Source organism: Bacillus rossius, chromosome 6 (assembly GCF_032445375.1).
Source record: "Bacillus rossius redtenbacheri isolate Brsri chromosome 6, Brsri_v3, whole genome shotgun sequence".
NCBI lineage: Eukaryota > Metazoa > Arthropoda > Insecta > Phasmatodea > Bacillidae > Bacillus > Bacillus rossius.
The window spans coordinates 16,843,628-16,900,780 of NC_086334.1; the positions used below are offsets into that span (position 1 = coordinate 16,843,628).

General features: G+C 36.0%; 1 protein-coding gene across 1 annotated transcript; it reads right to left on the reverse strand.

Moving 5' to 3' along the window:
• Positions 1-7,029: 7,029 nt before the first annotated feature.
• On the reverse strand, positions 7,030-52,336 carry LOC134533396 (uncharacterized). The gene is made up of 24 exons (XM_063370917.1): positions 52,143-52,336; positions 51,743-51,891; positions 46,622-47,728; positions 46,370-46,518; positions 45,253-45,530; positions 44,319-44,465; positions 39,973-41,404; positions 35,416-35,523; positions 34,206-34,550; positions 31,643-31,743; positions 31,064-31,106; positions 27,840-28,013; positions 26,872-27,019; positions 25,526-25,672; positions 24,394-24,525; positions 22,738-22,914; positions 21,936-22,084; positions 20,803-20,855; positions 18,309-18,425; positions 14,789-15,022; positions 13,793-13,929; positions 10,048-10,175; positions 8,078-8,241; positions 7,030-7,267 (listed from the first exon to the last, which is right to left on the reverse strand). Exons 3-24 carry the CDS (start codon positions 47,694-47,696, stop codon positions 7,030-7,032), a joined length of 5,676 nt encoding a protein of 1,891 aa, XP_063226987.1. The 5' UTR covers positions 47,697-47,728; positions 51,743-51,891; positions 52,143-52,336.
• Positions 52,337-57,153: the final 4,817 nt, after the last annotated feature.

Below are 57,153 nucleotides of genomic sequence, written 5' to 3' on the forward strand. Positions count from 1 at the left end.
CTGATGGCTGTCTTATCAGGTAAGTTACTGTACACTGTGTATTCATTAATTTTCATTTTCATGTAGTAAAGGCTCGTAAAGTACACACTTTTCCTTTGTTTAAGGATATTTGGGCAGTTTATTCTGTTATATTCTCAAGCACACAATACAAACAAGTACAGTACTGTATTTTCTGAGGAAACACTCGTACTTATTATTTTTTAACCCCATTCCCGATAACCCAGCATTTTCACAAACTCGGCCATCATTCGGTCTACATTAGGCCAAGTTTTCAGGACTCTACTGTATTTATTAACTCTAAAGTGAAAGATGTACTGCAACTCACCACATTAGTACGTCGAGTCTCGGAACGAGTGCGTGGCAACCGAGGCGGCCTCGGAACAGTTTGCAATTTTGATGCAGCTTTCTTTCTTGATTTGGATGCTGTCCTTTTAGCAACTGGACTAGAGTCCATAGCAATCACATTAAGTTCCTGCAATCCCGAAACTGGTGCACTGGATGTAACTGCTGAGTTCACACTGGATAATGGGTCAGTTAAAGTGTTTTCTGGAAACCTTGGGTCGCTTGACGTATCACGTAAGTCAAAGTCACTTTGCTGCTGACAACACACTTCAACTAATGCAAAAGGTTTCTCAGCTAAAAAACACTTCTGTTCTTTTTCTGAGATTTTCAATCCACCAACTGATAATGTTTCAACTGCTGATGATAATTCAACCACACCAGATGTTAAACTGACATCTGATGATGATGATGATGCTCGTGATTCCACTGATTGAGATGTGTCAACAACTGGCTGAAATGAGTCAACTGGTTGAGTTGTTGAGTTGACGAGTTTCATTTCAAATGGTTGTGATGGTGAACTAACTGGATTACAATTTATCCCAAAAACCTGAGAGTTGGCATTAACTGTCTGAGACGTTGCTTCAACTGGCTGAGATATCGCTTCAACTGGCTGAGATGCCACTTCAATTGGCTGAGATCTCACTCTGACTGGCTTAGATTGTACTCTAACTGACTTGGATGTTGCTCTGACTGACTTTGATGTCGCTCTAACCTGGCAAGATGAACCAACTGGCTGGCCCATTGTACTAACAGACTGAGACGTTACACCATCAGTATCACTACTCAAATGGGACATTGCACCGTCCACCTGGGATGTCACACTAACCATCTGAGGTATCACAACATGATGGGAAGTCGTGCATACAATCTGGGAAGCACCAACCGACTGAGAAGTATCAATTAGCTGAGAAGTTGTGAAAATTGGATGGGAAGTCGTAAAAACCAGCTGGGATGATGATGCACTAATAAGCTGTGAAGTTGCATCAAGAGGCTGAGATGCTACGTCAACTGGTTGGGATGTCATAACAACCAGCTGAGATGTGGCACCAGCTGCCTGAGAAGTTTCAATAACTGATTGAGATGCACCAATAAACTGAGATGCACAAATTGACTGAGGCACTGCACTAAAAGACTGAAATGTTCCACTAAGAGGCTCTGAAGTTGCTTCAATTTTCTGAGGCACTGCATTGACCCACTGAGATGCAGGAACTGTCATGACTGATGGAGAAGTACCAACTACCTGAGGTTCTCCAACCAGATGAGATGTATTAACTATCTGAGATGAATCAACCAGCTGAGAGGTATCAATCAGATGAGCTGTTTCACCAACAGACAAAGGAACTGCACCAACTAGAAGAGAACCTGAAACAACTGGCTGAGAACTTGAAACAACTAGCTGAGACACTGAAATAACAGGCATTGGCATTGAAACAACTGACTGATTTGGTAAAATGTCCAACTGAGATGTCGTAGCAATTGGCTGGCTGGCTGCAACAGCTGGCTGTGATGATGAAACACCTGGATGTGTTGATGAAACTGTTGAATGTGTTGATGAAACAGACTGATTTGTTGATGAAACTGGCTGATTTGTTGATGAAACTGGCTGATTTGTTGATGAAACTGATTGATATGTTGATGAAACAGATGGCTGTGTTGATGACACTGATTGATGTGTTGATGAAACAGACTGATATGTTGATGAAACAGATGGATGTGTTGATGAAATGGACTGATGATTTGATGAACCAAACTGGTGTGTTGATGAAACAGATGGCTGTGCTGCACATTGATGTGTTGATGAAACAAACTGATGCGTTGGTGAAAGAGTTTGGTGTGTTAATAAGACAGATGGATGTGGTGATGAAACAGCTGGCTGCGATGATGAAACAGCTGGCTGCGATGACGAAACAGCTGGCTGTGATGACGAAACAGCTTGCTGTGATGACGAAACAGTTGGCTGTGATACAGGAACAGATTGAGATGATGAAATCATTGTCTGTGAGACTAAACCAACTGAATGAGCATTTGATACATTTTCTTGAGACTTTGACGGAAACTGCTGAGATTTTGAACAAACGGGATAAGAAACAATTTGCTGAGACGTTAACACATTTGTTTGGGAATTCGATGAAACCATTTTTGATGCTGACTCAACTGACTGGGACAAAGTCTGAATTGGTTTACAAACTGGCTCTGATGAAACTGATGGCAAAAGAGTGGTTTGTTTCGAAGTCACTGCAGATTTTGAGCCAGTTCTCAAAAGTGTTACACGTGATGCTGAATTATAACACTTAATTTTTGAAACATTTTGCGGCGATGTTGATTCCGTTGGTAAGAGTTTGGGAGAATTATGAACATTCACTGCAGCAGCACTTTGAGTGCTATCTGATCCACTTTGCAATGATGTCAGTTGTGACTGCAACAAAAAAATAATAAACAATTGAAAAAAAAATTGCCAGCTTTAACACAGTCAAACCTAAATAATACAAACCTGAAGGGATTTTGTCAATTGTAATTAAGAAGATTGTATTAACCAAACTGTTACCAAATTTTATCACAGTTTTTTCTTTATAATTTCTAATTCAAATTAAGTTAAAACTTACAATTTTACACTACACCAAAAGTTTTTTTTTTGAATGAATTGTAAAATACAATTTTAGGCTGTAGCTCAAAAAAAATATTTTCTTTTCTATCACATTTTAAACGATTTAAGACAGAAGAATCTACAAATTACCTACAAAAAGACATATTAGACATTACCATCATTTTAGAAGTAAAAATAATCTATGCTATTTTTCCCCACCCTGCCTGCAATGAACCTAAGCAATGGAATTAGTATTATTTTAGTGTTAATAATTTGTTTGATACAAACTTATGATTAGTATGTAATACAAAGTTGTTTTTCTTCCAATGGTAAACAATTACGTATACTAAAGGATGGTTAATATAAATATCCCAGAATTTCTATAAACTATTCTTTAATATGTAATTGTTTACCATTGGAACAAACACAACTTTGTAATAATAAAAAACATGCATTTGCAAACATTAATTAGAGCCTAAAAAGTACTCAGTAAGGACAACATTCTCAAAATTTTATTATTTGCAGAGAAGCCATAAAGGGCACGTAAAAATTGGTAATCATTTAAAAGTCATTACAGACAAAATTATTTATTTATGTATGTATTTAAGTATGTGATTTAATAATTCATAGTAATTAATCATTCAAATTTCTGGTGCTAATTGTATTTTTCAAAAGTGTTCGAAACAAAATTTTTTTTTTAAATATTTTTAAAAGAAAAAATTTAATTTATTGGTGCAAAATTTAAGTATCACAGTGAATCTGAAAATCAGTAAAAACAAAAAAAAACTTTTTAGCTGAAAAACATGCCCCTTGAAGTCATAAAATAAAAACAAAAAATCATAGTAGGAAAATGAAACTGAAAAATGGTTACAGTTTTATTAAAAATAAGTACATTAGAATATGACTCAATTTGCTTTTACTTAAATTAGGGTATTGTAAACTATGACAGTGTTGCTACAAACTTCTGAAATTCCCTTATCTTCTAAGATAGTCCATGCTCGGAAGTGACAATTTCCCACTTTCCCAAACCTTTGAGACCAGGTATACACTGCTCAGTGTTAATACTTCCTATAGTGATCAGAGGATGTCCTATTTTTTCTTTTGTAGCTATCTTTTTTTATCCAAACAATACCTGATAAAATAAAATTTATTTTCTGATTTGTAAAATAAATTTGTATGCTTTACCTAATACTCATTCTAAAGAAATATTTGAAGCATACGTAAATTTAAGTTTTCAATTCTATTTGTATTTTCCAATTCTGAATGCATACAATGCATCAAAGGCCAAATTTCTTTGGCAAAGTAAAAATTAATGAGTTTGTACAAATCTATCACAGTTTGACTGTCTTAAATTTACAGTGGAAACTGAACTCATGCATATGACAAACCAAGGAGTTTTCCATTGACACTAATGGGGCAAATGTGCAAGCACAGCATTGCCACCCAGGATACATGAAAACCCAAATCATAAAAACTTTAAAACATACAACAACTTAATATTAACAGGTAATTTGTTATATCATACTAAACCATTTAAATTAAATTACTTGGACAGTAATGAAATCATTCAAAACTATTTTGTAGCTAAAATTTGTCACACCCAAACCTCCTTTAACGAAATCATGACTCTTTATGTCTTTATGTACATCTCACACTGTCTTATTTCCCACTAACTCTCTTATGCTCACCAAAATCCACATGTCATAGAAGTTACCATACTTACCCTCTTTTATCACATAATCGTCGCACTCGCGTAATTGTCACACCCATATTTTAGGCCGTCAAAATTGGGATAAAAAAACTTCTCGCATAAACTTGCATGATGTTTTTGGTCCCGCTAGTAGATGCCGAGCGCTTTGTGTAGGTATCTTTTCCGTATTTAAAGTAGAAATCTATTATTTATTCGGTCATTACCACTTATTTATTTAATAATTGGAAATACGAAGTTGTCTGAAGTGTAAATTTTCTTTTAAAGAAGTATTGAAACGTTATTTCCTTTATCTGATTGTCAGCGTTGCCGCGGCGTACCGCTTATAAAAATGTAGCTAGCGCATCATTCATGTTTGGTTATGTTGCTTCCCGTATAGAGTGCGCGTACGTAGTCGAATATCGATATCTCGCCGATTGGATGCAACGCGCGCTCTCTGTCAGGTGCCGAGTTAACTACATTTGATAGCCCGCATTCTTTCGTGGCACGTGTACACTACGACATGTTAGTTCACGTCAGATTCAAGTGGCTTGCGTTCACGTTTTCGTTTTTCTATTTAAAGTTGAAGAAAGGTTTTCGTTTAATGAATTATAAATTTTTAATAAACGTACTTTCCATGAACGGGTTTTGTTTGTTTTTATGAATAACTTTACCTAACAAAAAAAAATTTTTCCGCATAATTCTCGCACCCCTACTTTTCAAACTTGATTTTAGAATAAAATGTGTGACGATTATGTGAGAAAACACGGTACTATAAGCTAGATGAGCTGGATAATTGGATGCTACAAGGGGTGAATTAATCTATGCTACACATGATGTTTCAAAATAACCAGTCTCACAAATACTTACATATTTACAAGCAACAATTTCAAATAACTTAGGTTTTAATTTCAAGTGGTTAAATTACATATAGTAATCTAAAATGAATATGTAGATGAAAATCATCAAACAGCACATTCTATATGCTGGAGAGTAAATAAATTACTAAATCTAAAATACTCTGTACCATAAAGGATAAATGGTTCTTACCAGCTTTTCATGAACGCTACGATAGCCAAAGTCCGGCAACGCAAAACTAGGCACATTCATGTTGTTTTCATCCATCAACCTTAGCAGCAGAATACAGATTTCTTCTCTTTTCCTGCTGACAACTTCTTCAGAAAACCAATTGGTTAGTGACCTTATGGGAATATGATAATCCTTGATAGGATCCTGAAAAAATATATAAATGTATATCAATACATTATTTTATTCCCATCAAAACCAATTAAGTTTTATTTAGCGGTGCGCGAAACTGTCAAAGTCGAATCGAAGACTAATTTCCTTCGACTTTGTGTTCGGTAAAGTTTAAAAACTTCAAAACTTTAGTAATATTTTTTCTTAAAGCAGAAAATATTAAAATCTGGATTTAACACCATTGTTAAGTCTTTAATAATGGATTAGAACTGTCAGCATATTTCTTTGGTAGATAAGACACAGCAGTGACCAGATGTTTGCCCGCCCCCAAATTCTTTGCCTAGTGACTGCCGCAACAATCTTTGTGTGACAACTGAGGTGATTATCCGTTATTATTTTCTCCCGCCTACCTAACCAAAAAAAAAAATCTACTCACAGAGCATGGAGAAAAAAATGTCTGCTCCTTGCACCTTAGAGAAGTGGTTTTATTTTCCACTACATTCAGTGACATAAATAGTGAGAAAACTTATACAGAAAAAGACTGATACAACTGCAATCGCCTTATCAGCTTACTTAATTTTACTAGGAAGAGTTATATATTAGAACTGTCGGCAAACAGGTATGACTTTATAGGTGTCTGTAGAACAGCACACAATTATGCCCACCCTGTGGTAGCGAAGGAAATTTGTGTAGATCTGGTAGAAAACATCTGGCTACAAAATTAAGAAATAAGGTCTCTAGTTATCCAGACATGCTTTGAGATGTTTTTCAGGTAGACAATATACAGACACCAATCCACGGACCACCTGCACCCCTCTTCACCGTCCAATCACCACGCAACTTGAATTATTTCAAAGGTAAAAAAAAATCCACATGGTAGAAAAGCACAGTTAAGTTTTGTATATAACAAATAAGCATTACAGAAACTTGCACGCCTAACAAATACGAAAGGATAACTGCTGTTAAAAAAAAATTGTAAACTAACACAATGAGTCTTAAAACACAAATTAGGCAGCTCAAGTCAAGTAAGCACATTGAAGTAAAGTTTTTGAAACACAAAATAATTGACTAAACTTGAAAACACAATTATATGCTAAAACAATGTTTCACTCTTAGTATCATTTTATTAAATGATTTTAACATGAATATGTTAAATATTTAGGAATTGATATAAGAAATTTAAAAAAATATTTTTTTAAGCTAAGAGCTCACGCAATGGTCACATAGAAAATGTTACCTTGAAAAATGCCTCTGCAAACTGCAAGACATACAGCCCACAGTCTGTGAAGTTGGTCTGCTGTGGGACTTTGGGGCATGCACCTTTCATGGTGTCTTTGGAGAACTCACGCTCCTTCCCTTCCTTCACCTTGAACTCCACGCGCAAGTAGTCTCTCAGCGTGGCCACCACTCTGACACGGCTGGTGCCGCTCAGCGAGTCAAAAATCAGAATGCAGGGCCTGAGTGGACACATTAAAAACATTTCTCAATTCAGTGATGCAGTCATGACCTAGCATCTCAGCATCTTGCACATGCTCTTCTCTCAAAAACAAGGGTGGCTCCAGGCCCCCCGCTAGCACTTTTATTACTGACTCACCTGTAACGTGAAATGTTCGTCACTAAACATTATATAACAAATATGTAATTTATTCAATTTTTAATAATGCTGTTCTCATTATTCATTTGTTATATTTATAACATAACATACATAAATATCAAACTATCGCCAAAATTTAAGTTCCTGAATGGCTTAAAAAACATTGTTTTAAAGAGATAAGTTTACCAATTTTCTGGGCGAGGGCCCAGGAAACCCCCTTTTTTTCCTGGGAGTTATTCCATATCCCGGACCCTGGGTACCGCTTCTGTCCAAAATATTACAGCACACACGTGTGTGTGTGTTAGACATCACTGTGGAAGTGTGCATGCATGGAGTTTTACATGTACAAACATATGTACAGTGTACGTATCCTGTCACGGCATCGCAATTAAACGCTCAACACAATAGAACCTCCACACACCCGGCGAGATAAAGGTACGGTACAGGTACGGTTTCGGAGTGAATCAGAGAAGGGTACAAACAAATTGGTTCCCAAGCTGGTGCTCACAACCATCACATTAGTGCGACACCTCAACGCTATGGTCACCCTGCACCCAAGACACCTCCTAGATTCTGGGCAGCTACATTGCAGCGATCACTCGTAAATCTGGGTTCGACTCTAGTTTAATCAATGCTAAGTTACGTTTGCAACGGAGTGCCACAAGAAACTTACTGCTTGATCGGTTCACGAGCTGGCTTCTTTTGTTTCCCAGATTTACTAGCTGGGGCCTGGGCAGGTGCGACCTGGCTCGGAGCAACTTTCTCTGCCTGTCCTTGCTGTGCCGGGTCCTCCCCGCCTTCCTCCTGCCAAACACACCAAGAGCGTGTGCTGAACTTCTGCAAGCACGACCGCCGTGTCAGTAACTCTGCAGCTGCGTGCTGCGACAGTACATGCACGTGGGGAGGTGGACACAACACTTACTGGTCATCTGGGAAGGAACAATGAAGAACAGTGAAGGAAAAAAAGTTTTTGAATAATACAAAATAAAGTATATTACACTTACACTATTCAGCTAAATTAGACCACAATGGCAAATAACATTTTTATTTATTTTTTTATTTTAGGCAAATACTATTGACCTCAATACCTGACACATTGCATTTTAAGCATGTAGAAACATGTAAATTATGGACACTAGCACTAACTCACAAGAGTTGCATAGAACTTGTTTCAGAATAGTGGAGGGAAATTTGAATTGAACCCTGCCTTTTATGCTTGTATCATAAGCTCTTGTAGCATATGTTTCATGTTGAATCACGTGCTTTGAAATCACTTTGTGGGCTTGTATAGTTATGAAAAATAAATGGATTATGTAAAGTGTAATTCATTTCACATAGCATATAAAATTTTCATACTCTGAAAGGTTATTACATTTATTATGCAAGTGCATTTCAGGCACTACGTCCAATGGAGAAAATTTCCTCTTGCATTAAAAAATGTTTAGCACTTTTATAAATAAATAAATACATAAAAGTTAACATCAAATGACAATAATTACTCATATTAATTTAAGGTCCAAAATTATAGTGGTAGTAATATCATGTGCTTTAAGCATTCTTGTCTCAATAGCTTACAAGTTTTAACAGTGTCTTCATTTGGGTTTTATGGACCCACTCCATGCAACTGAAATAAAAATAATGATTTAACTTCTTATGACTAGTTAAAATATTTATTAAAGTTAAAAGTGTCTGGGAATTCTAACCAAAAAATCTTCATTTGTTTTCAACCAAACTATTCATAACCTCTTTGACATCATGCTTAATGGAAGCTGTAGGCTCCTTATTATCTGGATGCGGGTTATCTGGATGCGGGTTATCTGGCTTGCGGGTTAACCGTGCCATATTTCACTTCCATAAACTATTAATACAGAAATTAATTTTTTTATTTACTTTATCTATTGATGTGACAGAGCATTTCATACCATGATTCGAGATGAAAAATGCTGGCAAACATAGTGCATACATCGTTGGTGTTAGTATGTATCATGAACTTCAAAACAGCTAGAGGAAATTATAAACGCACCACTGTAAGCTGTGCATGTGTGTGTTCTATGTGCCCTTGTGAACCATGTTCAGGTTTGCGCCCGCACTGCACAGTTGTTCCAAGACTCACGTGAGCGATAACAGGCCTGCATAGTTTCACAGCAGCAGCCTCAACACAGCAATATGTATTTGTGTCTGTCATAATCTTTAGATAGTAAGTTTCAATAATAAACAAAAACGAGAGGGTTTTGACACTTGTTTATATCCACCTGTTGCGCAGCTGTGAAACAAGGAAATACAGTCCGCAAGTAATTAGGTGATCACGGTACGGTGACTGTGAAATATTATAAATATTATGGTAATTATACAGCTTTGCATCACAATTACATCCAATTCCCCCCATTATTTTAATATTTTATGTTTAAAAAAAACTGGATTTGCAATAAGGAATTATTACCCAATAGAAAAGAAAGATAAAACTTAACTAGCTTTATTTGGTGAATAACGTACTAGGAAGCTGAGTGTTAAATGATTGAGAAACACCGTGATGAAAGATGTACAATTCATATATAAGATGAAAAGCAAAATATATATATATATATAAACAAAATGTTTGTTGGAAGAAAATTTTGTAGCAAATACAAAATAAAATATAATCACCTTTAATACACCAAAGCTCCTCACCTCATCATCACTACTATTTTGGTCGATGTCTTCATCCTCCCCATCAGCTTCATCTCTCTCTGAGCTAGCATCATTTTCATCTCCTACAGCTGTCATCTGTTTAGCTGCAAATAAGAGACATGCACATGACAGTTCTTCAGCACTACAGAAGTCACTTTACAAGAGGTTACAATTTTTCAAGTTCCACATCACACACTGACACCCAATGAGATAAAAATAAGGTAGGTTTCAATGTTGCATAGGGGTGTGCGGAAGCTTCGGAAAGTTGAAGTAAAATTGAAGATTAAATATCTTCAACTTTATCTTCAGAAAAATGAACAATTTTAAAGATTTCAAAGATTTTTTTTTTTAAAGCAGAATATATTAAAGCTGGATTTAAAACCATTGTTTGGGGCAGCAGTGTCGATATAACTGGTTTTTTTTTTTCATTGATATAACTATTTTTTTAACAAGAAGAGAACCAATTAAGTCATTTAAAAAAATTCTGGATAGGTTGTATTTTGTACTACCGCCGGCAGGGGTTTGTTTCTTCTTCAATTTTTAATAATGCTGAAATCATCTACTGTTCTCATTCTTCAGTTGTTACTGCAGCAAATTCTACAAAATTTTGAGTATAGCACTTGCACTGAAATAATATTTTTTTGTGTTTGTAGTACAGGTTAACATAAACAAAAATTATAACGATGATGGACTAAATGGCTACAAAAGTACAAATACATCCAAACAAAAATAAAAACCAATACAGTACGAGATTACGTAAAATCAGCCACCATCGCTAGCAAATTCAATACTTAATCATCTACATTGTTAATAATAATGAAACGGAGGGAGAATATAAGAGTCACATGCTGAAGTAGGTACTTAAATTGTACCCTTTTTAATCAATTTTGCATCATTTAATCACATTTCCTACTGAAATGTATTGTACGAGCTTCACCATCACAAAGTATATAATCCTATAATCCTAGATTACTCCAGGTTTGCATTAGTGATGTTTCATTAATGTTTCATTAGTTCCCTAGACCAAACAGTAAATTAATAAAAATTTTCAAGCTTTAAAATTAGGCTATGGTCGAGTACTTAAAACTTAACTCAAAAGTTTCATCAAATTGAGACATTTCTGTTACAGATTGAATTTTTTTAAAATTGCAGATGTTCCTGTATTTTGTTAAGTACAAAAACAGTAAAACCTGGGTTAACTGAAACCTGTTTATCGAGAATGCCTCTGAAATCGCAAATCCATAAACCAGGTTTTGTGCATTAAAACTTTTTTTCTTTTAATAAGCAATACAGAAACTACAGTACATGTATTGTTATTTTAGATTGCCCATTTCAAAATTATATACAGTAATTATATTTTAAAAAAAGTAATAAATTATCATGGCTTGGCCAAAAAAGTTATTATCCAAAATGACTTTAGTTGGGTTAACTGGGGTTGTTCTACTGTAAAATGGTTTTCGTAATGTACAAATATTCTGTTTTTAATAACCAAATTTCTTTTTTCACATTACAAAAACACAGGCAATTTATTTAAGATAATTTTTGCTTTTATTTTTTAATATCTATGACTTGAGTTTTAACATCCCAACAGAAATAGCACTGGCACACATGTTAAGTTATTTTGGTTCTCTCAGATAGTAAACTGAAATTAAACTGACTTATTAAAAAGATGAATAATATTATTTATAAATGAGAATTAATAAAAATCTTTAGTTTGTAAAAGAACAAACAGGCTCTGTATCAGAGTGTGTAGGGCTGGGTTCCTAAACTACATAAAAACACTAAATGTTCAGCAATCACATTTTAAAGTATGTACCAGTTTATAAACTACACAAGACGCAATATAACATAATAAATATTGTTCAACTTTCTACTTGCTTGCATTTTGGCTTGAGTTTTTGACAGCCATATTTGAATACAAGTGTTCCAAAAACTTTTATCAGACTCGCACTTTATGTGCATTAAGGCCCTCGATGTTCTTTATATTATATGCATTATATTTATTATATTTTTACTCGTGTTAACCTTTCACACAGCGAAAAGAAATTTTTTTAAATCAAATTAAAAACATTGTTTTTGTTTTAATTATAAATATAAATTTAAAAAAAAGGCCGGAGCTGAAGCATGTTTTTCAACTGTTTTACAATTTTAAGTTATACAGTGGTGACATTTTGCGACTTGCATGCTTTATAAAAACTTTGGGCTCCTTGGATTTTTTATAAACCTAGACTACCCTCTTTTATCGCATAATCGTCGCACTCGCATAATCGTGGCACCCATATTTTAGGGCGTCAAAATTTGGATAAAAAAAACTCTCTCATAAATGCGCATGATGTTTTTGGTCCCACAATTAGATTTCAAGCGCTTTGTGTGGGTATTTTTTCCATATAAAACAATGTATTTTAAAGTAGAAATCTAATATTTATTCGGACATTGCCACTTACTTATTTAATTAACGGTAATACAAAGTTGTCTGACGTGTAAATTTTCTTTTAAAGACTTTTTAAACGTTACAACTTTCATCTGTTCGTCTGCGTTGCCGCGGCGTGCGCTTTGTGTAGGTATCTGTTCCGTATAAAACAATGTATTTTAAAGTATAAATCTAATTTTTATTCAGACATTACCACTTGCATATTTAATTAACGGAAATACGAAGTTGTCTGACATGTAAATTTTCTTTTAAAGACGTTTTTAAACGTTACAACCTTTATCTGTTCGTCTGCATCGCCGCGGAGTACCGCTTATAAAAATGTAGCCAGCGCATCATTCATGTTTGGTTATGGCGCTTCCCGTATAGTGCGCGCGCACGTAGTCAAATATCGATAGCTCGCCAATTCATGCAACGCGCACTCTCTGTTAATCGCCAAGTTAACTACATTTGATAGCCCGCACTCTTTCATGGTGTGTACGACAATAGTTACACGTAAGTTCACGTCACAGATTCAAGTGGCTTGCGTTCAGGTCACAGATTTTGTTTTTCTATTTAAAGTTGGAGAAAGGTTTTTGTTGCATGAATTATTAATATAAATTGTTTCGCGTGCTCTTGTGCACTCCACCTTTTTTTAAATAAAAGTACTTTCCATGAACGGGTTTTGTTTTTATAAATAACTTAACCTAACAAAAAAAAATTTTTTACGCATAATCGTCACACCCCTACTTTTCAAACTTGGTTTAAGTATAAAATGTGCAACGATTATGCGAGAAAACACGATACATCAAGGGGAGTTTAATAAAGATTAAGGTATTATCTTAAGGAGAAATAAATCTGATGGAATCTGTATCTAAAAATAAGAATTTAATAGCAAATTGATGAATAAAAACTATAACAACACTGCAAAAGTAATAAACATAAACCAAAATAGCTGACAACTAGGTTTGCAACATGGAAGTATTTAAAAACTCACACCCATTGCTTTTGTGTAAAAATGCTATAATTGTGTGGGGAAGGAAAAAAAAAAAAACTACCTTATCCTGACTGAAGTGACTGCAGTATTCATAATGCTTCATTGCTTAAAAGTATGTAGTTGAAAACAATTCCAATTTATGTTAAGTTCCAATGTTTTCTTTTGCTTTTATTTTTCATCTCTACTATTTCAAATATAAAAACCCTATTTATAAATGTCATATTTCTGTGCACCAATGTGAGGATTTGCAAACGAATGCATGAAGCAAAAACGAACAGATGATATGAATCCAGACTTGCGTGAACATTGTGCCATACCGCCTGTTTCCTGTTTCTTTGCCGCACTCCTCGCAGACTTGCGCGTCATGCACTTCTTCTTCACGGGAGACTTGTCACTCATGCGGACCTGCCCCATCTCTCCAGGGAAGCATATGACCGCCAGGAACCAGTGCATGCTGCGCACAAACAGTTACACAGCTCAAGCCAACCTCTCCAGTAGAACAGACAACTTAAATAAAAAAGGGTGTGAGTATTCATGTGCAGGTATTACGTATTAGATAATATTCTTGAGATGATTAAATAAATAATACACACAACACATTTAGCAAAAAAAGGAAGAGAGAGCACAGCATTTGCCATATTAAAAGGAGCCAACAAAGGGGTAAATATCAATTGTTCTAACACAATTTTCTCAGCTTCTAAATTATAATAAACCTGAAGAGAAAAAAAATCAGTAACTGTATTTGCTTGTTTCAGCCTTAAAATAAAAAAAAAATAGGTAATCAATAGTAGTTTTTGCTGTTAACAACCTATTAGTTCAATATAAAAAAAAATTATAAGATCTTATTATTTTCCATTTTTTTGCTAAATTAACTAATTTTTATGTGTTTTAAAATATACCATGCACTATGTTGTGCAACTTGCGTTTGAACACAACTGGACAAAAGCACATGCGCATTGGACTTTATCCTTTTAAATTTCAGTTCTATAGTGTGAGCACATTTTGTTGCATAATTTTGTTGCATACTAAAATAGGAATAACTTCAAAAACATTATACACCTAGAAAGTCGCTCTTTTCTTTGCCCCTGGTGAATGTCAAACTTTTTTAAACAATAAAAGCTTTTTTTTTTTTTTTTAAATAATATGTTTATCATGTCATTTGTAAATACACCGAGCATTTAACTACAACTTTGATTCAAAGATGATTTCCTTACCCAAATTACAAGACTCTCAACTAATAACATTTTAGTAGTTAGCACTAAAATAAAATAGTAAAAATGTCTTATTGTATCACTGCTGATGGAAGTACGTACTGCTCAACGATTGGTATGAGGATAAACTTCTTTTTGAATATGTTAACATTCTTGGTCCAGCTTTTGACCCGGCTGTGACGCTTCTCCGCTGGGGAGAGGGAGGGGTTATCTTCGATAGGATCCACCCTGCCTCGCACGGAGGGGGGCCGCGTCGTCAGCCGCTTGTAGAAGAAGGAACTGAAGACGTGTGTGCATGCTTGATCTTCAACCTTCAGAATAACTTGCGTCAAGTACCTGGAGAGAATGTGCACATACATTCATGCAGAAGTTAAAACGTAGCCTTTCAACACATTTATACAAAGTCTACTAAAAATGCTGCAGTTGAGCAATAACATTTTAGAAAACATGCTTCTTTCTCTTGACCTGTGCCTTATTCAAACCTAAAGGTACAGAAAGTGTCTTTTAGTGAATGAAATTGGGCTTAGCATCTCATTAACATCTGGGTCATTAAATACTATGAAAGGTTATGAGATAAGAAAGGAAAGTCGACAGATTTCACTGATGGGGAGGGCAACGGGACAAGGGAGAATCCTGAAAATGTAAATGGCTCAAAACTATAACAATTTGTTGTTAACTCATGGAAATTTCAATTTAAAACTAGCCTGATTATGAAGACATTGACTTTTTGGTCAGTTATAAACATAAAAATCCGGTATCTAAATTAATAAAATGCTTTTAAAAAAATTCAACAAACTATAGAAAAAAACCTACAAAAATATTTAACATAATATAATATGTACACTTAAAAAATTACAGTGGACAAATAATAACTGCAAGATACAACTGCAGAAACACAATAAATATGCTGTGCCTGTTTAAAATTCCTATTACTGAATTTTAAAAGTAAACACTGCCAGTCTTAAAGTTAATAACTTGTGATTTCTGTACAATTCCTGGTTACTATCCACATACAGGGAAATTGACTTCATTACTAATTTGAGTTACATTGCCTGTCAAACCTTGGTGTCAGGAAATAACCCATCATGCTTGCAAATTTGGTAAATATTATGTCAGGTATGACCCGCCCACTCGACTCGACCGTAAGTCTCCTCTAATTCATACTTTTGTTGGCAAATTTAAAAAAAAATTTTTATCCTTCACAATATTTTAAGTATGCACAGACTGTCACAGAAGTACTGAGATGCCTCCCCCCGACACTTGCCCCTCAACTACAACGCTTCTCTCATCCGGAAGAGGGAAACAAGAGGTTGAGATGATGGTATCTCAGAGGCTACCTCGCCACAAGGGAGCTGAATCACGAGAGACACAGCAGATTCATGAGAGGTGCGAATGCAGAGAATACTTTGCCTGCTTCGTATCTCATTCAAGGGTCTTAATGGGATAGTGTTTTCCCAACAGAGCAAGCACAAGGTCACAGTCTGTAAAAACAAATACACACAGTTTCCAGGGCAAGGCTGTTTATTGTGTAAAAGAACATAATAGCAGAATCTGGTCCTCTTGACAACACACAGAAAGCTGCCCCTATTGTGCGAACTGACCAAAAGAGAATGAAACGAGATGCAGAAATGCAGTGACGATCTTGCTCGATGCCACAGAAAGACGTCTGTATGGAAATGACTGTCAAGATACATAGTGGGCCCGTAAACGGGCGGGAAGCAGTAAGCACCAAGTGTCAGTAATCGGACATCAGGCTCAGTCGGATTGGCGTCAGGCAGGCAGTGGCAGCGACGTTTAACAAGAATTGCAACTGAAGGTCACAAGCGTCTTGAAGTGCGGACAGTTCCGACGGGCAGCAGAAGAAACAAGTCGGGGTGCTGAATCTCGAGAGGTAACAAGGCAGGTCGACAACTGAGTGACGACTGGCTGATCCGTCATTCTGCGTCCGTGAAATTTATTGTTTGTGAGACCAGAAACAAAAGATTCTATAACTCACTCTATGTACTGTATTGCAAGATGGCACCCCACACTTTTGAAGAATTATTTGAATCAACGCAAACACAGCGACAGCACTCTATTTCATTGCATATCTGGCAGAGAGGAGTAACCAACCGTAAGCGAGCGTGGAGCTGATTGGCAGCACAAATGTTAAGGAAACTCGAAAGGGAGGGTAATTGCATACCCCCTCACCCAGGAGGCAAGACTCTGCCGACGAAAATCACTGTGACACAGGGCCGCAACTAGGGGGGGGCAAGCGGGGCATAAGCCCCGGGCGCAAAGCTGTAGGGGCGCCAAAATCGCTTGCATGGTAATTCCTACTACAACTGGTAACTGGTAAAAAGTTTTTTAACTTGCATGCCAGGAATGTCTAATCTGATTTACAATAAACGTCTCAACATATTTAATGAACAAGTCTAGTGATTATACGGACTACTTTATGGACATACATAGTAGGTTCATGCATGGAAGTTACAGTAGCACAGAAACTGTTACATGTAGGTATGGAAAATGCTTAAATAGCACCATTTTTCCGTGGGAGGGCCCACGGACCCCCCGCTTTATTGGTGTGGTATGTGCAAAGAAAGAGAGAGGACGGGGGAGGGGGGGGGGGGGCGCGCATGAATCCATTAATGCCCCGGGTGCCAGACACTCTAGTTGCGGCCCTGCTGTGACATCATCTAGACACTGGTAACTGCAATTGTACCCTTGCAGCCACCCAGGTGCTAATGAAGATGGATGTGTGCCTTGGCCAAGAATAGACGTTAGGGGGGACGAGGGAACTCACAACTGTCGGTGTCAGTACACTCTATCATAGTAGTACATATAAACTAAATGAATATTTAACAAGTTTTTTTACCAGAATATTAGCATTACCAGAAATATTAATAGTATTTTTTTTTTTTTTTTTTTTTTTCCCCTGGCAATTGAATCACACAATACAAATTTAACAAAATGCTGCATGTATGGTTTCATTCACTTTGTCAATTTGGTGTGGTTTAGTTATACTCAAATGTGAGTTTTTCATTATCTGTAAAAAAAAAAGTTAAACTTGGTGCTGGATGCTAATATCAAATAGCCAACTGTTTAATTTATGCTGCCAGCTGCCACCCAAGCTGAGTGCCATTTAACTTAATTTACAACTGCAAGCAAACTATACCAAAGTGCCCAAAGTGTGTGACAGCACAATCTCTGGGTTCAATGAAGCTGCTTAAATTTATACACAACTATTCTTGATGAGCATTATTTATTTCAATCAGAGGTGTGATCAAAAAAACTATAATTTTGGTTCTAGGTATGTTTATTGTAAATCTTCCTCCATCAAATGAAAAAACTCCACTTACATTAAAATTTTTCATGCAAACAAGACCACAAAACCTAAACAGCAACAAAGATAGGCAAGATGCTTTTCAACAGTATTTTTGCAAAGTTTATTTATCATTCATTCCTTAGGTACACACAGTTTTAAGTTTTAATGCAAAGTAAGAAAACATTTAACTAACTTGCTTCAAACATAAACTATGTCTGTCACTAATCACACACAAATTCATATTTCAAACAGACTTACAAATGTAACATGCTCATAAGCTAAGGACTGCCTGTGACTTAAATGTGTATTCCTTACTTTAGGTAGAAGTCAATGATGACATCGTTTAGGAACTGATCTGGCGCAAGGCAGGCGTAGTCGTCTGTGCTGATTGGGATGCCTCCTTTAATAGGCGGTGGCGGGAAGATCAATATACTGTGAAAAATACACAAAAATAAGCACATTATCACAAACAGGATGCAAAAAAAAATAGTCTGTTTATAAATACCATATGTTAGTTGCCAAGTGGTCTAAAAAATTATGAAATTGAGCTAATGGTAGAATATTGTTCCTCAAGTAGTCTTCTGTTAATTTTCCAAGTGGTGTAAGTCTTAGTTTATAATTACGTTGCGGGGAGCAGCACTATGTCAACTAAACGAAACAGCAGCGTGGCTTGGGAACAAGCGGTGTTAAGTCCTGACAAGCCGGCAGCTACACGCATTAGACATAACCTAAAAGACAGTGTGCAAAATTTTGTAGTGCACTCTAGCATGCTTTTTCATGTTAATGTTTCAGTCAAGCTAGTACATACCTGCAATTAGTTTATTAGTTTAACTAGTCGATCATGGAAGATAAAGTTCGTGTACCATGACCAAAAACGAGATTAAGGCAACCTGATAAATATAAATACATATGCTGAAGCTAAGAAATAGAGAAACAGTGGGAAGGCCTATGTTAACAGAAAAGGAAATATTGTTTACCCCAAGATTTTTAGGGGCATGGACTGTGAGTGTAGAAAAAAATGTCACAGTAACATAGAAGTTGAAAAAAGAAAATTGCAAAGACATTTCTGGGAAAATGGTGATTACGGAAAATGGAATGTTTTTTTCTGTGCAGTGGTGCAGTGTAGTACAAGTACAGATGATACCAAAAACCAATATTGGTTATCAAATATTAGGCCCCCACTAAAACAAATACCTAAACATTTAAATGTAAACAGGTTTAGGTATTACCATATTACAGTCCATAATCACAACGTTTTTAAATAGGTACTGTTTTTTTTTTTAATGGTAAATCTTGCACATTACGCCAGATATTGTTTTTTAGGAACTAGAGCACGGCCATATGAAAATAAACATATTTGTGATGAAACATTGGAAGAGTAAATCTGTTTTACTTAAAAATCACATTAGCTAAAATAATTTAAAATCAATTAAAAATCACTGGTTTCGATAGTGCCTGTCTACCATGAATCTTAATTTTTTTTTTAAGTCAAAATACTGAATTGGAAACCCTGCTTTCAGATTTCATGTGAAAGTATCATTTTCAGCTAACATTGTAGCATTGCAGAACCCTACCCTCCTAATTAAATAATTTTCTTTTAAACTTCTTTTTGTATAGGTAAATATAAATAAGTCAATGTTTTTTGAGTGATGTATATGTTATGAGACAGTATAATCAGAAGTTATGGATACTAATATATGTTATTTTCACTTGCTATGTTTTTAAGAAGGTATTTATTATTTTATTAGACATTTTCAATCATTACTATTTTTTATGTAATTATTCACAAATGAGCCGCTGTACTAGATTTTTAACTGTTTAGGCCTACTTTTTCAGGTTATTTCTAAGTGATTCTAAGTTTGTAAAGTAATTTGTATTATAATTGCTATTTGTAGTGTTCATTAACGTGTGGAATGATTCAGGGATAGAAAGAGAGGCATGAGAGGCCTGTAAGTGTAAGTGAGAAAGAAACAGTGATTCCCCGCCAACCGAGATAAAGACGGTGGGAACTGAGTGATAACTGCTCTCTCACTGTGTGGGAGAGAGAACGAGAATGGGAGTCCCCGGTTTCGATGTGAAATTGAAAAGAGATAGATCAGGGGAAGCCCAGAGTTCTGTATGTAAAAGGTTTTTTCATGTGTTGTAACTTGTTCTGTGATTGGCTTGCATCTGTAAGTGTGAAAGAAGCGTGCGTGTGATTGGTCAGCGAGGTCATGTGACCTCTACTCCCTGCGTGGAGGAGAGTGTGGCAGGACTTCACCAGTCGTCTGCCAATCGCTGCACCAGTAGGTCGCGTTCGGTGGCTTCTCGCAGATGATGTAGAAGCATTTGAAGAGATAATTTCACGTTGGTGGTCGGAGCCAGGCCTATTCTTAAATTAACCTAATTATTTGTTATATTTCGTTCAGACATAATTAGAAACTACGGCCACCTTCGTAGGCGTTTTGGCTCGGGGCGAAATTCATTTTCGCCGGGTGCGGTCATGTTTAAGGCCGCACTAATTTCGTGTACTTGCAGTCAAAGACTACTGAAGAATATTATTTTTCGTTAATTTTCCTCGCGTGAGCTACCAGCAGTTTTCGACAGGCAGATGTACGTGTGAAACGAGTGAATGAAACATTGGGTTCAATTTGTCTATGCATCCTAGTATGAAAAAATAAAAACAACAAAATTACAATCGGCGTTGAACATCTTTTTATTTTGTATATAACGAACCGTTATAACATAAAACAACAATTCCAAATCCTGGTAAAAAAATATTTTTTTTGTAGTGTCTTGTAAGTTAAGAGGATTAATTTTCAAAACTTACGTCTTAATTTTGTTAGAAGTAGCAGATCCTAAAGGTGGCTTATCTGCAGTGACCTGAAACACATACATACATATTTAAACACTTTTAAAGAAAATATTTTGGGAATAGAGACACACTGTCAACCCCCAAGAACAATGTTGAAAAAAAAAATCAGCCCAATTTCACCGTTTTCATCTACACTGTCAGAAACTACGGTTTCAATCCATAATTTCTCTCAAATATGCGAAATCTCAGTGAGGCAATTATATGTTATTCTTGGAGAAACAAAGTGAGTTGTTACAACACCTGGAATCACAAAACCACAAAGACGGTGATGCATGTTCAGAAAATACATACATTTCCATACAGCATCGCCAGAGTTGTAACAAATAACTTATACAGTCTCATCACTGATATTTAAAAATAAAAATTCCAGCTTTCGTTATTTTGTGTTCTCAATCAGTATTCAAAGAATTTTCCCTTTAAATTTTTCACTTTGCTGGCATATTCCAATCATTATCATCATATTAACATAGTTTGAAAGTAAGATATCAAGTACATATGTAATATATTTTAATATTCATGAACATTTTAATCATATACCTTACAAATTCTATTGTAACTACATGACTGTATAAAGTTTCAAAACACTTCTTTATACACATTTTGACCTCGTAATGGTTTTGAATGAACACTCAGCACAAGTCTACACATTATGTGGTAGCATGTATTATACGCATAGAAAACAAAAGTGGGTTCAGAAACCTATGGGCTATGGCTAGTGACTGAAATAATAAAATTAAGTCAAGCATAGGGTTGAGATTGATCACAAGTGAACATGAGATTACAGTCAATGTGGACTTTAAATAATTTGACATTTATTACTATACTATTTGTTTGCATAGAATTAAAAACATTCTTGTGTGTTTAAATTTTAAGAAACCATTAACCATTATTAAAATTAATTTTAAATATTACCCTAATTCATGCTTTAGTCCTAGACCAAACTCCTGACACAAAGAATTCATCCAATGCCCATATTTATGTTTGAGTGCCTAGCTCATGGCAACAGCAATGCAACCAACATCTGTATGCATGAAATAGGCACAAAGTTGATACTTTACAATATATATATATATATATATGCAACCCACCTCTCTCGGTGAGGATTTGACAAGAATGGCATTTGCTGTTTTAGTGGTGAGCTCGCCTCTCATACTAGGTGGGTACAGCCTTAATATTATGCGCTTTACGTCGTCCTCCATTTTCTCCGGCAAAAGAGTAATTCTGGTGTGTGTTTCATCTACAATCAAACAAAAAAAAAATATTAAATACACACACAATAGAAATTTATAACCACATTTTCAAAAATTTTCAAGTAATGATCTAATGAAGTATCATCCAAAAAATATAAACATGAAAAAAATATGCCATATACTTTAAAACTTACTAAATCTTTATGAAAAAATAATTATATTGTAATTAAATAATTTTAACAAAACTCACCAAAACCATAATCTGCTAATAATGACACTTTCCAAATGCAATGAAACACAATTTTTGACCAACTTACATCAAGAATTTTTTTTCCAAGTTTTCAACTTTATGAGTCACATTACAATATACGAAAAGGATAAAGGAAAACAACTGCATACATACGGCATAAAAAGAGTCTCAAAACCCACTGAGCACTTAAAAGTATGTATAAAGAAAAATAATTAATTAATTGAAGGTATGAATAAAGTAGATGCAAGGTAGATGAATCATGTTGCTAAAATTAAGCTATAAAATATGGAAAGTGATTTGATTAATTATAGTAAGGAAAACATATAGACAGTAAAAGTTATAATCATACATTAAACGAAATAAGAAGAAACTTTCATGTAGAAACAAAAAGTAAAAAAATGTACAACAGTTCCTCAAAGTAAAAAAAAATATATATATTTTGGAACATACCATCACTGTCTGGATTGAAGTAAGGTTCTTGATGTGGCCGCATGCCAAGCAGTGATCTAATTCTTTCTCCAATTGTAGAGTAGGCATAGTAGAACAACACAGGCATGCTTTTCCCAAAATGCATTAGGACTCCTTTGAGATGTGCGGTTGTCAACTCCACAGTCACGTATTTCCAGTCTACACAAAAATTCATTAAGTTTTTTCAATGAATTCAGATTTTCAACATTACTAGTAATGCTGTAATGTCATGTGGGGTGAAAAGGGAGAAAAGACTGGCATCACCTACTGACCACCTAGTGGCAGAATTCTGGACTTAGGTACCTTGGCCATCCAACACATTCTGAAGAGTGATGCAACAGCAAATGATGAAGTAGGAGAAACAAATACAGGTAGCTCTCCAATAAAAGTACATCTGCCACGCTTTCCTCACTAGTAATCTTTGCCAGGCATGAAACCTGGTTCACACTGGGGTAGACCGGTTGCCTGACCATGGAATTAAGTTTTTTGAAGCCCCGTCTACAATAAAAAAAGTCCCAAATTGTGTCCCGACAGATGATTGCTGATTGGTCCATGTGACCCTCCGATGAGACAGATGGAACTAATACATTCGTCAACTTGAACTCTGTGTCCTTTATCCCTTGGTAGCATAGAAGAACAATCATGATATATGTGATTTCCAATTCCCATTACAAAGATGTGCTCCTAAACAGAAAGGAATTAATAAATATTTTTGAGCTCCCATAACTTTCAAAAGTAAAATTAATATGTATTCAAAACTAAGCTGTGCAGGTATTCATTTACAATACATGAAAACAATAAACAAAAACAATTAATAAACAATTTTTTTGGCGCTCTATATTTATTACGCTTTCGTGACTTCTTTAGAAATCAATAGATTTGGACATCGCAAATTATTGCAGACAGGGCAGTTTTTCATGCAACGTCATTCACATTAGGATAAGGATAATAATGTACCACAAATTCAGAATGTTGTAGACGGTTGGTTTGATTAAACTAAAGTAACAAGACTCAACATTAGAAATGCACCAGAGTAATTTTTAATAACTGAAGTGTTAGTGAGGGCTATAACAAGGAAGCAAGAACTGGCAATTATCAGCTATCAAAAATCCTCAAACTACAGTCACCAGAAGAAGAGTCCATTTGATGACTATCGATGGGTTCTGAAAGAAAACTTGTTAGCTTATATACATTCATGTCTCCTTATTTCTATGTGCTTTAATAAACATAAAACATCTTTTAAAGTCACATTAGCATTTTGTTTCCATGGGGAGGCCATAGAGCCCATCAATGTGAGGCAATCATATTATCAATTTCTTGCCTGCCTTTGTCTTTGGAACATGGATATTGTTATTACATTAACGGCAGCTCTGCAATTTTGGCCATACTAACAAAGATAAGAGAAATAAATGGAGTAATTCTATTATTTTAAACACCAGAACTGAGTTGGAAAGGAAAAAACATTTTATTTCAATTTTTCTCATCTCTAAAAAAAACTCTTCTTTCCCAAAACCTTTGCTTAATACATTTTACACTATGGCATGTTTTGTCACTATAAAACACTGTAATTTATAAGTTGATAACAGTTCTAAATTACATCTAAAATTTTACTATAACGATTATAAACTTGAGACATACCATTTTGAACATTCGGCAAGATCATTTTGACAACAGATGATGAAATAAATACATTTTCCTTTGGCACAGCCTTGTAGGAGCCAATCCTGACTGTCCGGCAATGCAGTGACACACTATTGCTGGCTGGGTCACCTGCAACACAAGCGAGACGGTCACAGAGGACACCAAACACAATCACAAAACATATTCAGCTTATAAGCATAATATATTAACAACTGTAGAGCAAATAATTATTATTATCGCATATCCAGTTTATACTATTTCAAACAAGTGAATTATTAAAGTATATAACTGCAATATCCATTTCAGTTAGCATTCTCTTGTACCAAAATTATACCAAATTTGGTTAGCTCACTTTGGATTTTAAAATTGGTGTTTCTTAACAAGGGTGCTCCAATTGTGACATTATCAATTTTTAAATAACTTCAACCTCCCATTGAAAAATGAACTTGCCTCTACTTACTTTCAGCAGTCACATCAGTTCAAGGTAGAATATTAAAGATAATGGCACCATGCTTGTAACTATACTACTTAAAAACAACACTGTGTTTAATTTTTCACAATTTAAAGGTCAGTGCAAATGCCTATTTTTGCCTTTTTTCGCTGTCCAAAAAAAATGCCTTTTAAAAAAATAAACCATAAAAAAAACTTTTTTAAGCAAGTGTAATGGATCTTAAAAGCTATTATACTAAACAAAACACCTTTCATAAATCTTAAGCAGTATGTAAATGGTGCAATGATATCTGCCATTTGGCAGCACAGCTAGGCTGTCACCTTAAGATGCTCACAAGTTAAGAAGTTTCCCTGCTTAACATGTTTAAGAAAATTTGCCCTTGAACCACTTATATACACATATGACTAGACCCTTCAAAGTAGTTATTCTTGGGTTGTAAGTCTACAATTTAAGACTCTTCTTAAGATACTACTGTACAAGGATATAGCCAGGTTTTGGCCAACGGGCCTCAGAAAACAACTTTCACTTGAATCACAAACATCAATAAACAAAAGAAAATTATCACAAGTCAGATATGAACCAATGCTTCATGGGTGAACCACACAGTACAAATGCAAGCTCATGATTTGTCCACAATGAATAGGGACAGATGCAAACACACAATTTTGTCACACAAACCTAGAGGAGTGTCGATGACCAAGTTCTTAGTTTCGCACAAGTGTCTATCCTTGATGAATAACTCCTCTGCCTTAGATGAACTCTGGCCAGCTGAAAGATCCCTTCCACTTTGAGCATCTTCTTCATCCGAGGACAAGGTCAATATCACTGGGAAAAGAAAACCATGGCATTTAAGACCCACTCCACATGCATTTCAAAAAACTGTTATGAATGCATGCATGTACATATACATATCCAACATGTACAATGAGAAAATAAACACATACCACTATTTTGCAAATAATTTCTTTACAGTGGTTCATAATATTTACATTATTATTCTTATTATTTATAATTTCCAGCAATTTATGCAGTTTTCTAAGCTTGAAAATTTTTACAAAATTAACTGCTTGAAAACAGAAAATATTAAAACATAAATTGACCCTATTTTGGAATGAAAAGCTAGCACTACATCATAGATTTGTAACACAGCGTACAAACTTCGAAAATACAATATTTTAATGTCTCCCATGTACTTATTTTTTATAATACAATATTAATTGATAATATCAAAGTTCGACACAAACATTACAAAACCGAAAGTGATACAACTTGTATTTGTATCTTCATATCTTTGATTATACATATATTTAAAATGTGAGAGAGCCTTATTTTTCTTTATAAAAAAAATATCATGCATTTTAAATCTAGTCATTGTTATTTTTTTATATGTGACATGATGTTTAAAAATGCCTACGTATTGCCTTATTTTGAGTGAGGGAAATGATTATTAACCAGAAACATTTATCAAAATATAATCGCTATCAGTAAGTTTCTCCATTAATTTTTTATTTGACACTTAAAATTTTCTCATAATTTATTCTAAACTCTTAATTTTACTACACTTAAAAAAAACTTCTGCAACTACTGGAGTTTGAATTGACTATTAAAGACTGACTAAAAAAAAATCTAGTCTGGCACTGACTTCACACAAAAATAATACTGAACTCGTCTCGGCTCGACTAAATAATTTTCGAACTCGCCCATTTCTGATTATATCCTCACAAATAATGCTTTACAATGTGATATGAATGGATAAAATCCGTTCAAACTAATAACGTGATGTTACATTCATAGATACGTGAGATACCATTGGTCATTCTCTTTTATTTGTGTTTTCCAACTTCCAATATGGATTGAAAGAGTGAAATCCTGGGGAGTGTTGTTTTTTGACAGCTCATATTATGTGAACAGAAATTAGACTAGAAATTTGTTCTACAGTGCTTGATGAAAATTTTTACTTCACTGTGTAGGCTATAAAGGTTCATTGGTTGTACCCATACAAGCAAGTTGAATGCCTCACTTACCAGGCTCGTCAATGACTTTGGCTTTCCGCCTCTTCGCAGGTGGGCGACTCTGCTTGCTGGCGGTCTTGGGGGTCTCCGCAGCCTGCTCAGTCTTCACAGGGGTGGAGGGGGTTGCGGCTGGAGCGGCTTCCGCCTGCTGTCCCTCCTTCTGCACGACAACATGTGCATGAATAGCCACACACAGTGTTATCATGTCGCAAAATAAATTAGCCAGTTTGATTCTCCTCAGTTTGCTTTACAACTACTTTTCTCATTATTAAGATTGTTCAGTCTCGCTGGTCCGGTGAATTGCGGATTCCGCCAGACATTAAGTACTTTGGCCACTTGGTCACCGTGTGATAGCAACCGCGCTTCTGAAATCTCTGCTTCAGTTATTCATTATGTATGAGTTGATGCAACTGTATGTGAGGTGTAGGTGTATGATTTTATAATTTCTACAATTTGAAATCAGGAAGTTTTTCCGTACATTTGTGTTTACTATGAAATAAAAAATTAATGTCTTGCTTGAAATTTGATTGTAAAGAGAACAATAACATCTAAATTTTTTAAAGAAAAAAATACGCAAAAGCATAGCAAACATTAATGCAAAATGAATGCATTTACAAATAATGTTTTCTTTAAAAAAAAAAATCTTTGAATAAATTGTATTACAAAAATGTCAAGTCCAGCAGTTTGTAAGGGGTCTACGGAATGAAATGAATAAATAAATAAATAAAAAAAACCAAGAATCAGGAAACAAAAGGTCCCTACTCAAAATAAAAAGTAAAAATACTTTTAGAGTTAGCTTGAATGTTTTTAACCAATATTCACCAAAACTTTCCATGTTGAAACCCAAGCCCAACTTACATGCCACTTTGTCTAAAACAATGGTATCAAATGCAGTACCACCCACACTTTAGAACCAACTAAATAACCGGAATTACTTTTAAACACCATCGCGAAACGAACATTTTACATCTTGGACGTACCTCAACAATCTCTGCACTGCTGCTTCTTTTACAACGAGCCAACATGTCAGTGATGGAAACTGACTTCACACTATCGGCCAACTTCTTCTTGCAGCGCTGACACTTATTGAAATCCGACGACAAGTAGCCACAGTTGTGACACACTGCCAGCATTCCTGCCACGTACCTCGGCTCCTACAGTAAACAAAGTCGCTCACTGCCATTAATTGCGATCATATGCAACAATTTAAGATTACATGCATCCAAATTCACCAGGAGGAAAAAAATTATATTTTGGAGGGCAGGGAAATTTGTTGTATACTAAATACATGAAAAACCCTTGAATGGTTTTTCATATTTATACTTTTCTCCTACACAGTGTAATCACAGCTCGGCTTGGCATACAGGGCCCACCACATTCAAATTTCTCAAGTACTTTAAGCAATAATACCAAAAAAGTTTACACATAATGTTTAAAAATTTAACAAAACTTGCTGCTCTCAAGATACGGTGACAGCTTGTATTAAATGTGATTCGAAACATGAATGTGTAGGTAACACAACGAGCATTAACAGGTGATCGCAAAAAAATATTACTGTTCACAAAAAGCTTTTTAAGATTCAATTTTTCTGCAAGGTTTATACAAAATTTTGTTACTTTACAGCAAGCAATGCTCACATTGTTCTTCTTCACAAGGGGTTCTGTTATGATGTTAGTTTGGCTATCACAAAGAGTTTTGGGTGGTAACTCAAACAGAAGTATCACACTTCAAAGTACTTCTCACTTTAAAAGTACAATTTTCAGATCCCAACAAGATGTCAAGATTTATTAACAGTTCAGTTTCATAACTGTCATTACCTAGTGAAAAATTTGTGGAATTTTCCTTTTTTTTTAGTTAAATTAAAATGAAGGTCCACTATGTGCTGTTCGAAATATGTAAGCACTTCTGGGGTGCACATATATTTTTCCTGGTAAAAGGTAAGCAATCACTTACTTCACTTTGCCTCTTTCACATTCAGCACCATCAATAAAGATCATACTTCATAGTACAAGCCACAAGAGTAAAAATTATTTGGTGATATCAGAAATAGACCCACACAAAGTTACAATAACAACAGGTGAAGCACTTACAGGCCAAATTTGAAGAGAAGTGATTACAGTAGTGTTCATACTTGATTCACAGACCTGCAGCTTGCAACATAAGACATTAATCTTGAAGCACACAAATAGTAAGTTTCCTACAATAATATTAATTTTTAATTTAAATATTGTTATAAAAGTTTTCTCACATTTGCTATTAGGTAAAAATGATAAGATTAAAAAAATACATGTCATAAAATTTTTAAATGCTTTAAATGTCAACATGGTGATTCAAAGGCAAAAATAATAAATTAAATCATCAATTCAAGTTTTGATAATGTGTTAAATATGAACTTAACATTTAAGTCACATTAACTCAATTTTAGCAATAATTTTAAATAATTAAATTATTTATTTTTAAAAAAACTTAAATTTTGTAGCCACATTTAAGTTTTGGTGCACTTATAAATTTGAAAAAAGTGAATATATGTACATACCTCCAAATACCTCATATAATATCAAATATACAGTGATACCTCAAAAAATATGAAACCTCCAAGGGCACACAATTATTTGCAGTTATTACAATATTAATCAATCCTAGTTGTAAATGATAACAATCTGAGTTTAATTATGAAACATTTCACTTTCTTGATGGTACAATCAGTCTCATATAGCTCCAAAGATGGTATTTTTCAGTAATTTAACTAACTCATTGCAATGGTTATAAATGCATGGCAGGTTACCATTTCACTATCAATTAGAAAATTTTAAGCACATACTCATATATGTCTATATATTATAGTATATGTGTTTCTTACACATGACTTTCATGCAAATTTTAGGTAAAATAAAAATCTTTGTAATTTTTGTTTTAATGGTCCAAATGGCTTAAAAATAGCTCCTGTATTGACCTATGAAAAATATACTTACAAAAATAAGCCTGAAACACAATCATTTAGTAAGTCGAGGACTACCAATGCATATTCAAAACTGCCAAACACTCGCAACTATCACAGGCTATAAACAAACTTAAGTTGCTATAACCAGCCATATTTTAATGTTCATTACAAAAATATTTACAAGTACCCTTTACGGTGAATTGGTTAGACAAAAAAGGAAAAAGCTGGATATAAGTTGTGAAAACAGAAAATTTTATTTATACTTAGCTAACAATAGTTTTCATGTACGTTAAAAATTTTACTAGTCCCTTCATATTATTACACGATGGTTCTACAGCACTATATATTTTGTAAATGGTCACTACAAGCAATTCATCTCAAATAAATTCCTTTTTGATGTGTAACAACTTAGCTCTCTGTATACGGAATTAGGTGGGATTAATTTCAGGAATGCAAAGGAAATGTGTAACAGGAAGCAGGAAGAAGCATGCGCCATTCAATTTTTCAGTGCGGCCCACAGTTGGCACTCGTGCTTCAGCATGTCGAGTGAAAACATTTCCTTGGCACTTGAAGAGAGGAAGAGAGAAAGAGAGAGAGAAAGAAGAGACAGCTGTTTACCATTCGTTCTGTTACAGTAGACATGAACAGCACGACACATTGCCATGTGGCTTTACTAATACATTAAAAAATGATTGTGAAATAACAATGTACAACGTATAAATTCAACAGTTTCATGTGTGTTGTATTAAAATACATGTTGTGTTAATACACGGTTTATTATACAAGTTCATTCCTGAAAGTTGCTTGTATTAAGTTAGTATTAATAAGTAAGTTCCATAACTGATATTATGTCATTTTAAAATTTGGATTTCATTCATTTTAATGCTGTGTTAAGTCATCTTTTTTAAATTGGTACCAATAAACTAACAAGTTAATTATAAAATAAATAATTTCCTTAATAATAATTTCCTGAATCAATAAGATTTTGTTCATTTTTTTAATTTACATGGATGGGTAAATCAAGAACAGAGTACCTGCGAGAATACAGGCAGCATAAACGTGAGGAAACACTGCAACCTGGAGGAGTAGGAACAAAAAAAAAGTTGCAGTCGTAACTCTACTCAACGTGTATCAAACAGGAATTTGTTCGTTACCAAGGCTAGATGACACACACATTACTGGCGAGCAATGAAAGACTAGCTCGCTTTTTTTTATTATCTCTTCATACAACTTCCCCCAATTATATTTCCTTGAATACATTACCTCTCTGGCAGGTGGTTTCGCTTCCGGATCCTCTTGAGCAGGACTATAACAAAAATTATATGTATTGAGAATCATTTAAAATATTGTCACATGAGTCCTGCCCTGCTTCATGCTGTAGCAGTTTACACATTATCTTTTACCACTAATATAATTCATTTACATAAAAAAAAAAAAATTTCCTACAAAAAACTAAGTTTGTTAGTACAACTGTAATTTGAACTTTTTAAACGAATCTGACGTGCACATTTATTTTCACATTACCTAATAAACATCACTATTAATCTCAATGAATAAAAGAATCCCAATATTTTAGTGGCATTCTAAGCAATACGCTTCCAGTGCAGGTACAGCATACATCCTAAGCTGATGCCAATAATGTCTAAGTTGATTACAAGGCAATAAACATAGAACTGCATGATGGAGGAGCCCCAAGCACTACAGTTACACAAGAACAATCCCCAACCCAATATTCCTCATTCATCACCCAAGAATTCCTTTCTTATAATTTTAGAACGTAACAGAAAATTATAATTTTATTAATTTTAAATATATTTTCTTACTGTGAAACCAACTACTTACAGTGATGATGAATTCTTTGATGCAGATGCACTATTTTCACTTTCATCATTTGAAACAGGAACATTAACCGAAGGAGGATTGCATTGCACAAAAACAGACTCCTGTGAACACAAAAAGTTTCATTCATGTTAGTACACTATATGCATGTACAAAAAAAGAATACTTAAGGTTCAACTACATTTTCTCAAGATTTAAACCTAAAAAAACCTTGTTACAATCAAAACAATTTGTATCAGACAATACTACACTCTTTACACTGTAACAATAATGCACTACAAATATATTTCTGTGATAAATTAATAATATTAGTTAGTAAAAGATGTTAACATGAAGTCCATGGGTTGGTTTTACTAAAGACAGGATTCATTATCATTATAAATAGTGGTGAGTTTGAGTTTTCCTTCTTCACCCTCCCCCAATTGCTTTTACTTAAGTGGTGCACTGACAAATTAAAACTTCATACTTCATGCTACAATATTTTAGTATTTTATGGCAAGGAAGTGTATTTATTCAAAAATTACTCTTATTACCAATAAGACAGATTGTGCTTATCATACAATCAGCCCGAAGGCATTTTGAACCTCCTCAGAGATTAAATCAGTTTTGTGTTGAATCAAGCCACCAGAGGCAAGACACTGACAATCCTACCTGTCCAGCTAAAAACAACACTGAGAACTCACACAGCAGCGACAGATGTACCATTCATTAGCACAGAGTTTAATGGGTGCAAGGGCGTATCCAGAGAAGTACGAGGCCTGTCCGGAAAGTAAGTACCATTTGTTCATTAAAAAAAATAAACTCATGGAAAATAGGTTTTATTGAAAGTTTAAGTTTACTACATATCTACATCACATTTTCACATAGTCAACATTCAGTTCCAAGTACCCCTCTGCATAGAAGTTTGTCACCTGAGAATGGAACAGATGCCTCGGCCATAGTTATCATTAGGGGCCGGAAAAATTCGCAATTTGCGATAGATGCGATTTTTTTGCGAATTTTGAGGTTAGATGCGATTTTTTACTAATTGTTGTTATAAATGCTATATTTGCGAAATCGCGGTAAAATTGCCATTATCGGGCGAAAAACCACTATAGAATGCAACAAAATGGCTTGAACACACATTCCTCAAAGTATTTTTTTTTGAAAATAGCCACCATAACACAATTACCGCAAACAATAGCTTCTGACAAGGCTTGTTGAAGGAATAAAATCCGAATCCTAACCTTTATTTATAAAACATTCCTTAACCAAATATCACGCATGATAGTATAGAATAAGTAATTTTGTAAATTTATTCTTTACGATTTACTCAAGATACCGTTGAATGTTGTTTAGAAAAGAATGTTCACACTACTTATCGACGCAGTTATTTTGTTTTGTTAGATCACATCACGTTCGCCTACGTTCGCCATTGCATCGTGTGTTGCCTGTTCATGAAGAGTATCTAACCTAACAAAACAAAATTTCCCGGGAAGCGCATCACGGAAACCAACAACCTAGAAAATATCTAGGTCGTTGACGGGATCGTAGTGAACTTGCAAAGATAAAAATGAAAATATTTTAAATGCTGAAAACTACTACAAATATTTTAGTACGCGGTTTTTTACATTCGTTGATAATCACTTTAGTCTTCAAATTTTTTTTCTGATCAATATTTTACATAGGGACAAATCATACATTTTGTGGTGCACGTTTAGCGTACTGAAGTTGGTCAACTCGAATCGTCAGTTTGTTTCCATCTGAAATTACTAGTGGTCAAACGTTTGTTTACAAATACCGTTTAATGATTTTGGTTTGTGTTAAAATTCGTCATAATGGGTATAAACACTATTACAACTTCTTGTATTGTTATGTAACTTTAATATCTTATGCAAATTTCTCAAAAATAGATGCTAATTTCTGGAAAATAGATGCTAATTTTCAACATCATAAATGCTAATTATGTAATAAATAGATGCTAATTTTTCCAGGCCCTAGTTATCATGGACTTTGAATACGCAATGCATGTAGCCTAAGAACAGGCGCTTAGTAAACATCTCCGAAAAAAAATTAAGCCATCTCCGTACCAAGTTGAAAAATTATGGCTACCATTTTTTGGGATGAAAAGGACTTTCATTTTGGTTGATTTAATGAAACGTGAGTCAACAATTTCAGCAGAAGAGTCCCCCCTTCGTATGGGTCGCATCCTTAATCTGGGGCAAAAAAAAATTACTTTTTCACAGAGTAGTCCACAGTTGTTTATTTTTTCCAACTTCTGGTGCGTGTGACGAAAAGAATACAAATAATATTTTGTTTTCAAGTTTGAAATGACAAATATGACACATTTTGAATTGTTTATTATTTTGAATAGTTTATTATTTGTATTCACATTCGAAAATTTGAATATTAGTACAGGCCCACCCGTCGATGATGACACCTTAATGACATAGTAAAACACTATCACAAAAAAAGTTACCACAGTTCTAATATGCTGTCGATGTAAACAAGCCGGATCAGTCTGAACTTGGTGATAAGTACAAACAAGGCAACCTGAGGACAGTAAGGGGGCGGAAGCACTCCTGACCTTGGTCTGGGTCTCCATGCAGCACTTGACCGCGGACGGGACGTCGTCCGGCTCCTTGCCCCGGGCCGACTGCACCTCGGACGCCGGGGGGACTGCCGAGGCAGCGGAGCACGGCGGTGGGGGGATGATCCCACCGCACCCGACACTCTCCTCGGCCGGCGGCAAGCTGCAGCGCCTCGCCGAGGAGGCGTCGCACATCTCGGCGGGAGCCACGCTCTCCGGTGGACCTGCCGTAGCGTTTTCCACCATCGGCACAGCTTCCGTCACCACCGGAATGGGCTCCGTCTTAAACTGTGTTGCGCCAGTGAGAGTCGATACCGCGGACGGGTCGATGCTGACCACAAACTGTGAACAGGACAAATAATTTTTTTTTTTCAGAGCAATCAAAACAATGTTCACATGCTAACCGATAAACCCTTTTTAATTTTAATGACACTGTACTTTAAAATAGTGCATTTAACTAAAAATTACTAGTATTAAAAATTTGAATATCTAAGAGCAAGCAATTTATCTTTTTCACTTACTCCAACAAACAAACAGATACAGTAACAACACATATAGAGAGCACAATCACAGAACATCAGACTCAAAAACCTACTAAAAATCAACCCAACAAAGCTAGGAATAGTCTCTGCTCCCCCTAAAAACCGCAGGGAGTAATTAAAAAATTATATTCAACAATGTTTCAAGAGTATCTTCATTTTTTGTAAGGAATTGGTTACTATCTAGCGAAGGGTTCTAAAGTCTAACAAATTCACGTCATTTTACTTGTCAAGCCTTGTAACAGAGTTTATCTTAATTATGACCACACATCATTCGATTCTGAATGGAGGTAATGAAAACAGCAAAAATATGTCATGCAACAAAAAGCTATTAGTAGCTGCCCAAGCTTATTTTAAAATCTTACAACTCATAGTGCTATGTCATCTCTAGGCAGACATAAATACACATTATCACACATTTTGTACATCTGTGATAATTAATTGCACCACGCAAATCTCGGGCATATTTCCGCATTTTGGCACAAGGCACTTTCAACCATAAATGGTATTCAATACAGTACTCAAAGCTACTGTAAACGTACTCGGAAACGTTATAACAACCCTGAAGAGTGACTTACTGTAATGAATATAGAGAAAAATTTTATCCCGAAACATTATTTCTGAACTATAATGTCTAGCACATTCCCAGTGAGGGACTCTCGGCTCACCTGTCCCAAGATCTCGTTCTCACCGCCGTGTAGCAGCAGCACTAGCGACTGCTGCGGCACCTGGCTGCTCTGGCCCGCGTGGCAGAACTCTGCCGAGGTCACTCGCTCCTGTTACACATCACCAAACATTATTCACACGCCCATCGAATCGGCAACAGGTCGCGGAGAGAAACCACTTCCCACTCTTGCAGCAATGACGCACTTTTCAGCCTAATACCTACCTCCAAGTCAATCTTAAGGCTAGGTTTCAAATGCCATGTTGAGTTAATTAATTTTTCTTGTGATTACTATTACTTAAGGTCTGTTCCACGTAGATATATCATGACAGCTCTCTTGCATTTTGTTTCATTACAAATTTAAATCACACAATATTTACAAAACATCATTTGCAAGATAAAAAGTTGCTGCACGAATGATATGAGTAGTGATGGGTCAAAACCAATTTTTTTTGGAATCCGAATCTCCAATTCAAATCCCAAAGATTACCTCAAATGTACCCCTCGAATCCGTATCTATCTCTCAAGGGTTAAAAAATAAAAAAATGCACACAAAATAAAAATGTTAACTATGGTGTTCAAACTAGAGGTGGGTTGTTACAGCAATTTTCGGTATCTGTTCCAACATGATACTGATACAGTTATGTACCTAGTTACAAGTCTCTGATACTTTTGTATCAGAGAAGTAGCGGTCCCAGGAAGCGACAAGGTATCAGCATTCTCGTTACAGGGTACACATCCTCCGTGCCGTCATCACCAGCGTAAAAAGGTATCGGTGTTTCTGATACATTATTCATCACGCCCGGTAATTCTCTACCTCTGTTACTCTCATGCCCGCCTGATACAGCCAGAATCAATCAGTTCAACATTCACTGCAGTTTGTCCTGGCCGTGTATTAATTACCACCATGTACATTGTTGCGGGCTGTCATGCTTTGTAGTTAGTATCTTTATAGTGAAATAAGGAATGGATAAGTGCAGGAAAAAGACTTCATTTGTGTGGAATTTTTTTACGGAAAATAATGAGTTTGCTAATTGTAATTTGTGTAAACAAAAACTGAGTTATAAATCATCATCGACTAATCTGAAGAAACATTTGAAACGTAAACATTGATATAGTATGCTCACTAATGTACGTATCTGTTTTTTTTTTTTCATTTTTAATTTTTGATAAAATCATAATCTTTTAATGTATGAAAACACTAGTTACTAATTGTTTTCGAAAAAAAAAGTCCATATGTTGATTACATCTGTTATTAGTGTCAACTGAGAATTTATTTGCATTTTCATAGCTGTTAGGTGCACAAATATAAATATTATATCTTGTATTAATGTACTTTTTAATATTAAAATTTCATTAGTTTTATTATTGAACGAGACTGTGCACGCACTGCGCAGAGCGTACTTTGATGTGGGACAATAACCAAACGACTCGTAACAATTTCGCTTTGCGCCTCTCCTTCAACGCCTACCCCTGCGCTTCCTCCCCTACATTATTTCCCTTCTTTATCCCTTATTCGTTGTTCCTGCTCCCTCCCCTTTCACAAGCTCCGCCCAAGTGACCGTCATCTGCGATCGGGTTCTGCGCACATTGGCCGTGGTGTTGTTCCAGGCGAATTCTGAACTGATACTAAAGTACTTGATACTTTTCAAGTGTACTCATTTGCCGTTCCTGATACAGGCGCATATCAGTGCCAAAGTATCAGGTGATACTTTTCGACCCACCTCTAGTTCAAACACACAGCTAAGTTTCCATAATCAATACATATTATAATTTTATTTATATAAAATATATTGAGGAATGGTTACAGGATATGTATGAAGAAAAAATTTACCTAGTACACTTCATTATTTATCAGCGTTTATTTTTTTAGTTTACTTAATTTTCCTCTGATATTGAAAACTTTGAATAGTAAACACGTAATGGTATTTGAGGATTTTATTAGCCCATCAATAGAGCTAAGTTATTATAACTAACAATTGCATGAATTTTAAATGCAAATAGAACACTACGTAAATATCTACTCACAATTTTTTTAGGCAAAAAATAAAAAAGCCTTGAGCTTTAACATATATTCACAAGAATCTACCTTCAATAATGGGGATGACATGAAAATGACTTTGTGTGTGTGTATACACACACACACACACACACACACATATATATAAATACTAGCTGCAGTACCCGGCTTTGCCCGGGCTGAACACCGGGTGATATATTGTCCGCGAGTTACAGCAAAATGGATAGCGATATGTCCAGTGTGTTGGACATTAAGAAATGACACATAATTACTGTTTGTGTATCTGTGACCTATGATTTTCTGTTTACCCATGGCGATCGGTTGAAAGGTTTAGAAGTTGATGCGCTACAGCGCCATCTAGCAGCGAGTTACAATAAAAAAATGGATAGCATAAAAACCTTCTCCATGATAAAAACACTTCTATGTGCCAAACTTTCATGGCGATTGGTCAAACGGTGTAAGAGTTTATCGACGTCATACATGCCAACATCCAATTATATATATTCTTATATTTCGAAATTTTGGGGCTTTCACAATTGCGGAAAGTGGATGTTCAGGACTTCGAATGGTTTGGAACACTCCATCACGAAAGAAATGATATTTGAAATTCCTGGAATTTTCGAGATTTTGGGGCTTTGTCCCCAGAGGGGGAGGGGTGATTTTGAGGACCCTGAATGGCAGGGAAACACTAAAAATCGAAAGAGAATGATTTTTGAAATTTTCTAAATTTTGGGGCTTTGACCCCTGAGAAGGGGGGAGGGGGGTTATGTTGAGGACCCAGAATGGCTCGTAAACACTCCAAATCGAAAGAGAATAAGTTTTCGAAATTTTGGGAATTTTTTTTATTATTGGGTCTTTGACTCCTTGTGGGAGGAGGGTAGTTTGAGGACCCCGAATGGCTCGGAAACACTCCAAATAGTAAAAAAAGTATACTTAAATTTAAGAAATTTTTGAAATTTTTCGTAATTTTGGGGTTTTGCACTCCCCCCCCCCCCCCCCCCCCTCAAAATTGGGTGGTAAGTCGACTTTGGGTAAAAGTTCCACCATGCCCCAGACACTTTAGTTCGTAATGACTTAATTTTAATACAATTTCCTCCAACTTTTCGAAATTTTGTGGCTTTCACTTTTGTGGAAGGGGAGGGGGTGGGGGTTCAGGACCTGGAATGTTTCGGAACACTCAATCTCGAAAGAAATGATATTTGAAATTCCTAAAATTATCGAAATTTTGGGGCTTATTCTCAGAGGGGGGCGGGGGATTCGAGGACCCTGAATGGCTCGAAAACACTTAAAATCGAAAGAGAAATATTTTTAAAAATTTTTAAACTTTCGAAATTTTGGGGCTTTAACCATCTGGGGGGGGGGAGACCTCGAATGGCACGGAAACACTCCAAATTGAAAGTTATATAAAAGGAATATAAGAATGTAGGCATTTACTGTACTCCTATCTACCATAATAGCAATATTGACAAATAGAAAAACTTATTACCTACCTATTAATAATGATTTTTTTCTGCAATTTAAATTGTAATATACAAAAACGGTATTGAAAATTGAAACAAATATGGCAACACTACAAACTGTCAAGATCTTTATATTTTTCTTACTCTCTACTTAGTTCCTTACAATAGAAAAACGTAACGTAATTGCTTGAAAGCTATTGCTCGGCAGGCATAGAGGAAGGACACTAACAGTTTGTATATCTATGACACACATTACATAAAATTAAGATATATATATTTTTTAACCCGTTTAAAGATTAATTTTTTAGACAAAAGATAGCCTATGTCCATCCCCAGGATATAATCTATCTCCTTGCCAAATTTCATTACGATCCGTTCAGCCGTTCAGCCGGGAAAAGGTAACAAACAGACAGAGTTACTTTCGCATTTATAATATTAGTGTGTGTGTGTATATATATGTGTGTGTGTGTGTATATATATATATTTTTTTTTTTTTTTTGTGTGTGTGTGTGTGTCTCTTTCTCTCATTCTTTCTCTCACACTAGCACAGGCTGATAAGGAAGTCTTAAGCAAAAACTCTGCAGGTTAATCAAATTGATTTAAACTTCCTCAGCCTCAGATCATGGCTGTGCAAGTCAGCCTAGTCTAGAAGAACAAAATAAGTGTGGCAATTCGATAGCAGCAACTACAACATACAATGCCACATCATCATCCAAAAAAAAAAAGTCAATTACAAATTACTCACTGGTACAGACCTTATTTTCCAACAAATTTATAGCAAGTCTGGCTACAAGATTTTTATCTCAGTCATAGGAGTTTACTGTCTATTGCCGAAACCACAATCCAAACTGTTTTGATATCATCAACGTGGAAGGTTTGCTGGCACAGTAATTTGGATTTTTATTTGTAACTTGGATATTTTTTAATCAAAGTTCAAGGTTTTATTTCAGTTTAAATGTTAAGTCAAATCCAAAATACTTAAAACTTCCTGGAATGCACTGAATCTTATTTACACTCCAAGTCTTCCTAATATTTAACCTTTTAAAATATCTCAAATAAAATATCTAACATAACAGTTTACCTGCATCTGTGGAATCAATTGAAGATGATGATGCTGCAACTGCAGTTGCAACTTTTGCTGCATTTCAAGCTGCTGATGCTGTTTCACTTTCTCCTGTTCAAATTGCTGTTGTTGGAATTGGTTTACATGTGTTTCGTAGTCTTGATTTTGCAGTTGCAACTGCAACTGCAATGGCTGTTGCTGTTGTTGCTGCTGCTGCTGCTGTTGCTGCTGCTGCTGCTGCTGCTGCTGTTGCTGCTGCTGCTGCTGTTGTTGTAACTGCTGCTGTTGTAACTGCTGCTGTTGTAACTGCTGCTGTTGTAACTGCTGCTGTTGTAACTGCTGATGTTGCAAATGCTGCTGCTGTAACTGTTGCGGTAATTGCTGCTGTTGCTGCTGTTGGAACTGCTGCTGTTGTAACTGTTGTTGCAACTGTGTTAATTGCTGCAGTTGTTTGTGTTTCTCCAGTTGCTGCAACTGGTGCTGTTGCTGCTGTTGTTGCTGCAACAAATGTTGCTTCTGATGATGTAACAAATGCTGTTTCTGTGGGTGAAGCTGTAAAGTCTGTTGTGTTTCTGGCAAGTGTTGCTGTTGCTGCAATTGTAGGGCATGATGCTGCTGCTCCTGAAACTGTTGATGTACATTATGGTTTTCTTGCAAGTGTTGCTGCTGCACTTTTTGTTGCTGCTGCTCCTGCAATGGTTGCTGCTGTAATTTTTGCTGCTGCTCTTGAAATTGTTGCTGTTGCAAAATTAATTGTTGCTCTTTTAACTGTTGTTGTGAAACTCTTTGTTTCTGCTCTGTCAATTGTTGCTGTTGCAGTTTATGCTGATGCTGTTCCTGCAGCTGTTGGAACTTATTCTGCTGCTCTTGCAAATGTAACTGCAACTTCTGTTGCTGACCCTGCAAGCTGCACTGCTGCTGATCTTGTAATTGTACCTGTAATTTTTGTTGTAGCTGATCTTGAAACTGCACTTTGTAATGCAGTTGATCTTGCACAAGAAACTTCTGTTGCTGTTGATCTGGCACATGTATCTGCAATTTCTGTTGCTGTTGGTCTTTCAAATGTAACTGTAACTTGTGTTGTTTGTCTTCCAATTGTTGCTGCAATTTGAGTTGCTGTTGATCTTGCAACTGAATTTGTAATTTCTGTTGCAGATCTTGACAGTTAACCTGCAACTTTTGTTGGGACTGACCTTGCAAATGTTGCTGCAACTTGGATGGCTGCTGAGCATGAAACTGTGTCTGCTGATGCTGATGAAGATTATGTTGCTGCTTTCTCTGTTCTAAGACAATGTTGCTATCCTGAACTTCCATGGTCATCTGTTGCTCAGGCAGCACAATGTGCCGAGTTTGTCTGTGATGAGAGGTTCTGCGTACAGTTTTCAACTCTTGCTCCCGAGAAACCAACTGGACAGGCTGGACTACTGCCACAGGTAGAGCTGATTTGCTACTGAAACAACCACAAAAAGCTTTAATTTTCTAAAACTCACTGCCATGCAATACTCTTAACTATACAAAGAACTGTACTCATGCTACAAATGACTATTGATTACAAAAGTCTGCACTAGACTGACCAAAAAATGAAGAGTTCATTAGCGGTTTACTCAAGGTACCATAAAAATTTAATATGAGAAATTACGTATTGAAAACTTTAGAAGAACTAAATTAATATTGATAGGTCTGTTTGAATATAAGAATTTTAAAAAATGATTACAATTAGTTTATTAATTGTATTAGATTCAACTTTGAACACTAATACTTAAAAATATCAAACATCAAATTTTTTACTATATATACTATATATACAATATCCCTCAAACTCTACTTTAAAATCTTTAAAGAGCTCTTTTACATTTCCTAGAGCCCACTCAGGTGAGATATTTTAGGATGTTGAAAGGGACACCTACCTGCTTCAACTCACACAGTTGACAAATTGGTGAGCCCCGACTCAGACCCTCCCATAAATACTAAAATTGTGTAAATAATACACAATTCAATGATTAGGTATCTTGCAGTTTCTTATAGCTTAAGGTGTTTAACATAATCTAAGTAAAATTGCAACTACAGAAGTATCCATTGTGTAGTAGTATAATAAAATCGTGAATGACAGCTTTAATGCTGTGGGTCTGCAGCAAAAGTCTCTTATTTCAAATGTTACTTGCTATTTTAAAAACAGCAGTTACATATCTCACACTTGAGAACATGCCATCAGTAGGGACCCCAGAAAATGGTAAATAAAACTGGCTCATTTCGGTGTAAAAAAATGACAAAAGCGGTGCAAAAAATTGGTGTAAAAATAAGCAAGCGGTGCAAAAAATCTGTGAAAAAAAAAAAAGCAATCGGTAGAGACCCCAAAAAATGGTGAAAAAATTATGCCATTGGTGGTGTAAAAAAAACCTCATAGCGGATAGGCACTACAAAGTAGCAGACTCTGCCTTACATCGGCCCACTTTGTCGTTTCATCACACAAGAATACAATCTGTTTGTCTTCTACAGCGTGCCTTACTGCTTCCTTATTTGCCTGGCCAATTTTTGGGACATAAGTTTCTCCAAGAGTGTTAGCTGATGGCAAATCCCCTGCACTAAAATGTATACATAACTTACAATATACTTATAAGGTTATCGCTGAAAATATTAATGGGCTAATTTACTCAAAACAATTCTAAGCCAAACCTAACCTAACCTTTTCAAGATTACTGCTGGATTACAGAGTCAAACCATCAATCAGTTAAAAATATCTTGTGGTGTGCTCACCATCCTATTTATGTGTTTGTTAATCTGAGGTACTTGCATATTTATTTGAAGTAAAGGTAAGTTGGGCCTAAAGGTAAGTTAATCGATAATATTGTAGGCCTACAATATGCTTATGAACTTTTATTAGAGGGGGGGAAAACATTTCTAAATAAATAAGGCTAACCTTCTTTAACATGGGTGTTAAACCATTCCCTCATAGCTGGATGATTAGCTTTTTCCAAAGAAATGTTAACTTACAGCATCATATTAACAAAATCAGAAACAAATTCTTGTTTTCTGCACTTTCAAGCTTGTTTGCTTTATTCACGCTGTCGCCTATCGAGATTTGTTTAGACACGGTAGAATTTGCTTGACAAAATAATTGTCTTTTCTGTTTTGTTTTGTGTGTGTCATTTGCAACATGCTTTTTGCACGTGTCTTTGTGTGACCAATCAACCCGCACGTTGCAGAACTTGCACATCATAATTTTGTCCCGCTGATCAAAAATATAAAATCCATCCGATTTCATCTCTCTTTCGCGACCAAACATTGTCGAAGTTTTCAGCATCTTAAGTCACAAATTTAATTGTATCACAAAATTTACAAAATGTGGACGGTATTTGTAAACACTCATAGATATGTGCACGCAAAAATGACTGCCATCTTAGCTCCATGCGATTAAATTAGGTTAGAAAAATCGAACCAGTGCGCCTTGCGGCAGAAACGACCATTATTCAAAACACGAAAACTGTGGAGTCAATTTTGTTATGTTGGTAGTGCGCACATATTGATTGTTGACATTTGTTACATTTTGTTTTCATTTGCGATGGCAATATTTACTGCTTGTAAACAGAGTAATAAAAATACGTGGATTTCAGTAACGTATCAAAACGAAGATAATATCACTGCACTATTCTTTCAGTCTATGTTTATTTCACGCCTATGTTTATGATGGCGTAAATAAATAGAACTTGTGACATAAGGGCATTATTTTGTGCAAAAAAGCGTGAATTACATGTGAAAATGCGTGAATTTCGTGCAAAAATTCGTGAATTTCGCGACTATGTCGAAATCAAAGGAAAGTCGCAAAATTTGTTTAAAGTATCAAATTTTCGTGTTATTTCGTGAATTTCGCGCTTCACCATTTTTCGGGGTCTCAAGCCACCAGTAAACCTCTCTTATAAATTCTTTACAAATCTGAAAATGCAATACAAACTGTCATACTTCTGACATCTCTAAATGTCCCATAGCAGCACTCGTAATTTTCGCAGTGACTGTTGTAAGTATGTAGTGCAATTTTAACTGTTATAAAACATAATTTTAAAAAATTATTTATTTTGGTTTCCTTAAGTTTTCACTGCAATACAATGACATTTCAAACAAAAATCAAATATCCAGTCTCAAACCTCTTGATATTTTTGACTCTACTTTCAAGCCTCAGTCAATCCTTTACTCAACTCAACTCAGCTCCACTAATCGAGACCCACACTAACTCCATTGATAGTCTGGTTAGGTAACCCTCAACACTTTCTAGGTGTTAACCTTACGGAAGTGTTGCACAGCAGCAAAAAATTTTTTTTGGCATTTCACTGAACAGCAACATGAACAATTTGTATTGATGATGTGCTTACTTCTGAGTCGTGGTGAAGTTCTGTGATGCTGAATCAGCCGCCGAAGAAACTACTGTGCCCACTTGCATGGTGTTCCTTAGCAACACCGTGTTCTTCGTAGGGTGCTTGACCACATACGTCTTCGCGGGCGACTGGCCGAGTGAGGAGCTACGACACACATAACCATCAAAATTCATTCTGCCATAACTCACATATAAAAATACTATGGTGTAATACTTTACATAAATAATCAAGGTATATTCTGGAGCATGATAAAATAATATACTTAGTCCAAAAATTTTTTTTTAAATTTGGACAGCCCTAATTCTGAAACGTACACACGTCAATTGAAACATGCACTACGAAAATTTGCATACAAATGTAGCATGTGTGTGACTACCATAAAACCTTTCCAATTTATGTTTTCTGAATAACTATACATCATATCTTGGAGAACGACAGTAGAATAGAATAGGTCAGAAACACAAACTAGTAAACAACCAGATGACAAGAGTCAACCAGCATGAGCATTAGAATAAGAGAAGGAAGCTGGCGGGCTGGACTGCAAGGGCATGCCGATCTTAACTGTGAATAATTTATGTAAGTTTTTATACTTAACAACTCCGTGGATCACCGTAGGTTTGATCACCTGAGGGTTCTCGTATTGCTCCTAGGGAATTGCACGAGTTGAGTGCAAAATGACCCAGAAAAAAAATAACAGTCGTCTTAAGAATTATATTTTAAAAAATATAATTCATATTTCCATAATCACAATTACATACTCCAGTCAATAACACTTCAAATCTCGTGCGCTGGAACCCAAGTGCCCCACAAATTGAACGCCCTCTGCTGATACTACTTCCACTCGCTACATAGAGCACAAAGGAGGCAAGAGGTCAGTAATGGTACGAACACAAGATTACGAGACAGTAGATGAGCAGAGTAGATGGTTCACCTGTCACACTGGCGCTGGTCGGAAAGCTTGCACAGCGACTCCTCTGCCGGGGACTGCTGGAGGGGGTGGCTCTGTACGCCCTCCTGCGAGCTGTGCACCTTGATCACCTGCTGCTGTTGGCCGTGCTGCTGGGCGTAGATGACGGTACTCTGCGTCTGGCGGCTCGAGTACTGGCTCCTCGTCACCGTTATCACCCCTGGCTGCTCCTTGCGCACCCCGTTGATGACCGTGGTCGAGCGGCAATGTGACTGCTGCTTCTGCAGTTCTGACAGCAGCATCTAAAAAATATTGCACATACTTTAATCAAACTTTACTATACATAAAAGACAGGAGGAGTTCCTCATTTCAATAACTATCACTGAAGTACAACCGACATCATTGTAAATTCCAACACATAATAAGTCATCTGAAAAGGCTAACAGAGATAGAAAATAGTTACCACGTGCAATAATAAAAAAACTGACTGACTGAACTAACTCACATTTCATAGGTTCATCAAATTTTTTGCAATATCTACTTGGCCAGCCATCAAGTTACCCAAGACTACCACCCAGGATAAGTCCTCTCTGAAAATCTCAGTTCAAAGACCAAGCAGAAAACCTCAACAAGAACATAGTTCAGCTATGTTGCCTACCTGGACTCGGGTCACAAACACACTCACAAGAATCTGAAGCCCTCGCTCAATGCAAGAGTGCATTGAAGAGCCCCACACGCATACACTCTAGCCTGCTCAGTGACATAGAAAAGCTTACAATGCCACAGTTGTTCCCAAATGGTCGCACTGTATTTCAGTGTGCAAATCACCAACGGCTACCTTTGTCTTACTACCATGTTCAGCCACCCTCTAAAATTCTCTCATTGACCGATCACCCCACTACATTAGCTTCCCTAATTACGAGGCAAGGTAACAGTACAACCATTCCGAGAATTATTTTAACACTGCCCTGTACAGAAGACACTAACTGCCTTCACTAGCAGATTAAATTTGGCACAAATGTCTTTTGTCACAAGCCTTCAAAAGCAAAGTCCAGCAGCCCAGCAATCCAGAGGCAACTCATACTAACCGTGCAAAGAAACTTACACTAATGCAAGAGCTTGTATGAACAAGCCCACTTACCATTCTACCATCAGAAAGAGTTATGATCTTGTCCTGGGAGATCATCATCTGCTGCGATACCTTTTTCGACTCCTGTTCATCTGATACTTGTTGCATCTGAGATATCAGTATTTGGCGCTGCTGGCCTTGTAGTATGCCATTACCCGAATCTAAAACAGAATTAATAAAAATTTACTCCAGCTCAGTACACAACATCGCACAAAACAAACATAACTTAATTAGTGCAAACAACAGACAACAGTAAAATCTCACCTATTCTGTTGGTGTTGTCTTGGTGCTCATCAGCAGTGACGGAGTAGCCAGCCGGGCTGGTCTGCACCTGCTGCTCGGACGTCGAGGGCATCTGCACCACGGAGAACGTCGACTGCTGAGGCTGCTGCAGGAACACATGCTGCACTTTCAAGTTCTGCTGCTGCTGATTCACGTCCTGTTCCAGTGACTGCGTGTGCTTCAACACCACCACTTGCATCTTCTGCTGTTGCTGTTGCTGTTGTTGCTGCTGCTGTTGCTGTTGCTGCTGTTGCTGCTGCTGCTGATAATGAACCAGTTGCTGTATTTTCTGCTGCTGATGGACTGGTTGCTGTATTTTTTGCTTCTGATTAACTGGTTTCTGTATTTTCTGCTGCTGATGCACTGGTTGCTGTATTTTTTGCTGTGGCTGATTGGTTGGCTGATGCACATGCATCTGCAACTTCTGTTGGCTTGGTTGCTGCATGTGCACTTGCAACTTGTTTGCATCTGACTTGGGCTGCTGAACTTGGAGCTGAAGATCCTGCACAGGTTTGTGCTGCACATAATGCTGAGTCTGCAACAGATGTGTCTGCTGCAGCTGATGTTGCTGCTGGACGTGATGGTGCTGTTTCTGCTGTACTTGTGTCGACTGCGAGTGATGTTTCTGTAGCACCTTATGTTTCTTGTGCTGCACAACCACATCCTGCTGTTGCTGCTGTTGCTGTAACTGTCTGACCTGCAGCAATGTCTGCTGCTCTGGATGCACAACCAGTTGCCTGACATGCTGCTCCTGGTACTTATACTGCTGGATTATCTGCTGCATCTGCACCTGATCCAGCGGCTGGTGCTGGGCGACAGCCAGCTCCGGTCGGGACACGTAGTACGTCTGCAGCTGCTGCAGCTGCACGGGTACTGCCACGCGAGTCTGCTGCTCCTGGCTGCATGTTGCCTCCACCTGCTCTTGCTGCAGCTGGACTTGGTACTTCTGCACACCGAGGCTCTCGCCCTGTTGCGACATGGCTGCTTGCTGCTGAACATCTTTCTCCGCGCTGCTGTACGCTACCTGTTGTTCTTGGTGCAAGTCTGTCTTAAACATGGCTTGCCACCACCTCCAAGAGCCAACCTCACCTGTACCCAATCATGTTCACAGCATTAACTTCACATTCCAACACTAATAATTATCATGTGCCTTAAACAAAAGCACAAACAGTACTGTAACTAAACAAGCAAAAGTACAACTAGCCTACATTGACTAAACCTCTCCAAGTGCAGCTAGCCTAAATTGTAACATTTTCCCACAAGTTCATCTTGTTCCATCAATATTTACATGTCCTGAGCAAGATAATCAAGTATTAGTCACGAAAAACAATGAATGTTATTCGCTTAAGTCATTCTCTTTCCTGGCATAGTGAGGTGAAAGAGAACCAGCCTCCTGATATTGATTTGTTAGCTACTGCACAAATTCAAATTAGTACCTAGTCTGCAAGCTGCATGGTGTAAGGAGTATGATTTTATCACCACTGTGACCAACAGACATGAATTTTTAGCTTCTCCACATGTATACGAAGAATATTATAAAGTGATAAAGCCACCAACTACAAGTAGTGTTTGGACAATGATACATCAGTAGTACTACTTCACCATTCAAGCATTTATTGGAGTTACTAGTTAAGGCAACATATTCATTAAAGCTTGTAACAGTTAAAACCATTTTTGATGTAACTACATAATAGACATGTGCCCCACACAGATACATGCCAAGTACAGTATTACAAAGGGTATTAATATAGTTCATACAGAATGACCCAAAGAAGTGCTATTCTGCATTCAAGGTTTACCCGGAGTCTGGGAACTAGATTCACAGAATCGTACAATTCTCACCACCATGCAATGACCACACTTGAACATTATTTTCTTGATTTTGAAATCTTGAATGCTTGGAAAAGTGCATTAGTGATAATCCCCACACAATCATCGGAATTTTCATAAAACCTGTAGATATAACTCATCAATAAATCTATTCTATTGTTCTGTACAGTTTGTCCAAGACATGGAATGGTTCAGGGCAGTCAAGAAGGTAGAATTGGGGGGGGGGGGGCCCTAAATCCTGTGCCCATGCTCCAAGGAGAAGCAGTTGATTTCAGATATTTTTTTTAATGCATGAACCTTTCAAGTTCATTGCTAATAGGATTCATTGGAAACCTTACAGTTATATAATATGCATAAGTCACCTTTACAGTTATGGCTACTGTTTAAATTGAGACTTTAGAGTTTAGAAAATTGTAAATTAAGCAATGGGCAGTTGGCCCAAAAAAAAAAACTGTTTGCCCCCAGGTCCTTAATTTCTCTCGACAGCCCTGGCAAATGTTTTACAATATAAGCTGCACCAACTACAGTGCCAGGAGGCCTGAAGTCAATTGGAAGAGTGAATTTTTTGTCCCAGAAAAGAGATGTCATGATTCGTTTTTAATAAAATTTAACTTTTGAATTTCTTTGCAGAGATTGCTGTTTGAATTCACGTGTAAGGCAACAAACAAGTCTCACTGTCTGTCACAATGCGGTCGAGAAACTCATCTCCTACGTGTGTGTGTGTGTGTGTGTGTGTGTAACCTGTAAAGAATAAGAATAGTGAAGCAGAAAAATTTTGTTTTGTGTTCGTAAACTAACAGTTCAAGTACACAGAACACACGCCAGTTCCTGTGCAGTGAACCACAAGTAGTGGAGTTCTGGACCCTTCATTAAACATCATCTTAGAGTAATGCCTTGTGTTATTGCACAATTCTTTCTCATTTCTTAAAAGTAGTTCATCAGAGATAGTATACAACCCACAGCAAGTTAGTTTGTCCTGAACATCAGTTCTGCCTCAAGATAATCCAAGGCACTCACTACTTTACTACATTTTATCACATCCCCAAAAACTTACCTTTTTCTATGGAACGTTAATATAGTTAATGGAGCATTATGTGGAATTCTGAGTCCTGACTCGATGAATAAATGACGAACGACCACAAGAGTAAAGTGAAAGCATTATGGTCAAAACCAGTAATGCAAACAGAGGTAATAAAAAAATTCTCTTTTTGCCAATACAATTTATAATTTAATTTTTGTACAAGACTCCTGTAATGTAATTGTGGAATTTACGGTTTTTTTATGGGGCAACATTCTGAAAGGGTATTTTTAGTACTACTTATGTTACTTGGTTATCCGAAAGGGAACATTTTTAAATATCAACTGGATTCTAAGATAATCATAATTGAAAAGTGCAAAAAATCACTATTAATAAAAAATAAGTACCGTATAAAAGTATATAAATCTCAAGAAAGGAATTAGAAAGGAAAAATATATAGGTACTAATTGTATGGTTAACACAATGTTTATCACTTTGCTTACCAGAACAGCAGAGCTATAGCTATAGCTTCCTAAGCAAAGTGAATACCAAAAAAAAAAAATCTTTGCAGGTAGATGAGTGTGCTCTCTACTTTGAGAGCAAAAAAAAAGGTGGCTTATAACACTACCATGAGTATATATTACTTATGCTACCTTGAAATTACTCTCTAAAATATATTTTTCATTGTTTTTTTCTTGCTTTCAATGCATGCTAACCAAACAATTTCCATCCTATTCAATGAGCTTTGCAATTAAGTTTTTTTTAATCCACCCATAATAAAAATTAGACTTGTGAACACTTGTGATGCATATTTTCAATTAGGCTGACCAAACCCAGCCATTACCTTCGGTCAAATGGGGGAACCACCAACACAAGCCTACATTTTCCTAAGCTTCGCAGGAAAAATCACAGCAAGTTATGCCAATTAAAAAGAAAAGGATACAAAATACAATAAACAGGAACACTAGAAACAAGCGGAACAAAAGCTCAGTGATAGAAACACAGCATACATCTCTCAAAACCTACCAGGCTTGGCATTGAATCACCACTGCTGGAACACAGGACTCTCCATTAATGTGGCTGTGGAGCCTCCCTACTTAGGACAAATGGTAAATAGCTGCAGCTCGAGAGCATGCAACGGACCAATAGCAGAATTCTTCCTACAAATTATATTATAATTTTTAAATAAAGGTTCTTTACTAGCATGAAATATAAGCTAACTCAAAGTAAATGCACTAGTAAATATTGACTTTTAACTGTTAGAAAAAAACATAAACACTAATGCCCATAGTATGATGATGTACTTCCAATCCTTCTATTCTTTTAAATTCATGTTTTAAATAAGTAATTGAATGTTATACTTTATTTCAACACATGGGTACTTCTCTATGTAGCCTAAAAAGATCCATATGCCTTATATACCAATAAATAATTTGTTACAAAGGTATATTAGATTCTACATAGAATACCTACTTACCTACATAACTGGTTTACAAATTCCTTCTCAAAAACAGCTTTCCTCAAAACCTAACAGGCTTTGCATTTTAAGTTTATGATAAAAATATTAAAATGAGTGAATATAGGAACTAGTACTAAGCATTTTTAATATCGATAAAACAGCAGCATACTTAATAAAATCTAGACAGAAAAAGATATGACTTACATAACTGTGAAAAATTAAATCATGCCGGTCATCCACTTTCATTTACCAAGTTTAGATAAATCAGGAATAATTATCTCAATATTTGGGAAAGGATTTGTGCAGTATGAAGTTAATTTGTTAAAATAAAAAAAGAAGATTAAACTAGGTAATAAAATTTAAAAGAGCACAGAATCTGTACTAATAAAATCTCAATTATAGGTTTTGTGGTCAAAGTCACACACAACTTCTTAGCTTCCAGAATGAGGCCATGCCTTCAGTTGTTAGTTGCAATTGCGGAATGGCTACAACAATGCATGGTGCATCCCTGGGCATGCCCTCAAAATTCTTGGACTTGGTCTCAAGCCAGAAGATCAGGTGTATTACAAAATAAGTATCAGAATTATAAGCAATAAGATTTAAGTACTTGTGGTTCAATTTATATTTGTAGTCAGTCAGTAAATCCATAAAGGAATTAAATAATGCCAAAGAAACATACATTTAAGTAAACAGACAAATACAAAAAAAAGCAAATACTTCCCAAGCATTACACATATATACCATCAATCTCAACAGAATACAGAATAAAAAGTAGAACATCTTTTCAACAACCTACCTTATTATTTCATCAGGCAACTTCAAATGTGTGGTAAAATCGCTGTCCACACTGTCAGAGTTCCCACGTTTAGGTAAAGAATAGACAATAAACAGATCTACTAATAACAGTATCACCATGATGATACATGTGTAGAATCTGTATGTTTCCTGAAAACAAGATAAATGCTGCACAAAACCATATTTGTTTACCTGAACAAGTTAAAAAAAAAAAAAAAAATGGGACAGAGAAATGACCATTTACGGCAAAAATTATAACCACATTACGTTAAATTTTAAAAAAATTACACACAAAACATGCTATAATTCAAACAAGCATTTATTTCAATACACGTATGTTACTAACGGACAATAAATACATCTACTTCAAAAATATACAAAACTGACACAAGCTACTTTACCTGTCGTCTCAATTAAAATTCCATAACATTAACAGAAACCTGACCACACAGTAATGTAAATAACACTAAATATTAAATAAATAAAGCAGTCCTAAAATATGTTCCGCAATCGTGAATCCCAAATATTTTTTGCACAGAACGGATATAAACATTAAATTACAAACACATAAACTTCGGCAACCTGCAAGCTACCATTTTTGATTTACTACTTGCTACAGGCGTACCAGCATTTATAATTGATTATTATCATCATTTTCAATTAAATTTTAATGAATGAGAAATATATTTTTTTAAGTTAAACTATATTTAATTCCAGAAATACCGGTTAATTAGCTTATTTTATTTTTAAAGTTTCAAGGTAATTTAACAAAACTATCGCTGTAAAATATGTCAATAATCTAAAAATTATGATGTTTAAGTTTCATTTCATTTCATTTCATTTATTAGCGTCCTATATTTGACAGTACATATGTCCAGGTTTTGTCAGTAACATTATAAATAAAATACAACATCATAATACACTAACAAAACAATATAAAAAAAAATACATTATAACACAATAATATATGTTACATTAAAAAATGATAATAAAAAACAATGCAGCAATTTATGTAGATGCACTGAGGAATTCATTAACAGAGTATGGAGCTATTCGTAGTAGGTAATCTTTGAGATGTCGTTTAAATATGGTATGTGATTGGGATGCTGTATTTAACAGGGATATCGGTAGAACATTTATTAGTTTAAGGCCCATGTAAAAAGGGTTCAATTCGTATTTTTTTGTTGAATGAAAAGGAATGTGATTCTTATAAATGGATCTGGTAAAGTGATTATGTATTTCATTATTCTTTACATACTTAATATTTTGAATTACATAAATGACAACCGAATATATATAAATGGCTGGAAATGTTAAGAGTTTGTTATTCAGGAAAATAGGCCTACAAGAATCTGTCTTACTAAGATTATAAATAATTCTAATAACCCGTTTTTGAAGCTTAAATATCTTTAGCCAATTTAAGGAATTTCCCCAAAAAATAACACCATATCTCATTATTGAATATATGTTTGCATAATACATAGCAATTACTGCTTTATGTGAAGTTACAGTATTAATAGTTTTTATGGCAAAACAAAGAGAACTAAGTCTACGACACAGAAAAGATATATGATTAGTCCAATTTAGATTCTCATCAAGATTCAGTCCCAGTAATTTTGCTGTTTAAATTGTCAAAAGAAATAAAATGAGTAGTCAACCATACAAAATAGAAACAAATTTAAAAAATATTTGGCTTACAAAACAGTTTGAAACGGCCCTACTTGTGATGCTGCTTACTATATGTTTACTCTTACTCAGTGTAATTATAACCAAATATATACATATTTCCATGTAGTTAGCATTTTTCCTTCGATTATAATTATATGCTCCTCCCTTTTCTTGTTATATACTCCAAGCATGTCTCCCTTTATAAAGTATGAAAATAAAATCAAGAAAAACTTACTTTTAATATGTAAATAATATTATAGAAAATATTTAGAAATATTGCTAAATAGTTTGCTTCTGTGAGAGCAGTGCTGGGTTATCTTAAAGAACAACTCCTTAAAAAATATATTGCATAACATTTATTAAAGACACTTAACCAAGATAATGATTATAATACAATATCACAAAGAAAAAATATTACTTGTACTATTTAGCATGGTCAGTACAATGAGCACGCTACACAAAAGTTCAGTCACATGAAATTTATGTGAGTTTTGAATCCAAATTTTAAAAAAAATCTTGATATTTTCAACATTTCTCAGGGTATTATAAATAAATAATAATTTGCCGGAATAGTTGTAAATTTGGGGTGCCAGTCAAAACTAACTCGATACTTCTAGCCCTTAAGACAAATAAGTTTTCAACTTTACATTAATTTGGTTTTTAGCCATTTCACCAGCAATTGTCAGTGTTAGTAAACACAGCAAGGCATATTTTGTATGTGCAATATTAGTGGCCTAATTGAACTGCAATCGGGCCTACCTTAGCTGCTGCAGGATATGGATCAACTATTACATAAATATATATTTATGTTGCTGACTCATGGAATATCCTGCACTCAATTACACAGCTAAATTTCACTTAATCTGCACTATTTAACTGTATTTCGAGATCACCGAACACTTTTCAATTGTTATTTGGTCAAAATGAAGTCTCCCCTGACACTAGTTGTGACAAAGGACCAAGAGAAACTTTTTGTCTTTTCAAAATCCCAGCATGCCACGGGCCGCTGCACTCAAAATCAGGGCCGGTGCAAGGTAAATTGGCGCCCTAGGCAAAAAAAACCTTGACGCCGTCCCTGCTACCTCCTATGATTTTTACGTGATTTTTGTTTGGGTTCGAGATCTCAGGGAGGGTTTGGCCTTGTGGCTAGAGGTAGGGGTTAACGCAGTACGGCCCCCCGAGCTGTTATGGCCACTCGGGACGCCTGAAGAAGAACACAAAGTTACTGGTGGATACTTGACGAATTTATTACGGCACAGCCCTATACATAGTGCTGGCCGTTCTGGCTGTAACGGTTATCCCGAATCGAATAGTCATACGCGCAGCCCACTTCCTCAGTGGCGGCTCACGATTTTACTGCGCGTGAAGGACGTACTCTTGCACACGATGCGGCGATTACAAATAAACTCTAAAATGACAATTATACCTTGACGAACAAAACACTTCACTATTACACAATACTTTATTATACTGGACTATTGGCACGTAGACCGGTATCTCCAGCGACTCTACGTGATTCCTAGACGTGTCCCAGAGACTGATTCGTTAGTACATTTGGTGGCACAATACTGTGCGGCGGTTACAATTAAACTCTATCATGACAAATTATACTTCGATGAATAAAACACTTCACTATTACACAATACTTATTATACTGGGCTAATGACACGTAGGCCCGTATCTCCGGTGACTCTACGTGATTCTTAGATGTGTCCCAGAGACTGAGTCGTTAGTACATTAGGTGGCACGTGTCGCCTTCTGGCTGCCCTGTGCGGGCTAAAACTAAATAGCCAGTAAACTAAGTTGTCGCGTGAAGCGCCGTCGTAACATCTCATAGACTTCCCCACAGTACTTACGTAATACGTTGAACACCCATCTTGGAGCACTGATTTATTTAAGTGAAATACCTCATGGTAAATTGAGGCCGACCGCGGAACTGTACGTAAAAGATTAAGAAAAGATTATGACTATTGAAATTACATGTCGGTGAAAGCAAGAGTTGATGGTTCAGCGTTGCGCGAAGGCTGCCGGCCTATCCGAGCTCCTGAAGGACACTGCCCATGTCGCCGCGCGTGACCCCCCTTCCCCCCGCCATACCTCCCGTGGAAACGTGTGAATTTCGCGGGAAACTGAACCGGCCAGGTTCGGGACAAGGCGCACAGTGAAACATGATTTTGAAGGGACTGAAATGTTAATTGATGAAAATAATGTCTAATAAAAACCTGTGGAAAAATATACATTATTACATTTGTTGTAGTTCGGCAGAGGGATATGCCACACCCGGCTGGATCCTTCCGCCGACGTAGCACTCGTTGCCTGGCATTCGCCTCGTTGCACAAACTACACTTTGTTGCGCACACGAGCACGTTCGATGCACGCGCGTTTGCAAGACGTTGATGAGGCATAGCGGTCTATGCGACATAGAGGAGCATTGTCGGTTGGCGTCAACATTAATGCCCCCCCCCGGACGGACAGCCCAAAAAAAATTTTCCTTGCCTCAAAATACATCACGTAAGCCTTAAGATTTTGTCAACAATCAAATGTAAGCAGGCTTGTGTTTTTTTTTTTTTACTTTTTTTACTTATGACAAATCATAAACAGGTCACCGTGGACTTTAAATAATTACTTATATCAATATAAACATTCCAAACTGTTACAAAAATCCATTTTCATCTGGTTTCAATAATCGTTAAACATTTTATATCAGCTGTTATATGTCGTTCTGTGCCGCCACCAGCTACTTGGCGCCCTAGGCGGTTGCCTAGTACGCCTATATGGGCACACCGGCCCTACTCCAAATATTCAAGCAAACATTTGAAACGCCACTGGCCGAGTCGAAGACCAATCACGTGCCGCAATCCCGAAATGTAAAACAGAAGCGTTACCTATTAATAGTTTTACACAACCCGAGGTTATGTAAACGTATAAATGGCTCATTATAGTCATTAAATATTAAAACATAATGAGCAATATTTTCAAAACAAAATTAGCATCCGAGAAATACGTTTTTACGATGTAGACAAAGCGAATTTCGGCTTCAAAATGGCCTCTCGACGACGGGAACAGTACAATAAATAAAGTTTAATTTATCTGTGAATGTTTATGTGGATATTATACAAAATTTTGTAAAACATTTGCTGAATGGATTGTCTAGTACTTCCTTCGTGTAAGCTATATACATTTCAGACTTCTGTAAATAATGCCTCCCTCTGCCTGAATTCCTCTGATTACTAATGCTACCTGTAACTAGTTTTAATTTTTATAATAAAAAGGCTAGAGAATTTTATTTTTGGCATCCAATTTAGAGGCAATGTTGATTAAACTTAAACTTCCTGTTTAAGGGCGCGGTTACACGGGACCCTGAACTACTTCAGGTGAACATGTTTAAGTAAACACGTTTACAAACGCGAAAGTGTATGGTTACACGGTAGTTGCTGAAAAATGTGTTCAGCTCTAAAACCGATTGTCTACTGTCAACGAATGACTGTGTTGTTGATCGTCTCTATTTTGTATCCAGAAAACGCGGGATTTTCTCACATGTTTATAAAGTATTATCAGCAGATTTAAGTTTAATGAAATGTGTTTTCATATTGCTCAATATTTTTTTACAAATCGGGAATTCATACAACATGCACAGTAAAATTTTATAAACTTATTTTTTATTATTTTTTGAGTGAGAGTAGGCTACCTATCTCAGTTTTAAGAAAATTAAGGTCAGGATAAATTTAAAAAATATATATAATT

Coding starts and splice junctions, on each gene's coding strand:
- LOC134533396 (XM_063370917.1), bottom strand. CDS start 47,696: ATGTTTAAGACAGACTTGCACCAAGAACAACAGGTAGCGTACAGCAGC. Junction 28,014..31,063: donor CGAAACCACCTGCCAGAGAG/GTAATGTATTCA, acceptor TGTTTACTGTAG/GAGCCGAGGTACGTGGCAGG. Junction 18,426..20,802: donor ACTTCTAACAAAATTAAGAC/GTAAGTTTTGAA, acceptor TATTTTTCACAG/TATATTGATCTTCCCGCCAC.